Source organism: Gracilinanus agilis, chromosome 3 (assembly GCF_016433145.1).
Source record: "Gracilinanus agilis isolate LMUSP501 chromosome 3, AgileGrace, whole genome shotgun sequence".
NCBI lineage: Eukaryota > Metazoa > Chordata > Mammalia > Didelphimorphia > Didelphidae > Gracilinanus > Gracilinanus agilis.
Window position 1 is genome coordinate 46,942,567 of NC_058132.1, and position 64,995 is coordinate 47,007,561.

General features: G+C 45.1%; 2 protein-coding genes across 2 annotated transcripts; one reads left to right on the forward strand and one right to left on the reverse strand.

Moving 5' to 3' along the window:
• The first annotated feature begins 21,744 nt into the window (after positions 1-21,744).
• On the forward strand, positions 21,745-47,818 carry C3H1orf167 (chromosome 3 C1orf167 homolog). Its single transcript, XM_044668674.1, has 16 exons — positions 21,745-21,834; positions 23,146-23,252; positions 25,021-25,148; positions 33,481-33,661; positions 36,407-36,608; positions 37,297-37,430; positions 38,304-38,388; positions 38,481-38,593; positions 39,848-39,969; positions 42,296-42,440; positions 42,809-42,986; positions 44,179-44,281; positions 45,026-45,263; positions 46,508-46,643; positions 46,915-47,022; positions 47,567-47,818. Exons 1-16 carry the CDS (start codon positions 21,745-21,747, stop codon positions 47,762-47,764), a joined length of 2,268 nt encoding a protein of 755 aa, XP_044524609.1. The 3' UTR covers positions 47,765-47,818.
• MTHFR (methylenetetrahydrofolate reductase) lies at positions 47,755-60,186 on the reverse strand. Its single transcript, XM_044667748.1, has 12 exons — positions 60,077-60,186; positions 59,530-59,763; positions 58,399-58,637; positions 57,330-57,440; positions 55,911-56,104; positions 53,966-54,216; positions 53,272-53,406; positions 52,822-53,002; positions 51,166-51,348; positions 50,397-50,498; positions 50,104-50,223; positions 47,755-49,803 (listed from the first exon to the last, which is right to left on the reverse strand). The coding sequence occupies exons 1-12, from the start codon at positions 60,184-60,186 to the stop codon at positions 49,609-49,611; spliced, it is 2,055 nt and encodes a 684-aa protein (XP_044523683.1). The 3' UTR covers positions 47,755-49,608.
• Between the last annotated feature and the right edge of the window lie 4,809 nt (positions 60,187-64,995).

Below are 64,995 nucleotides of genomic sequence, written 5' to 3' on the forward strand. Positions count from 1 at the left end.
TGTAGGGTTCTAGTACTACTAGCTTTCCACCCTCTCCTCCCCTTTCCTATGGTAATTCCTCTACACATTCTTCCTCCTTAAGAGATAGCCATTCCATCCTTCTTCCTCCTCTGGTCCATTCCCCTACCATTTTGACTCATTCTTTTACATTCGCCTTGACCTCAAGTCTTCCATCCATACATGTCCCTTCAAAATTCCCAGGCAGTGATGCCATCCCCAGGGGCCATAGATGGCATTTTTCCATACAGGAATCAAATACTTTGAATTTTGGGGTTGCTTATGATTAGTCTTTCATTACTTTTATATGCTTCTTATAGATCAAATTTTCTCCTGAATTCTGGGTCTTTCTCCAGGAATAGTTGAAACTCCTTTAGTTCATTAAATATCCATTTTTTACCTTTTTATAATTATGCTCATCTTTGCTGAATATGTTATTCTTAATTGTAAGCCCAGTACTTTTGCTCTACAAAATGCTGTATTCCATATCCTGCACTCTTTTAATGTTGCAACTGCTAAATATTTTGTTATTTTGACTGTAGCACCATAGTATTTTAAATTGTTGTTTTTTTCTTGTTGCTTGTAGTATTTTCTCCTTACCTCAGAGCTATGGAACTTAGCTATGATGTTCCTGTGTATTTTCTTCTTTGGCTCTCTTTGAGGTGGTGATTGGTGGATTCTTTCCATTTCTATTTTACCTCTAATTCTAGAATTTCTGGACAGTTTTCCTTGATGATTTCTTGGAGTGTGGTGTCTAAAATCTTTCCTTTATTATGACTTTCTAGGAGTCCAGCTATTCTTATATAGTCTCTCCTTGATCTGTTTTCCAGGTCAGTTGTTTTTGTGATAAGATGTTTCATAGTCTCTGCTATTATTTCATTCTTTTATTTTGCTTTATTATTTTTTATTATCTGTCTCAGGAAATCATTAGCTTTTCCTTATCCAATTCTTGTTCTTAATACTTTATTTACTTCCATGAGTTTCTGGATCTCTTTTTTCATTTGGATGACCTTTCATAATTTTCTTGATTTTCTTACATAACCTTTATTTTTTTTCCTAATTTTTTTGTCAACCTCCCTTGTTTGTTTTTTTGAGGTCTTTTTAAAGCTCTTTTTGAGCTTGTGGCCATTTATTGTATTTCTTTGCTGTTTTTGAAGTAGGTGTCTTTACTTCACTGTCCTCTGAATTTGAGCTTAGGTCTTCTCTGTCCCCATAATAGCTATCAATACTTGTGTTCTTTCTCCTTTGGTTGCTCATTTTTATTTTTAATTTTAGTTACTAAGCCAATAGACTTAATTATTGACTTTTTGCTGGAGGCTCAAGATTCCTAATGGGTTGGGATATGTTATCTCATCTTTCAGGATTTTTTTGTATTTTTTTTTCCTGGGTACTATTTGTTTATTCCAATTTTTATAGTACAGGGTTGGATGTATTCCCAGTCCCTGACTCAAACCTCAGTCCATGATTAACCCCAGGTGTTCCAGCCAGAACATGAGGGAAGTTCTGCTACTGTAACTGCAAACAGAGAGTCCACTTCCCACTGTGGCAGCAGCCAGGGACTCCACTTTCTTGGGAGTGACCAGACCCCCAGCATCCAAACTCACTAGTGTATGCTTCTTCCTCACTTCTTCCCTCCTACTGCTGCAGCCCAGGATAGAACAGGTACCTAGTTCATGTTTCTCAGACCTCCAAAGTCTGTCATTTATTAGCATTAAAGTCTGAGTTCCTGCCCTTATGGCCTGATACCCAAAAGCCTCTGTAGTGTCCATTCCTTCAATCCCCAACTATGGCCCAGTGAGGCTCTTTAAAACAAAGGCCTGAGAAGACACAGCTGCTCTCATGGCCTTCCCTCTGTGGATTCCAGTGGTATCCATGGGGATACAAACTCAAAGGTTCAGCAAACAAGGTGAGGTTATCTTTTTGCCTTCAGGAGCTACCTTGTTGATTCCATTCTGTTTAGTCTGTTCTTGCCTTCAGGGCCCATTGCTGTAGTAGGTATGAGGTCAAGGAAGTCACAAACCTTCCTCCTTAGTTGTCCCTGGCTGTTCAGCTTCACTCCCAACTCCTATTATGCCATTTTTAGAACTGATTCTATGGAGTTATTTTTGGTTGTTTGTGGAGGGTGTTAGGAGGGTGAGGAAGCTTCACTCCCTATTCGTCCATCATGCTACTTACTCCTTACAGGAAGAAGGTTGGACTAGATGATATCTAAGGACCCTTCTAGCTCTAAGTTCAATGAACCAACCCCTTAGCTCCCTTACTTCTTTGTCAAATGGAGGCTTGTGAGCCTTTAAGGAAAGAGTAAATGAAGGGACAACTAAGTGGCTTATTGGATAGAGAGCCAGGTCTGGAGACAGGAGGTCCTATGTTCAAATCTGCTATCAGACACTTCTGAACTGTGTGACCCAGGGCAAGTCATTTAACCCCAATTACCTAGTCCTTGCCATTCTTCTGTCTTAGAATTGATATTAAAACAGAAGATAAGGGTTTTAAAAAAAATCTTCCTCTCCAGACTTAATCGAGTTCTAAAATTTTTCCTTGTCTTTCTTTATGATGTTGTTGTCAGCTGGGCCTAGTGTACATGTACCATATATTTTTAATTCTGTTGTACAATTCATTTTGTTTGTCCTCTTCCTTTTTTATGAATGAGATCATCCCATTGAGATTCACAGTTATAATTATTAATCACATGGTCCTCTATTCAGGCCCTTGTATTTCTTCTTTTCTTTGCTTCTTCCTCACCCTATTCATATATAAGGAGAAAGTGATAAAATAAAGAGAATTTGAACATTTATGATCTCTGAATAAAAGGTCTTATTTCCAATGTTGTCCCTTGTTCCTTTCTAGCTCCTTGATATTGTTTCTTTCTCCCTTTCTTTTTACTCTCCCCTTCATGTCCCTTCCACATTAGTTTGTTTTTCTTAGGATTATTCCCTTATTTATCTTCCCCTCCCTCTCAAACTCCTCTTTCTCTTTCTTCTCTTCCTGTTCCTATTTCCCTTTTGATTATAACGTATTTCTATTCCATGACTTTTTTTGTAGATATGAATGCGTGTTCAAACTTCCTTTGTCTGATTCAGATGAAAGTGATGTGCATAGAATTGCCATTCCCTCTAGCCCTTTCTCCATGTGTGAATTATGCATCTCTCTTATATAGTAATAAATGAATGAAACATTTTTTAAGTGCTTACTATGTGTAAGCACTATACTAAACCCTAAGTATACAAGTAGAAAAGTAATATAATTCCTGGTTTCAATGAGCTCACATTCTATTTTTATTCTATTTTATTATTTTTTGTAAAGATATTTTATTTTACCAATTACATGTAATAACAATTTGTTCTGGATTATACATATATTATCATGTGAAACATACTTCTATATTGTTCATTTTTGTAAGAGAATAATTATGTAATCATATAAAACCAAAACCCCACAATATATTGATATAAAGATAAATAATAAACCCAAATAAACTAAAGTGAAAAATCATATGCTTTGATCTGCATTCTGATCCCAACAGTTCTTTCTCTGGAGATGTAGAGCATTCTTTGTCATAAGTCCCTCAGAATTTTCCTGGATCTTTGCATTGCTGATAATAGCAAAGTCTATCACAGTTGATCATTCCACAAAATTGCTATTACTGTGTACAATGTTTTCCTGGTTCAGCTTATTTCACTCTGCATCAGTTTATGTAGGTATTTCCAGCTCTTTCTGGCACAATAGTATTACATTATCATGATCTACCACAATTTGTTCAGCCATTCCCCAATCAAATGACCACATCCTCAATTTCTAATTCTTTGCTACCTCAAAATGAGCTGCTATAAATATTTTTGTACAATTAGTTCCTTTCCCCTTTTTAAAAAATCTCTTTAGGATACAGTAGTATTACTGTATTAGCAATTTTACTGAATCAAAGGGTATGCACAGTTTTATAGCTCTTTGGGCATAATTCCAAATTACCCTTCAGAATATTTGAATTAGTTCAAAACTCCACCAACAAGACATTATTGTACCAGTTTTGCCATATCCCCTCCAATTTCTATGACCTTCTTTTCCTGTCATATTAGCCAATCTGATAGGTATGAGAAAGTACATCAGAGTTGTTTTAATTTGCATTTCTCTAAACAAAAGTGATTTGGAACATTTTTTCATATGACTATTGATAGCGTTGATTTCTTCCTCTGAAAACTGCTTGTTCATATCCTTTGACCATTTGTCATTTGGGGAATGGCTTATCTTCTTACAAATTGGACTTAGTTCTTGATATATTTGAGAAATAAGACCTTTATCAGAGAAATTTGTTAAAAATTTTCCCCCAGTTTGTTGTTTCCCTTCTAATCTCAGTTACATTCTTTTTGTTTGTACAAAACCTTTTTAATTTAATGTAGCCAAAATAATTCAATTTATATCTTATAACATTCCTATTTCTTGTTTGGTCATAAATTCTTCCCTTCTCCATATATCTGACAGGTAAACTATTTTATAGTCCCCTAATTTATTTATGGTATCATCTTTTATATCTAAATCATATACCTATTTTGACTTTATCTTGGTTTTAGGTGTAAGATAGTGATAGCTTCTGCCATACTCTTTTCCAGTTTTCCCAGAAGTTTATGCCAATAGTGAGTTCTTATCCCAAAAGCTGGGATTTTTGGGTTGGGTTTATCAAACACTAGATTACTGAGGTCATTACCCCATATCTACTGAATTCCACTAAACTACCATTCTATTTCTTGGTCAGTATCAGATTGTTTTGTTTGCTGCTTTATAGTATAATTTGATATCTTTCACTAATTCTTTTGGTATTCTTGACCTTTTGTTCTTCCAGATGAATTTTATTATTTTTTCTAGTTCTAGAGGGTAATTATTTGGTAGTTTGATTGATATATCACTGAATAAATAAATTAACTTGGGTAGATTTTTGTTGTATTAGCTTGGCTTACCTATGAATATTTTTCTAATTGTTTAGAATTAACTTTATTTGTGTGAAAATTATTTTGTAATTGTGTTCATATAATTCCTGAGATTGTCTTGGCAAGTAGATTCCCAAGTATTTGATATTATATAGTTATTTTGAATGGAATTTCTCTTTCTATCTCTTGCTGCTGTACTTTGTTGGTAATATATGGAAATGCTGATGATTTATTTGAGTTTATTTTGTTTACTGCAACTTTGCTAAAGTTATTAATTATTTCAAATAGATTACTAGTTGATTGTCTAAGTATACCATCATATCATCTGCAAGAATGATATTTTGGTTTCCACATTGCCTTCTCAAACTCCTTCAATTTCTTTTTCTTATTGATAAAGCTAGCATTTCTAGTACAATATTAAATAATAGGAGCAAGAATGGACATCCTTGTTTCACCCCAATCTCATTGGGAAGGCTTCTAATTTATCCCCTTCTTGCAGATGATACTTTAGATAAGTACTACTTATCATTTGAAGGAGAGGCCCATTTATTCCTATGAGGAGCTCGTATTCTAATAAGAGAGACAACATATATGGAAGGTTTCAGTTAAAAATCAGTTGGAAAGGTCCTGTTGTCATTAAGGTACAGCAGCAAAGCAGATGTTAATGCTTCTTCTTTGATGTCATTTTCACTGATAAAATCATATCAGTTTCTGATGTTGAACCTTAATGTTTTTGTTACCCTCTCTTCCTTTCTTTCCCAATTTAGTTCTTCCATTCTGTTTTTTCCTGAAATTATCAAAAACAACAAAACCACATCCAGGTCTTCTATCATATTTACCTTTCTCTATGATCTTCAAAGATATTAGGTTTCTGAGAAGATGTGTTTCTTCCCTCCTATTATCCATGTCAACAATTCATCTTCATAAATATCTTCCAACTGAACAAATTTGTATACTTTTTGGTGATTTTTAACTATTTATCTTTAATTTCAAAATGTTCTGATCTTTTTATTCAGAATGCTTTGAAATCCTCTATTTCATAAGAGGTTCCTTTTTTCCCTTATTAGCATTATGCTTAATTTTTTTTTGTATAAACTATTTGTAATCCTTTATATTTTGGTTTGGGGAATATTTTATTCCAAACTCTGCTCTTCTACAGAGTGACAGACGAGAAGTCTTGTGTGAGTCTAATTATGGCTCCTTAGTACTTGAATTAGGTACTGCTTGTTATATTTTTTCTTTGACATTGAAGCCTTAGATTCTGGCTACAATGATCCATGGAGTTTTCATTTTAGAGTTTCTTTCCAGATATCTATGGTAAATTCTTTTTATTTTCACTTTGTCTTCTGGGTCTAAGAGAGCTGGGCACTTTTTATTTATGATTTCTTGAAGTGCCATATCCAAGAGTTTTTTTGGTTACAATCTTTCCTTGACTTGTTTTCAGGTCAATTTTTAAAAACGTATATTCCTTAAATTTTTTTTCTGTTAATTTTTTTTTCAGTCTTTTGATTTGTTTTAGGATTTCTTATCTTCTTACTGAGTTGTTATTTCCTTTTTGGCCCATGCTCTTTTTCAGGACATTTTGTTCTTAGATGAGGTTTATCACTGTCAGTTCTCAATTCTTCCCCTCCCTAGCTCTTTCTATATCTTTTGTTAGATTTCTTCCAAATACTCTTTTCATCCATTTTGGTCTTTTCTCTGAGGCTCTCCTTGGACATGATCTGAGGTTAATCCTTTCACTGGGGTTTATTTATTACCCTTTTGGCTTCTCTCTGGCCATAGTATTCCATCATAATATTTAACATTTGGTTTGGTTTGCTCCCTTCAGCAGCTGCAGTGTTTGCACTGGGGACTGAATGTTGGGAAGCTCTATATGAATCAGACTTTAATCTGTAGTCTGGACAGACCTTGTTTGGGTCTGGGCCTGATGGCCAAAGTGAAGTCCCCACCGCTACAGGAATTGTTCCACCTCATCTCTTGCTCTAATTCAGGCTGTCTGAGTGCTGAGTTGGTCCAGGGTTACTTCGATACTGTTCAGGACCATCTTTCTGCTCTGCTCAGGACTCCAGGCCACCTGATTCTGAGAACTTCTTACTGCTTGTTGCTGCAGGACTTCCATGCCCAGGCTGGGCTCTGCCCAAGGCCTTTCTCTCATTTCTTTTTCTGGAAAACTCTTAGGGGTTCTCTGCATTGGGCTCTACCCTGTATCTTTCTCCCACTTTCTATTACTGCTACAGGTCAAAGGGCTACCCCTGAGTTAAGATTCTATCTAGGTCATGAATTTCTAACTTTTAAAAATATATTGATATATTTATATTTTTTAAAGAGTCTCTCTGTGTCTTCACCCCCCCACCCCCCCAAGAGCGTGTCTGATGTGTAGAGTACATGCCCTCCTTAAGCCTGCCTAGGAAAATCTCTGACTTCTTTCAGAGCACAACTTTCTGATTCTAAGACTTTTCTCATTCTCCCCACGTGTTGTTAACACCCTCTAAATGAAGAGGGGAAAGTACTTATTGAACCTTTCCTATGTGCCAGGTCCTTATCTTATCATGGATATATATGCATAACTGTGACATTTAAAATTGTAATAATATACAATATGATTGTCAGAAATCCCTAATAAGGAGGCAGCTGGGTAGCTCAGTGGATTGAGAGCCAGACACAGAGACGGGAGGTCCTGGGTTCAAATCTGGCCTCAGACACTTCCCAGCTGTGTGACCCTGGGCAAATCACTGAACCCCCATTGCCCAGCCCTTACTACTCTTACTACTCTGCCTTGGAACCAATACATAGTATTAATTCTAAGATGGAAGGTAAGGGTTTAAAAAAAAAAGTCCAGCTCTAGAGGCCACTGGGACTATTTATTATTCCAGAATTTTGATAAGACAAGACATGCTATCATGTAAAAAAAAAAAAACATGGAACCACTAAAGTAGCTCCAAGGAATAAGTCTTTAATCAGGATAAGAGAGCCAGAGTTATTATGGCCACCACACAGAGTCACGCGCAACACCACACAGAACCAAGCTGTGAGACTCTGGGAACAAAGTCTCCAGGAAAACACACCATGAATGGTGTGTGAAGGGGAAGTTGAAGGGGGCCTTGAAATGATAAGGTGTACCCTCTTTAGCTACTTTTCAAAACAAGTCCAGGGAGAACCATCACTTAAAATGCAATGCTTTATGATAAGGGGAGAGGAGAGAGAGAGAGAGAGAGAGAGAGAGAGAGAGAGAGAGAGAGAGAGAGAGAGAGAGAGAGAGAGAGAGAGAGAGAGAAAGAGGAGAGAGAGAGAAGGAGGGGTGGGGCACTGCTGTAAGTCATTGACCTAAGACAAATGTCCAAAATGTACAGAAAAATTCTTATTTATAGGAAAATCCTGATACAATCAAGCCTCCTGAAGGGATTGATTATAACATTTTTACAGGGGTTGAAGACAGGTTTTAATGCAGAAATAAAGGACAGGAATATTCTACAAAGAGGAGGAGTTCAGGGCTGGATTACCTGGGAGAGGCTGATGTTTTAAAATAGATACAAGATCATTCCAGCCTCTTAGAGGCTGCAGGGAGAAGGATGGGATGGGGTAATCTTGCCTTGCAGGGAGAAGGATGGGGCTGGAGGAACCAGCTTTACTGACTTNATGTGTATAAGAGACAGGAGAGAGAGAGAGAGAGAGAGAGAGAGAGAGAGAGAGAGAGAGAGAGAGAGAAAGAGGAGAGAGAGAGAAGGAGGGGTGGGGCACTGCTGTAAGTCATTGACCTAAGACAAATGTCCAAAATGTACAGAAAAATTCTTATTTATAGGAAAATCCTGATACAATCAAGCCTCCTGAAGGGATTGATTATAACATTTTTACAGGGGTTGAAGACAGGTTTTAATGCAGAAATAAAGGACAGGAATATTCTACAAAGAGGAGGAGTTCAGGGCTGGATTACCTGGGAGAGGCTGATGTTTTAAAATAGATACAAGATCATTCCAGCCTCTTAGAGGCTGCAGGGAGAAGGATGGGATGGGGTAATCTTGCCTTGCAGGGAGAAGGATGGGGCTGGAGGAACCAGCTTTACTGACTTCCACTGGCATAATTTACTACTGTTATTCCTGTAACATATCTTGAGAATAACAAACTGATTTCTCACTCTACACACTGACTTTAAGATTTGTCTCTAAATTTATTTTCCAAATTCATAGCAACTAGACTAGAGAATAGTCTGGGGACAATCAAAGGTTAAATGACTTGGTCTGACATAGCTAGAACATGTCATAGGATTTTTTTTAAACCCTCATCTCTTGTCTTAGAATCAACACTAAGTATCAGCTCCAAGGCAGAAAAGTAATAAGGGCTAGGTAATGGGGGTTAAGTGACTTGCCCAGGGTCACACAGCTAAGGAAGCAGCTGAGGTCAGATTTGGAACCAGGACTTCTCAGCTCTAGGCCTGACTCTTAATCCACTGAGTCACCTAGCTGCCTCCCCTGCCACCCCTTCTCCCATCCATTGTATTAAGATTAGAACTCAGATCTTCCTGACTCCAGGACTAGCCCACTAACCACTCTCCATGCTTTCTCTTGCTCAGATGTGTTTTATATTTCTTTTTTAAAACCATTTATTAATATTCATTTTTAACATGGTTACATGATTCATGCTCCTACTTTCCCCTTCACCCCCCGCTCTCCCCTCACCCATGGCCGACGCACATTTCCACTGGTTTTAACATGTGTCATTGATCAAGACCTATTTCCAAATTGTTGGTAGTTGCATTGGTGTGGTCTTTTAGAGTCTACATCCCCAATCATGTCCGCCTCAGCCCATGTGTTCAAGCATTTGTTTTTCATATATGATTCCTCTCCTGCAGTTCTTCCTCTGAATGTGGGTAGCGTTCTTTACCATAAATCCCTCAGAGCTGTCCTGTGTCATTGCATTGCTGCTAGTACAGAAATCCATTACATTCGATTGTACCACAGTGTATCAGTCTCTGTGTACAATGTTCTTCTGGCTCTGCTCCTTTCACTCTGCATCAATTCCTGGAGGTCTTTCCAGTTCACATGGAATTCCTCCAGCTTATTATTCCTTTGAGCACAATAGTATTCCATCACCACCACAATTTGTTCAGCCATTCCCCAATTGAAGGACATACTCTCCTTTTCTAGTTTTTTGCCACCACAAAAAGCATGGCTATAAATATTTTCGTACAAGTCTGTTTATCTATGATCTCTTTGGGGTACAAACCCAACAATGGTATGACTGGATCAAAGGGCAGGCATTCTTTTATAGCCCTTTGAGCATAGTTCCAAATTGCCAGCCAGAATGGTTGGATCAGATCACAACTCCACCAGCAATGCATCAGTGTCCCAATTTTGCCACATCCCCTCCAACATTCATTGCTCTCCCCTTCTTTCATTTTAGCCAATCTGCTAGGTGTGAGGTGATATCTCAGAGTTGTTTTGATTTGCATTTCTCTGATTATTAGAGATTTAGAACACTTTCTCATATGCTTATTGATACTTTTGATTTCTTTACCTGAGAATTGTCTATTAATGTCTCTTGCCCATTTATCAATTGGGGAATGGCTTGATTTTTTTATACAATTGATTTAACTCCTTGTATATTTGAGTAATTAGACCCCTGTCAGAGTTTTTTGTTATAAAGATTTTTTCCCAATTTGTTGTTTCCCTTCTGATTTTGGCTGAATTGTTTTTGTTTGTACAAAAGCTTTTTAGTTTAATATAATCAAAACCATTTAATTTACATTATGTAATTTTCTCTAACTCTTGCTTGGTTTTAAAATCTTTCCTTTCCCAGAGATCTGACACAGTATACTATTCTGTGTTCACTTAACTTATTTATAGTTTCCTTCTTTATATTCAAGTCATTCACCCATTCTGAATTTATCTTGGTGTAAGGTGTGAGATGTAGGGTTGATCTAGACCTAATCTCTCCCATATTGTTTTCCAAATTTCCCAGCAGTTTTTGTCAAATGATGGATTCATGTCTCAAAAGTTGGGCTCTTTGGGTTTATCATACACTGTCTTGCTGATGTCATTTACCCCAAGTCTATTCCACTGATCCTCCCTTCTGTCTCTTAGCCAGTACCATATTGTTTTGATGACTGCTGCTTTATAGTATAGTTTAATATCTGGTACTGCTAGGCCCCCTTACTTCACTTTTTTTTTCATTATTTTCCTTTATATTCTTGATCTTTTGTTCTTCCAAATGAAATTTGTTATAGTTTTTCCTAATTCAGTAAAGAAGTTTTTTGGTAGTTTGATAGGTATGGCACTAAATAGGTAAATTAATTTGGGTAGAATGGTCATTTTTATTATGTTAGCTCGTCCTACCCATGAGCAATCAATGGTTTTCCAATTGTTTAGCTCTAGTTTTATTTGTTTGGAAAGTGTTTTGTAGTTGTTTTCATATAATTCCTGTGTTTGTTTTGGTAGATAGATTCCTAAGTATTTTATATTGTCTTGGGTGATTTTAAGTGGTGTTTCTCTTTCTACCTCTTGCTGCTTTAATGTGTTGGAAATATATAGAAATGCTGATGATTTATGTGCATTTATTTTGTATCCTGCAACTCTGCTAAAGTTGTTGATTATTTCTAAAGCTTCTTAGTTGATTCTCTAGGATTTTTTAAGTAGACCATCATATCATCTGCAAAGAGTGATAGCTTAGTCTCCTTGTTGCCTATTTCGATACCTTCAATTTCTTTTTCTTCTCTAATTGCTACTGCTAGTGTTTCTAGTACTATGTTGAATAATAGAGGTGATAATGGACATCCTTGTTTCATTCCTGATCTTATTGGGAAGGCTTCTAATTTATCCCCATTGCATATGATGCTTGTTGATGGTTTTAGGTATAGACTGTTTATTATTTTTAGGAAAGGTCCTTCTATTCCTATACTTTCCAGTGTTTTCAATAGGAATGGATGCTGTATTTTGTCAAAGGCTTTTTCAGCATCTATTGAGATAATCATGTGATTTTTGTTTGTTAGATTGTTGATATGGTCAATTATATGGATGGTTTTCCTAATGTTGAACCATCCTTGCATTCCTGGTATAAATCCCACCTGATCATGGTGGATGATGTTCTTGATTACTTGCTGGAGTCTCTTTGATAGTATTCTATTTAAGATTTTTGCATCTATGTTCATTAGGGAGATTGGTCTGTAGTTTTCTTTCTCTCCGTTTTTGATCTACCTGGCTTTGGAATCAGTACCATATTTGTGTCATAAAAGGAATTTGGTAGGACTCCTTCTTTGCTTATTATATCAAATAATTTGTATAGTATTGGGATTAGTTGCTCTTTGAATGTCTGATAGAATTCACTTGTGAATCCATCAGGCCCTGGCAATTTTTTCTTAGGGAGTTCTTTGATGGCTTGTTCAATTTCTTTTTCTGATATGGGATTATTTAAGTATTCTATTTTTTTCTACTGTTAATCTAGGCAATTTATATTTTTGTAAATATTCATCCATATCTCCTAGATTGTTATATTTATTGCCATATAATTGGGCAAAATAGTTTTTAATGATCGCCTTAATTTCCCCTTCATTAGAGGTGAGGTCTCCCTTTTCATCTTTGATACTGTCAATTTGGTTTTCTTCTTTTCTTTTTTTTTTATTAGATTGACCAGTGTTTTGTCTATTTTATCTGTTTTTTCAAAATACCAGCTTCTAGTCTTATTCATTAATTCAATAGTTCTTTTACTTTTGATTTTATTAATTTCTCCCTTGATTTTTAATATTTCTAATTTAGTTTTCATCTGGGGATTTTTAATTTGCTCGCTTTCTAGTTTTTTAAGTTGCATGCCCAATTCACTAATCTCTGCCCTCCCTAATTTGTTAATATATGCACTCAAGGATATCAATTTCCCCCTGAGTATGGCCTTGCATCCCACAGAGTTTGGTAAGATGTCTCATCATTGTCATTCTCTTCAATGAAATTGTTGATTGTTTCTATGATTTCTTCTTTGACTAACTGGTTTTGGAGAATCATATTTAATTTCCAATTAGTTTTTGATTTGCCTGTCCAGGTGCCCTTACTAATTATTATTTTTATTGCATTATGATCTGAGAAGGTTACATTTATTATTTCTGCTCTCTTGCATTTGTTTGCAATGTTTCTATGCCCTATTACATGGTCAATCTTTGTGAATGTACCATGTGTAGCTGAAAAGAAGGTGTATTCCTTTTTGGCCCTATTTGTTTTTCTCCACATATCAATTAAATCTAATTTTTCTAGAACTTCATTCACCTCTCTTACCTCTTTCTTATTTATTTTTTGCTTTGATTTATCTAGATCTGAAAGAGGAATATTTAGATCTCCTACTATTATGGTTTTACTATCTATTTTCTTCTTGAGCTCTGCCAGTTTCTCCTTTATGAATTTGGATGCTATACCACTTGGTGCATACATATTGAGCAGTATTATTTCCTCATTGTCTATAGTGCCTTTAATCAGGATGTAATGACCTTCCCTATCTTTTTTAATCATATCTATTTTTACTTTGGCTTTGTCAGAAATCATAATAGCCACTCCTGCCTTCTTTTTCTCATTTGATGCCCAAAAGATTTTGTTCAAGCCCTTAACCTTAAACTTGTGTATGTCCACCCATTTCATATGTGTTTCTTGTAGACAACATATGGTAGGATTTTGGTTTCTAATCCACTCTGCTATTTTCTTCCGTTTTATGAGCGAGTTCATCCCATTCACATTCAGAGTTATAATTATCAGTTGTGCATTCGCTGACATTTTTTGTATCCTCCCCTAGACCCACCCCTTCTTCTTAAACTATTTCCTTTTAAACCAGTGGTTTGCTTTAAGCCAGTAACCCTTATCCCCTCCCTTGATTAACTTCCCTTTCTACCCCCTCCCTTATTATTCCCCTCTTTTTATTTTTAAAGGCCTAATGAATTCCCTCCCCCTTCTTCTCCCCTCCCTTTTTTGACCTCCCCACTCCCCTGCTCCTCTTGGTTTATCCCTTCTGACTTTCTCAGTAGGGTTAGATAGAGTTTTATATCCCAATGGATAATATAGCTACTCTTCCCTCTCCAGGTTGATTACACTGAGAGTAAGGTTTAAATATTACCTCTTAATGCTCTCTTCCTCTCCTTCTTATAATAGTATTTGTCCCCTCCCCTTCCCATGCCCTCTTTGTGTTTAATAGAATATCCTATTTTTCTTATTCATTCAAGTTTCTCTTGGTGTCCCCTACTATTCACCCCCCTCTTTCCCACCCCCCATATCATCTTGGACCATTTAGTATTCCAACGTCTCCCTATGAATTATTCTTCTGATTATTATAATAGTGAATACTATAATAGTGAATAGAGTTCACTACAGAGAATTATACATAGCATTTCTCCACATAGGAATACAGATAATTAGATCTTATTGAAGCCCTTAAAGAGGCAAATTTAAAAAATATGCGTTTTCTTTCTTTCCCCTTTGTTTCTTATTTACCTTTTCATGTTTCTTTTGATTTTTGTGGTTGGATATCAAACTTTCCATTTAGTCCTGGTCTTTTCTGTGCAAATACTTGGAAATCTTCTATCTTGTTGAAAGCCCATACTTTCCCCTGGAAGTATATAGTCGGTTTTGATGGGTAGTTGATCCATGGTTGAAGACCCAGTTCTCTTGCCTTTCTGAATATCACATTCCAAGCCTTGCGGTCTTTTAGCGTGGAGGCTGCCAGATCCTGTGTGATCCTGATTGGTGCTCCGTGGTATCTGAATTGTCTCTTTCTGGCTTCTTGTAAAATTTTTTCTTTTACTTGGAAGCTCTTGAATTTGGCTATTATATTCCTGGGGGTTGTCTTTTCTGGGTCTAGTGTAGAGGGTGATCTATTGATCCTCTCAATGTCTATATTGCCCTCTTGTTGTAGAACTTCAGGCAATTTTGCTGAATAATTTCTTTTAGTATGGAGTCCAAATTTCTATTAATTTCTGCTTTTTCAGGAAGACCAATGATTCTCAGATTGTCTCTTCTAGACCGGTTTTCTTGGTCTGTCACTTTCTCATGGAGATATTTCATGTTTCCTTCTATTTTATCAGTCTTTTGACTTTGTTTCATTTGTTCTTGCTGTCTTGAGAGATCATTAGCTTCTAAGTGCTCAATTCTAGCCTTTAGGGACTGGTTTTCAGCTATAATCTTTTGGTTTTCCTTTTCAATCTGGTCATTTCTGATGTTCAATTTGCTTATCAGTTCATTTGATTTCTGAGCCTCGCTTTCCAATTGCAAAATTCTGCCTTTTAAACTGTTATTTTCTTGCCTGATTTCCTTTTGAGCTGTTTCCCATTTCTCTAGCCAAATCTTTTCCAACTTTCTCGTCATCTCAGATTTGAACTCTTCAAGAGCTTGTAACCAGTTTTCATTATTTTGGGAGGGTTCAGATGTGATTGCTTGTTTGTTCTCCTCTTTTGTTTGCTCTGTTTTCTGGGTTTTCTCTGTGTAAAAGTTGTCGAGTGTTAGAGATTTCTTCTTGTTGTTAATCTTTCTCTTCTGGGCTTCCTGATTCTGGGTTGCCATTTTTAGCCCAGCCCCTTCTCAGCTTTATCCTCGCGCTCAGGGTCTGTCTGCGCCCTTTAGGCTCCTGAGGTCTTGGGTCTGGTTATTCTCAAGGTCAAGCCTTCTGGTGGTCCCTCTTGCTTGATCCTCTGCTGGAGGCTCCTTTACAAGTCTCAGGGCGCTGCTTCCACAGTCGTATACCCGTCTGCACTGGTTCCCCATTCAAGGTTTCAGAGCCTTTGCTCGCGCCTGCGTCCGCCTCCACCCGTGCTTGCACTCAGTGTCTGCACTCAAAGTCCGCGTGTGTTCTTTAGCCTTTTGGGGTCTTAAGTCTTGCTGCTCTCAGGAGCAGACCCTGGAGCTGCCAGTGACTCAATGGGTGCCCCAAACTAGCTCTACTTCTTTTGCACTGGCTTTGGCACTGTAGGTGGTGTGTGTGGGGGAGGGGGTTGCTCAGCCCGCGATTTAGTGAGAGCTGTTTCACCCCTTTATAGCATGGAAATGCCTCGATTCCACATACCTTCCACGCTGTGCCCTGTTGTGGGGTCCCTCCGTTAGTCTGGATTTGTTTTTATGTCCCCTTGAGGAATCCTGTATGTTTCAGTTAGGAGATGTTAAGCCGCTGCTTTTTACTCTGCCGCCATCTTAACCCGGAAGTCTATGCTCAGTTCTTTATATTTCTTAATAGAATGTAAGCACCTAGAGGGCAGGGTTTGTCTTTAATCGTCCTTCTTATCCTCAGCCTTTAGCATAGTGCCTGGCTAATAAAAAATAAATGTTTATTGATGGAATGACTGATCAGCCCCAATTTCCAGGTCTCTGTGACTTTTCCTGTAGGACAAGGGCTGGTTCAGAAAAAGCTGAATATCAGTTTCTCTGTGAACAATGGACGAAAAAGCGTGTTGCCGTCTGGCCCGATGGGACTGGGGCCAGGCCACAGGTTGGAGCTGGGGAGGCCTGTGGTCAGCAACTTTGACAGAAGGCAGCTGTCCACCTTGGTTCAGACCAACTTGCCTCCTTCTGGGCAGCCCATGCAGGATGCCATGAGGATGGTGAGTAGCTCCTGCTTTGAGCAACAAAGCAATCTGCACCCCTGGGCCTGGAGGCTGAAGCCATCTGGGAAGCAGAGAACATTTTCCTTCCAGCAAAACAACATGAATCTGAGCAGAGAAGACCCAGAGAGGAGAGGGGGGAATAGGAACCCCCTGCACCCTGAAGGGCATTGCTCAAGGGAACTCCTGCAGCCCCCGCGACCTCAGAGTGCTCCTTGGGCCTCCAAGCTAAGCAGCCAGACCCACAGGTACCCCTTCCTAAGGGACCGACCATCATCTTCATTCCCCAGCTTTGGAAACTCTTTGAAGATCTCACCAAAAGCCACAAAAGTTCCGGGCTCTGAGCTGGGCCCTTCCCCTCTGTCTGGACATCAGGATCATCCTGTCCAACCCAGCCAGAGACCACCAAGTGCCAAGGGTTGCTGGGCCCCAGACCCCCTGGGACAGGCCTTCTCCTTGGAAGACCTCCCAAGCCAGTGTCAGCAATCAGCTCACCCCCTTAGTGTGGGGACCAGCACGGAGCTCTCCGCAGAACTGGCCCATTGGTCCAGGAGATGCTGTGAATGGCCAGCAGTGCCCCACCTACTCGAGGCTTCCCAGGAGCAGCGCAGACCCTGCAGACCCTGGCCCTTCTTGAACCAGGCCACTTCTTCAGATAAGACACCAGGGCACCCCAGCCCCCATACCCAGTCCTGCAGAGCTGGGACTCTAGAGACTGTCCCCCACCTGACACCAGGGCACCCCAGCCCTCTAACTCTCTCTAACAGCCCTGTGATACCCACAGGTCACAATCCTCTCACTCTTTCCCCTGGGGCTGTGAGGTTGGAGGACTCCCCAGACTTTTCACAGAGGTTCCCCAAATATAGAACTCTGTTACATGGGTCTATGAGTCCCGAGGCCCACTCAAACCTGCTACTGTATTACCGAAACCCCCATCCATGCTCCGGCAAGGCTGGGGGTCCAGAGACCCCCCCAAATCTGAAACCAGGGTACCCTAGCCCTCCTCCATGCTCCGACAGCTCTGGGAGTACAGAAGCCTCCCCCACCCCCATCATTCTCTCTCCTAACATTCTAAGTCCAAAGGGCCTCCCAAATCTGACTCCAGGATATCCTGGGCCTCTTCCCTTTCCCCATAGACCACTGTCTCCAGAAGCCCCCCGGAGTCCGACACCAGGGTGTCCCAACCTCCACACCTTCTCTAACAAGATGGAGCCTCCACAGGCCTCCCCCAACCCTATGCCAGGGCCTTCTGTCTTTACTCTCCCCTACCATGCTGCCATTACAGAGGTCTCTCCCAGGCTCCTATCAGAGTATCCCCACTTCCATCCTCTCTCCAGCAAAGTGATGTCACCCAGTCTGACTCAGGGGTTTCCCAGCCCCAATTCTCCTTCCAGCAGAATTAGGACTCCAGAAGCTCCCCTAACGTTGACACCTGAGAACCTCGGCCCTTTTACTCTCTTTAGCAGTGTCGCAACTCCAGAGGTCCCCCCGAACCTGGCACTAAGGTACCTCAATCCTTTTACTCTTTCCGGCAGTCCCGAGACGCCAGAAGCCTACCCCCACCTGATCCCAAGGTACTTCAGCCCCTTTCCCATCCCTAAGAAGGCTGTCACCCCTGAAGTCTCCCCCAGCCTGGCGCCAGAATGCCCCTGTCCCCTCACGATCTCCACCGAGTCTCTATTTCCTGAGGCCTCCCCCAGCCAGACCCCAGGTGTGGTGCCTCCAGCCCCATCGTGACCCTAGAATACCCCCACCCCGAACTCCTCCAGGCTCTCCCATGATATTGTGACTCCAGAATCCCCCCACAGGACAGGCCCTCGCCCACCTGACCCCAGGGTACCCCGGGCCCCTTCTTCTCTCCCGCAGAGCTGCAACTCCAGAAGCCTCCTCGAGGCTGACACCGAGGTGCCCTCTAGGTGTGCAGCAGTTCGCCAGGGCCTTTGGCGTGCCCGAAAGACAGGGCAGGGACAAAGGCCCTGGAACCAGGGAGCTGGGTGACTTCAGCCTCCTCTCTTCCAATAGTGGGCAAGACGAGACCGCCCCCAGTTGCTCCTCTGGGACCAGCTGGACGAACATCTTCAGGCCTGTCAACCCAGCCTCCTCTGAGTCTGATGTAGCCCCGCATTCTACAGCGGCTCTCTCCCAAGCCTTCTGTGATAAACTACGCTTTCCTCCGTGGAGGGTCCCCGTCCTAGGGGACCCCCACCAGGCAGTGCCAGCCTCCCCTGAAAGGCCCCCCCAGCCCATGTCGGGGATGTTGACTTATTTGCCAGGCTCCCATGTGGACAGAGGGCAGGAAATAGTGGAGCCCCAGCTGGAGGGACATCTACAGAAAATCTGGGAGATCCTCATGTCCCTGGTTCCCCAGGCCAAAAATACCCCTTACCCAGGCCCTGTGGAAGGTCCTGTTCCTACCCACTGGGGAAGCCCAAGAGACGGGACCTCTTCGGAATCAGAGGGTGGCCCTGGGCCAGGTTTCCAGAGGAATGCTGCCTATGGGCCCCACCTCCAAGGGCAGAAAGGCAGACCAGGCCCAGGAAATTATTTTTCAGCCCCCTCTTTTCCTGGGGTGCACGTCCCACCCCAGCAGTGGTCCAGAGTGGCTCTTGGGCCCAACAAACAGAAAGGCCCCTGGATGGAGGAGAGCATTCCCAGGAACCTTGGAGCAAGAAGCTGCAACTGGAGTGAACGACGACACCTGGCTGCCAGGGCCTCCCAGCTGGATCTGGCACAAGAAGAGGTCAGGGGCGAAACGGGGGGGTGACAGCTTCTGGAGACAATCTCTGGCCCTCGGGTGTTTCATCTGTATAATGGGAGTAGGAACATTGTCAGGGAGAGGCTGTGAGAAAAATAATGGGGTAAACTTGAAGGCACTGTAGAAATGCCAGCCCTTATTATTCCCTCTGGCCAATGGCCATCCAGACTCTGCTTGAAGACCTCTTGTAGTGGACAGCTCACTCCTTCCTGAGTAGAACTCTCTCACTATTAGCCCCGTCGAGGCTGAAGCCGGAGCTTCTACCCATTTGCCCCTCCATCCCACCCTCTGGCCCTCAGCTCAATATATCCAACCCATTTTCCAGGTATACTTGAAGAAAGTTATCGTGTCTCCTTCTCTTTCTAGAAGTCATCCATAAACTCTTTAACTCCAGAGGCCCCAGAATCAAGGTGAGGCTTTGGGGAAGTGAGGTAGGGGGGGCTTCGGTTCTCCTTTGGCAAGGTAGACCTTTTCTCACCTATTCCTGTTCCCCAGACCCTCCCTACTCATAAAGTGGGGGAGACATTAGCAGTGGGGGGGATCCGGTACTTGAGCTGGGTCAGGAAGGAAGAGAGGGACTGTGGGGTGGCGAGAAGAAGAGAGGCCATTCCAGGCACGAGTCCAAGAACATGGAGGCATGGAAATAGGGAAGATTTCAGGGTCAAAAATAGTTCAGTTTGGGACATTTTGAGTTTGAGATGTCCAGTAGGGAACTGGAATGCAGGACTCGTGCCCCAAGGTAAGCACTGGAGCTCCCAGCTTTCAAAGTGGATTTCCTGGAAACATCTCGATTCTATTTCTGTACGGGGGTAGCAGTTAAACCCATGGGAGCTGATGAGTTTACCGGGAGAGTGTATAGAGGGAAAAGGCCCAAGACATGCCCACAGCTAGGAAGTGTGGTAAGCTAGTAAAAGAGACAGAAGTGGAGTGGTCAGAGAGACAGAAGGAGGACCAGGAGAGAGCGGTGTCATGACCAGAGAGGAGAGAGTGTCCAGGAAGAGAGTTGGGACAGAGAGACAGAGACAGAGTAAGACAGAGAAGGGGGAGAGAGAGACGGAGACAGAGACAGAGACAGAGAGAGAGACAGAGAGAGAGAGAGAGAGAACGAGTTGAGAAAAGGCTATTGGATGTGATGGTCAAGAGATTATTGTACTTCCTAGCTGTGTGCCCCTGGGCAAATCACTTAACCCCCAACACCTAGCCCTGACCACTCTTTTGTCTTAGAACCAAGACACAGTATTGATTTCAAGACAGAAGGTAAAGATTTTTAAAAGCTTAAAAAAGAGATCATTTCTTGGGACAGCTAGTCAGGACTGAAGTCAGGAGATCCTGGGTTCAAATATGGCCTCAGATGATTCCTAGTGTGTGACCTTGGACAAGTCACTTACCCCTAATTGCCTAGTCCTTGCCCCTCTTCTGTCTTGGAACCAATATCTAGTAATGACTCTAAGACAGAAGGTAAGGGTTTAAAAAAAAATTTAGCCTCAGACACTTCATAGCTGTGTGACCCTGGGCAAGTCATCTAACCCTAATTGCCTAGCCCTAATCACTCTTCTGTCTTGGAACTGTTGCTTGTATCATTTCTAAGACAGAGAGTTAGGGTTATAATTTTTTTAATTTAATTTTTTTAAAAAGGTTGTATGTTAAGTGATGAAGTCAGGAGCTACAGATTGCAAAAGGCTTAGAGCATTATTTTTTTTTAAACCCTCACCTTCTGTCTTAGAATCAATACTGTGTATTGATTCTAAGGCAAGGCTAGGCAATGGGGGTCAAGTGACTTGCCCAGGGTCACACAGCTGGGAAGTGTCTGAGGCCAGATTTGAACCCAGGACCTCCTGTCTCTGGGTCTGACTCTTAATCCACTAAGCCACCCAGCTGCCCCTGAGAGCATTATTTTTTTAAGGACTCTGGGTCAGGCACTATGTCAAGCTCTGGGGATTCAAATATAAGCAAGGAAGATAATTCCTTCCTTTAAGGGGTTTACCTTCAATTAGGGGAGGACCACACCTAAAGGGAAATGGGGATGGGAGAGGGGAAGAGGTGTTAGAGTACAGACAGAAGGAGAGCCAGGAGTGAAGTGGGCATAGAGGAGGACCAGGGTCTCACCCAATCAGGAGGGTGGGCCTCAGAGTAGAGGCAGCATCTGGAGGAAGGGTGGGGGGCTGCCAGGAAGGGGGTGAGGGATCCCTGAGAGAGAGAAAGAGGTAAAGGACTGAAGGTGGCCAGTGTGGGCATCTCTAGCTTCTCACTCCTCTCTGGTACAGTATCTGTCCTGGGAAATCCCATCAGCTTTGGCAGGAGGCTGGGAGCTGCTTCCTTAAGCAGCAATGACAGGAGATCTTGGGCCTTGGAGGATTCTGGGGGGGGGGGGCAGAGGGCAGGGGCTGAACAGCAGCCTGTGCCCACCCCTCTGCAGGACCCTCCTCAGATGCTGCTTCAGAGCCTGGAGAGGCCATCTGCAAAGACAGTGGGCCCTGGCCAAGGCTCTGAGGAGGAGGCAGCTCTTGCAAAAGAGCCTCATGGCCATGCGCAGCTCCTTAAGGCTTCGGGAAGCCCAGACAGAGCTCATGATGAAGAAGCAGGGTCAAGCCTTGCTGTCCAAGAGCTTCCAGAAGGTAAGAGAGACCTGCGCGGAGGGAGGAGGGAGCAGCAGGGGCCTGGGGTTGGCATCCAAGAGCACTGAGCCCGGGGAAGAGAAGGGATACCGGACTCTTATCTCCTGGGATTTCTTCTCACCCAAGGGAAACCTGCCCTAATGGGTCCCTTTAAAAAAAAACAACCCCAAACCCTTACTTTCTGTCTTGGTAACAGCTCTAGAACAGAAGAGCAAAGGCTAGGCAAACAGGATTAAGTGACTTGCCTAGGGTCACACAACCAGGAAGTATCTGAGGTCAAATTTGAACCCAGGTCTTCCCAAATCCAGGTCTGATGCTCTATGTGTTATGCCATCTAACTGGAGAAACTAACCTTTCATAGCAGAGATCAAAGGTCTGCTATACAGCCCCACCTCTGGCCCAGAGACCCTGTATTCTGATCCATCCTCCACACAACTGTCAAAATGATATTCCTTAAGACTATGTCACTCCTGTACTCAATAAATTCCTGTGGCTCCCTATTACCTCCAAAATCAAATACAGAGACCCATTTTTTTGTCTTTGTATTATCAAAGCATAATAGTACCTGGCTCTAAATAAATGCCTCTTGGTTGACTGATTAATTCTACGGGGCAAATGCAGTGGCCTCTAGGCTCTGACCAACTTTGTCATTTTTTCCAGAGGAAAAAGGTGATTTTTATAATTATGGTTTATAGGGGCAGCTAGGTGTCACAGTGGATGGAGTACCTGGAGTTGGGAGGGTCCTGGGTTCAAATTTGGCCTCAGACACTTACTAACTGTGTGACCCTGGGCAAGTCACTTAACCCCCCCCCCCATTACCTAGCCTTTACTAGGGCTTACTTTACTTACTTACTTTACCTAGCACTTTTCTGCCTTGAAACCAATACACAGTATTGATTCTAAGATGGAAGGTAAAGGTTTAAAAAATATATGAACCTAATATATTGCTTTCCTTCTCAAGGGGTGGGAAAAAGGAGAGAATTTGGAACTCGAATTTTTTTAAAATGTTAACATTTTTATGTGTAATTGGGAAATATTTTAAAAAATAAAACTATATTAAAAGTTTAAAAAATATATAGATCTAAGAAGAGTACAAATTATTGAACATGGAAATTAAAGTAGGGTAGGATGAGATCTTCCAATGGCAGACAGAAAAGAAAACTAATGTGCAGTATTTGGAGTCCCAGGATCTGGGTTTGAATCTAGACTCTGTTGTTTACTGTCTGCGTGCCCATCTGAGTCCTGGGGTCTTAGCCCCTTGACCCACCTTGGACTGCAACCAATCTCCCTCTTGCTGTCTTTCTGGTCCAGTGGAAAGACTTCTCTAGGAAAAGGAGAATGAGGAAGCTGCCGACTCAGTCCAGGGCAGAGACTTCTGAGGAAGACTCCCTACCTTTCCAGAAAGGCCAACAGGAAAAGTAAGGAAGACGTGACTTCTTATGCTCCTGGGGCTTCTTGGGAGGGCAAGCAGGGATGTGCTGAATGTATGCAGTCCTGGCTCCAGTGGCCCTACAGTAGGAGAAGACAGATTTGGCCAACTCTCCTGCCTCTACTGCCCACAGACCCCTTTTCTCCTTCCCAGCCTCCACGGTGCAATGTGGGGGGCTCAGGGGAAAGTTATCCCTTATGCTATACTGGGCAAAATGGATGGAGATGTAGGACTGGCTTGGTATCCGTCCCACGCTTCTCTAAGAGCCATTTGGGCAACCGTGGGCAAAACCACAGAACCAACAGAAGAATTTTTTTACTCGAAAGAAACCTCAACCATCATCAATTTTAACTCCTACCTAAAAAAGAATTTTTCCTATAATAACAGAATGCTCAGTATTGTACATTGTGCAGGCTCCAAATGGAACCCGAGGACATTGGGACCTTCCATCTGTCCCACTGCTGCTCCCTCAGGATATTCAGGCCATTCCATCTGCCCCAAAGCTGACCTTTCTTTTATTTGTTGCCCCCCCCAACCCGTTAGGATGGGAGCCCTTTGAAAACAGAAACTGCCCTTCTCATCTGTCCCCTTCTCTCTACTTCTACCCTGAACCGAGCCTTCATCTCCATTTTTTGTTTTTTTAAACACTCACCTTCCATCTTAGAATCAATACTGTGTATTGATTCAAAAGCAGAAGAGTGGTCAGGGCTAGGCAATGGGGGTTAAGTGACTTGCCCAGGGTCACCCAGCTAGGCAGGTCTTCCATGGCACTTCAGTTCCCATCTCCATGCCTTTGTAAAGGACTGTGTCTAGAATTCACTTCTTCCTCCTGTCCGCCTCCGTTGTCTTCAGTGCTCAGTTCTGGTGACATGTTGTTTTCTCTTCATTGCCTCCTCTCCAAAATTACTTGTATAGATTTCGTATCTGCTTTTATATGTTGTGTCCCCCAAGAGAACGTAGCAGCACAGAGGGCTGAGGGCAGGCACTGTTTCGCTTCTTTCTTTGTATCTCCAGGGCTGGCACACAGTAGGCACTTAATAAATGCTTGATGTTTGATTGATATGGAGTGGACTCAAAGCCCATCTCCATCCTGGCCGTCCTTCTCTGGACATTCATTCCCTGGCTGATCAATGTCCTTCCCAAACTGTGGCCTGAAGAACTGACCTCGGGCCTCCCGATGTGATCAGAGCAGGGCAGAGCCCAGGGGAACCGTCACCCCCTGTTCTGAGCTGCTGTGCTCCTCTTCACGGGGCCCCGAGTCTCATGAATGTTTTTATCTGCCACGTCCCGCTGCTGCAGCCCACTAAACCCTGTCAGAAAACAATTGTCAAAAAATTGTTTCTACACGTATGTCATTGAAAAAGAGAAAAGAAAAGAAAATTTAAAAAAGTACAGCCTGGAGAAGAACGAAGACCTGGCTGGTCCTCCTTAAAACGGAGGTTCTGGAAGGAAAAGGCATCAAGGTGGAGGGCACTTCTGGCATAAGAAGGCCAGGGGGAGGGTGAGCAAGCTGCTGCTTCTTACCATGTAAGGAACCCTGGATTTGGAGTTAAGAGTATTTGGGCAAGGCTCTTCTCCTCGCTGGGCCTCAGTTTCCCCATCTGTAAAGTGAGGAGGCACTTCAGGACGTTGGCCTGAGAACTTGTTTTGGAAATCTTGTCGGCATTCTTTAAAGTGTGTAGGAAGGGGAGCTCGGGAGAATGGCGGGCAGGCCCATGGGCCCACCCAAATAACAGGCCGTGCTTCTCTTTGGGCAGATCCTTTGTAAGTCTAGGAGTGGTCTATGAAATGGAGGGAACACCAGAGATTAAACTCTACCCCAGATGGAAATCAGGCAGTGGGGACAGGAGGGTTCCGACCACTGAAGACTTACGCCGGCTGGCTGGTAAGTGGGTTGTTGGGGAAGAAGGATGTGGAGGGGAAAGAATGGGTCCAGAAGTCAGTGCGAGCGATGGGGCTGGAGGCTCAGAGAGTAGATCTGACCCTCCCACAGGAAGCTAACCTTTTAGCCCCTCTACCCAAACCCTTGGTCCTCTAATCATGGCCCAGGGACTCCTGGGGTTCAACAGTTCAGGGTGTCTGCAACATTAAATTATTGCCATAATACTAAGAGATTTGAGTTCCTACTACAGTAAATATGGGTGACTAAAGCCCACATAAATATAAGCCCTTTGGGGGATCCTCGGTTTTTGAGTATAAAGATGTCTGGAGACCAAAAATTTGAGGACCACTGCTTTAGCCTGTAAAACCTGGGTTCAAATCTGACCTCAGATACTTCCTAGCTGCATGATCCTGGGCAAGTCACTTAACTCTAATTGCCTACATTATTGTGGAGAGGACGAGGGCCAACATCTCTGGAAGGAAGAGTTAGACACCGGCTTTAAGGAGGGCCCTGTTTTCCCCTCAAAAGCAACCCAAGCCTTTGTTGGCCCTGAGTTATTCAGATTTGAGTGGGCAGTAGTGCACATCAACAAATCAGAAGGAATCTAAATGTCCTTTAGCACTGATCTGGGGAGTCGGGCCCTCGGGGTAGAGCATGGTCAGTGTGAGCCCAGAGCCTTTGGGGGAAGGAGGAGGATCTTTGGACCTCTGAGGAGAGTTTTACTGAAATTAGAGTTATTTCATAGCAGGGTTCCAGTCTGGGATGATATTTTCCCATGCTGCCAATTGTAAAGAACAGGACCTCACTGGAGATCACAAATTAATTCCTTTATAATGGGTGTCTAGGTGGCACAGTGGAGAGAGCACCAGGCTGGAGTCAGGAAGACTCACTTTCCCAAGTTCAAATCTGGCTTCAGACTATTACTAGCTGTGTGACCCTGGACAAGTCACTTCACCCTATTTGCCTCCATTTCCTCATCTGTAAAATGGGCTGGAGAAGGAAATGGGCAAACTACTACAGGGTCTTTGCCAGAAAAACCCCAAATGCAGTCATGAAGAGTCAGACAGGACTGAAAACAACAAATTAACACAGAATAGGACCCCACTTAGGTTCCAGAGAGAAACAGTACCATTTTGGAAAGATAATTCAATAGAAGATCTAGCTCGTCTTTAGCCAAGACAGGGCACCTCAATCCCTTCCATGGTGTGGTGGATAGAACCCTGGAATTGGAGTCAGGAGATCTGGGTTCAAACCCTGCCTCAGTCACTTCCTAGCCAAGGGAAAGTAGACAAGTCACAGCCTCATTATCCTCATCTGTATAAGGGAGACATTTGCACCCTGAGGTTCTGCATTTGTCCCTTCCCGTGGAAGTTTTGTGAGGGCCACAGCCTGTTTCTTGTACCAAATTCTCTGGTGGTCACCAGGCCGAAGAAAACAATTGAATTTGAGAGCCCATGTGACAGAGAAGAGAGGGATGATGAGGGAGCTAGGTAGCTCCTTGGAGAGAGTGCAGTCCTGGAGTCCTAGCTGTGTCACCCTGGGCTAGTCTGATTGCCTAATCTTTGTTGTTCTTCCTTCTTAGAATTGATAATAAGATAAAAGATAATGGTTGAGGGACAGAATAGAGGATTGGTTCTGGAGTCAAGAAGATCTGAGTTCAAGTTTTCCTTCTGACACTAGCTTTAGGACCTTGGGCAAGTCATTCCACCCCCTTGGGCCCCGGGCAACTCTCTAAACTAGTGTTTGTTTGTTTTTTAAATCCTTACATTCTATCTTAGACTCAATACTGTGTACTGGTTTCTAGGCAAAAGAGTGATAAAGGTTAGGCAGTGGGGGTTAAGTGACTTGCCCAGGGTCACACAGCTGGGAAGTATCTGAGGCCAGATTTGATCCCCTACCTTCCATCTCTAGACCTGGCTCTCTATCCACTGAGCCACCTAACTGCCCCCTAAACCAGGAGTTCTTAATAGTTTCAGTATTATGTACGCTGCCAAAGTCAATCTGGTAGTCTAGGGACACCACACCGCAGAATAATGTTTTGTTGTCTGCATTCATAATTGAAGGGAATAATAAGTTTCAGCTAGCAGTTGGTAAAAACAAAGATTCTTTCCCATCCGAGGTCATGGATTTGAGTTAAGAATTACTACTCTGCAAAGGAAAAATTCTAGATGAGTTACCCATCTGCCCTGGTGGAGACAGTTTGAACCACACCAGGATGTGATGAAAGTCCGATAAAGTCAGATAAGCTGATGAAGTCACACACTGGACCAAAATAATTTTTCTTCAATGATGCACACTCACAGATCTAGAATCCTCTGATTATGTTCTAGGCACCACATTTTAGGAATGGCATTGATACAATGGAGAGCATCTAGGATGTCCAGGATGGTGAAAAGCCTTTTAAGATGAGGCTATGGGAAGGATTGGGTGGAAGGACCTGGGAATGTTTAGCCTGGAGAATAGAAGACTCAGGGGAGAGCTGGGTGGCTGGAGTTGGGAGGACCTGGATCCAAATCCGGCCTCAAACACTTAATAGCTGTGTGACCCTGGACAAGTCACTTCACCTTGTTTGCCTCTGTTTCCCTTCCCCTTGCCCTTCTGTCTTAGAGTTGTTACTAAGACAAAAAGTAAGGTTTTTTTTAAAATTATGCTTAGTTTAAATAGATTAGAACAGTAATTTCTACTTTAGAATGGTGATGATATGGGGGAAGGTACAAACTTTTCTATTGCTCAATGTGACTTGACTCGGGCAGTTTGTCATCTTAGGAAGGAGTTTAAAACCTGGAAGAGAAAACAGCGCTATTCTAGGCGGTCGATTAGTTTTCTTTCTTTCTGCTGGGACAGGTACCGTATTGGTTCTTAATTTGAAAATCACCCGTTGACTCTCCATGGAAATGTGATAGGCCAATAAGCACACTGACCCCCCTCAAACTCCTGTGGCCAGATGGCATCAGGGTCAGCCTCGTGCAGAGAGAGCTCACTGGGCATCCCTGTTGAGAGGAGAAAGGCAGAATGTGGGAGTGGAATAGCCATGTGGGGGGATTGGTGGGCCGAATTTATCTTTCAGTTGAGGCAGCAAGTATTTAGACCTGTTCACATAAACAGTTAAAATCATTTGCTTCCCCCCATTTGTCTTTTTCTGTATACAACATTCCATCTCCCACCTCAGTTTCTTTGCACCAGCAGGAAAGTATTCTGGCTCCCTTAAAGGGTTCAGTTCAGGTGCCACCTGCTACAGGAAGGGCTTTCCTGGTTCCCCCACTTGTTTGGTGCTCTCTGCCCCACCTGAAATTATTTTAAATTTACTTCCTATAATACGCTGTGTATTTTACTTATCTTTGTATTTACTTATGTACAACAGTGTACATATTGAATTCCCTCAATGGAATGTAAGCTCTTTGAGGGTGGAGACTGTTTGAATTTTGGTTTTGGTTTTGTTTGGGTCTTTATATCCCCAGCAACAAGTATAGGTGCTTTAAAAATGCTGAGTGGGTGGATGGATGGATGGATGGATGGATGGATGGATGGACAGTGTGCTCCAGTGCCTGAATTCTCTTTTGGAGAAACGCCACCATTGACAAATGGTGTGGTGTGGCAGAAACCTTACTTGATGCTCTAATGGGAGTTAGAGAAACCCGGGAAGCTGGAAAAGGGATCTCAGGGACCCAGAGAGAAGCAGAGAAGGGAGGCATTAATTCCATCTCTAAGTTATTGTGTTTTTGATCTTTCTCAAAACAGGGAAATTGACACAGCAGGTGAGAATTCTCTCTGACCCTTTTGGCTGACAAGAAGAGTGATGCTTCACAATAACATCAATTATACAATCCACTTCCTGCTTCTGCATTTTAATAGCCTCCATAAGACCTTAGCGGATACAGTGCGAGTGCTTGTATGAGGGTGTGTGTGAGAGAAAGATCATGAAATCTTTCGTTTTGTATTGGGGTGTGTCTGGGTTGTTGTTTTTTGTTTGCTGCCCTTTCATATTTGAGATTTCATCAAGTTTAGGGAACTCCCTGGTTCAGAAACCTCCTTTCCTGCCTTGCCTCAACTCATATGTTACTTAAGACTCTTAAAGAGTTGCCTGATGCTCAGAGAAATTGAATGAGTGAATTGCTTAGGATCACGCAACCAAGTATGTGTCAGAGGCAAGACTTGAACTCAACCCTTCTTGACTCCAGGACTGGCCTCATCTTAAGGTTAAGAGTAGTACAAATTCCTTAGGATGGTCTTTCCCAGAATAAAATGTTTCTCAAAATGTCTCAGGGTATTCTCTGACCACTTAACAATTTATCTTAAAATATTGTTGTTTTCATAGAAATTCACTGATGAGATAATCCTATTAAGTAATAGACTGACTGTTAAACCAGATCATAGGATCTTAGATTTATAGCTGGAAGAGATCTTAGAAATTATGGAGTCCAACCCTGTCATTTTACAGATGAGGAAAGTGAGGCACAGAGAAGTTCTTTGAGTTGAGAATTTGAACTTGCCTTCCTACTCCATGACCAATACTCTGTTCATTGTGCCACACTCTTACAATTTAGAGTCCTTTGATTAAGTTCTAGGCACCAAATTTTAGGAATGGCATTGATACAATGGAGAGTGTCCAGGATAGTGAAAGGCCTTCAGGTCAGGCTATGAGAAGAATTGAGTGAAGGACCTGGGAATGTTTAGCCTGAAGAATAGAAGACTCAGGGAAGAGATGATCATTTTCTTGAGGGGATAGAGCTGTCTGTCCCTTGGGAGATAGACTGGACCTTTTCTGCTTGACTCCAGAGGGGAGAGCTAGGCACGATGGGTAAGAGATGCAGAGGGTCAGCCGTAGGCTCAGAGGCAGGAAAACCTTCCTCCCAGTTAGAGGTATCCCAAAGAAGGGACTGCCTCAAAAGGCCTCCCAGAAGGTTGTCCAGCAGAGGCAGGGGGACCATTTCTCAGGGATGGATGTTGGCAGAGAGGATTCTTGTTCAGCTATGTTTTAGACATGCTGACCTCTGAGTTCCCTTCCATTCATTTGAGATTCTGTGAGTCTATGGCTCTGTGACTGTTCACCTTTCAGGGTTTAGAGGAGGAAATGCCTGGTAAACCTCGACATGCTACATAAATGTGTACCAATACTCATATGGTATATTAATCTATAATGATCAAAATATCAAAAATCAATAAAAGGAGGCTGAACCAAGTAAACACTAGTCTTCCATTCATTCAATTCAGCAAGCATTTATTAAGTGCCTCCTATGTGTCAGGCACTGGGGATACAAAGACAAAAGTGAAATTGTACCTGCCCTCAAGGAGCTTACCGTCTAACAAGAGAGGTGACATATACATGTCTGAATAAATACAAAATCTATGCAAAGTAAATACAAGGGAATTTCAGAGAGGCAGGTCACTGGACAGGGGTAGGGATGGAAATCAGGAAAAGCCTCATGTAAGAGAAGATGCTTAAGCTGAGTTTGGCAAGAAACTAGAGGAGGGAGGGCAATCCAAGCAGGGAGTACAGCCTGAACCAACCCATGGAGGTGAGTGATTGACTGTTGTATGTGGGGAACAGAAAATGGGCCAGCAGAGCTGGGCTGTAGAGTGTGTCTGAAGGGAAGAATTGGATAATGAACCTGGAAAACTGGGCTGGAGCCTGATTAGGAAGGTCTCAAAATGCCAAATCAAGGAGTTTGTATTTTACCCAAGGGAGAAGAGGGAGCTTTTGGACCACAGTTCCTAACACCGTCAGATCCAAGCTTTGGGAATTTCGATCTTGGCAGCTGTGTAGAGGATGGATTAGCTGGGAAGAGACTTGAGGCTGGGAGGCCACCTAGGAAGTGATGAAGGTCTGAGAAGGAGGGATGGAATCAGATGTAAGAAGTGGCAAGATTTAGTGATTGATATTTTTGGGAAGGGGTGAGGGGAGTGTGAAAACATGGTGGTACCTTTGACAGAAGTAGAGAAATTCAGAAAAGGGATGAGTTGGGGTAAGAAGAAAGAATTTGTTCCAATTGTGACACGAAGTGTGTATGGGAGTGTTGATTAGGCAGCTGAAGATAATGAAGACTAGATTGCTATATCAGTTTTCTTTTCAAATCTTATTCAGAAGTGAGAAAGGAAGGAGGAGGAGGAAAAGGAGATGAGGAAGAGAAGGAGGTGGAAGGGAAATAGGAGAGAGAGAAGAGAGTGAAGAAGAGAGAAAGAGAAGAGAAGAGGAAAGAAGAGAAGGGGGAGGGGAGAGGAGAGGAGTGGGGAGGAGAGGAAAGGGGAGGAGAGGAGAGGAGAGTGTTTGGTTGAGGTTGAATTGGTAAGATTTGGAAACACATTGGGGTGGGAGGTGAAAAAGTTAAGTGTCAAGCTGGAGGTTGTTAGCCTAGTTGACTGGAAAGATGGTGATGCCCTAAGTAGAAATAGGGAATTTAGGAAGAGGGCTGGATTTGGGGGGGAAAGATGAGTTGCATTTTGGACATGATGAATTTGAGATGCCTATGGGAAATCCAGTTAGAGATGTCTGCTCGGCATTTTTGGTGATAGGAGAGCAGAAATCAAGAGAGAGCCTAGGACTGGACATAGGTAAGATGGATGATAGAGAAAGAGGGAAAGAGAGAGAGAGAGATGCATAGTCATACAGATAGATAGATAAATAGATAGTTAGATATGGAAACCATCTGCATAGAGATAATCACTGTACCCATGGGAGCTGATGAGATTACTAAAAGAGAGGAGATATATATATATATATGCATATATGTGAATTATATGCATATATTTGCATTTTTTTTGAAAGAGAGGGAAAAGAAGAGGGCCCAGGACAGAGCCTTGAGGGTTACCTGCAGTTGTTGGGTAGGTTCTAAATAAAGATCCAGCAAAGGAAACTGAGGAAGAGCAATCAGACAGCTGGGAGGAAAGAACCAGGAGAGGGGAAGGGTCATGAAAACTCAGAGAAGAGAGTGATCAACAGTGTAAAAGCAGAGAGGTTGAGAAGGGTGAGGCCCGAGAACAGGCCATCAGATTGGTCCATCGAGAGGTCATTAGTCACTTTCTTAATTTCTAAATTCCTATGATCCTATTATCCTACTGAGTGAACCCCAAGATTCATAGGACTAAGTGTGAGATGAGCCTTCAAAGATCAATCCAACCCCATCTTATAGAACAGGAGATCAAGGCGCAGGGAGGTTTAGTGATTTGCCCAGTGTCCACAGGTAAGAAGTAGTAGCAGCAGGGCTGGGATTCAAGCTATAGGCAGGCTCCTGACTCCAAGCCTAGTGTTTTGTTTTGTTTTTTTTCCTACTATATCACACTGTCTCAGTTTCCTTCTCTAAAATGAAAATAATCTCTTCACTGCACACATCCCAGTTTTTGTTGGGAGTTTCTCATCTGTTGATTTCTATAAAAGCTTTTTAGAAAAAGAAAATTTAAGTGTATAAAGGGGACAGTGAGGTGGCTCAGTGAATAGAGTGCCACATCTAGAGACAGAAGGTCCTGGGTTCAAATCTGGCCTCAGACACTTCCTAGCTGTGTGACCCTGGGCAAATCCCTTAACTCCCATTACCAAGCCCTTGCCACTCTTCTGCCTTGGAACCAATGCACAGTATTGATTCTAAAACAGAAGGTAAAGGTTTTAAAAAAAACTGTATAAAGTGCTAAAAGGAAGGCATAATTAATCCTTTGATTAGTTAGTTGGATAAACTTTTCTCCCTCTTGGGAACATTAACCCACGTCTGGTGGTGATTCCACTAAGAGCAAAGGTAGAAACCTAGAAAGCCTCTGCCAGCACCTGTTCAGCCTAGTTGCCACTGTCTTATCTTCCTCCTTTTTCTTTCCACTCCTCACCCCTCCTTCCCCCCAGGCCTAGGTCACTTGATTCCCACCAGGCCAGGAGGGCTACCCTTCCCCTACACCACTTAGTGTCAGGTTTGTTTGTTTGTTTATTTAACCCTTCTGTCTTCTAAGGCAGAAGAGTGGTAAGGGCTAAGTAACTGGAGTTAAGTGACTTGCCCAATGTCACCTAGCTAGGAGGTGTCTGAAGCCAGATTTGAACCCAGGTTCCCTGTGCTCCCTAGCTGTCTCTGACCATTTATGGTCTTTATGTCAGTCCCCCAGGGGCCTAGTGGAAAGATCCAAGGATTTGTCTAAATGGTCTCCATGTACCCCCTCCAGCTCTAGCTCCTGGGGTCCCTCCCTGGGTCCTGCCCCTTTCCATCCCCCTGGCACGCTGACCTCCCTCCCAGAGCAGCGAGGGGCTGCTGCCCAGGAATAGATTTCTTGGTTCCTCTTCCTCTCCATCCGCTGCCTCCTGCCTTCTCTCTCAGGCCCCCTCTTTCTCTCCCCTTCCCCCATCCCCACTGTGGGCCAGCAGTCTTCCACCTGTGGCACCTGCGGAAAGCGCTGGCAGCACAGATACACAAGGAGGCCTGGGCTGAGGCTGAGCTGGGAAGGAAGAAGCTTCGGAGGGCCTTCCAGGTCTGGCGAGCCAGGACCATGAACATTGCGCGGATATCCCCTCTGGTGACCCGGCACCAAAGAGCCCAGCTCCATCGGTAGGGTGGCCGTTGTTGGGGAGTGTGGGAGGGTCCTGGATGCCAGGCAGAGGAGAGTGAAACTTCCTGTTCTGGGCACTGGGGGTCCAAGGGTCTGTCTTGGTCCTCAGGTCCTCTGAGGCAGGGAGACAGGTGCCTCTTCCTTTGTCCACTCGCAGGTGCTTTGGGATATGGAGGTGCCACACACAGAGAAAGACCTGGTGCCAGGGCAGCCTGGCCCACTGGCGGCTAGAGACCTTGAGGAGGAGCCTACAGCACTGGGTAAAAATGGTGGGGCTCCAAGCTACGTATTCGAGGACAGTGGCACAGCTCTATCTCCATCGCCAGAGGAGCTGGCACCTTGAGGGTGAGAGGGATTGGACCCAGGAGGGCACCCAGAATCTGAGGAAACATGGGGGCAGAACCAAGCGGGATGCCAAGGCCTCAACTTTCTCTGCCAACCCTCTCCCTTGTTAGAGCCTTTCCAGCTGCTGGCTCTCTCATCTGTCCAGTGCCAGTGGCATTTATTAAACCCCTCTTGTCCTGGGCACCCAGGCTTATACCCCGCCATTTCTTCCAAGCTCACTCTTTATTGTCACAGGTCAATACACCTTTTCTGAGGTCAGAGGTAGAAGGGAAAAGTGTTCATCCCCCATTTCTCTCTCTGTTTTCCTCTTAATCTGAGTTTGTTCTCAGTGACTACAGCCCATGAGGGGCCCAGCAGAGGACCAACCAGCCAGGGCCCAGGAAAGCAGGAGCATCCCTGCCATCATCCAGGGGTCAGGGCAAAGGACTCTTTGGAAGAGGCCTGCCGGAAACTGAAATTACACCGGGTGGTCCTGCTGTGGTCCCGAAGGCTGGCCCAGCACCAGCGGGCAGAGTAGGTATCAGAGGAACTGGCAGGGTTCTCCTAGCCAGCTTCCAAACCAGCCAGCCGGAGGCTGGAGGACACGCACGTGGTCAGCTCCAGGATGCGGCCCAAGAGGACCCCGAGCTAGAACTCAGGGTGGTCAGCAATAAGCCACCAAACATTTAGGAAGCCCTTACTATGTGTCAAGCCCTGGGGAGACCATGGGAAACGACAGGCCTCGCCTTCAAGGAGCTCTTTCTGTCCTAGTAACAAGTCTGTGACAAAAGGGCGGTGGAGATTAAGTAACTTGCCCAAGGTACGAGGCTGGGAGGTCAATTTTTGAATCCAGGTCGTCGGTCATTTAATCTCCCTGTGCCTCACTTCATCAGGGAAGGAAAAACACCTACTATGCACCAGGTACTCTGCTAAAAATCCCACAAATATCTCATTTAATGCTGGAGGTAGGTGCTGTTATTATCCCCATTTTACAAGTGAGGAAACTGAGGCAGGCAGCAGTGAAATGACCTAGCCAAGTGGAAGTGTCTGAGACAGGATTTGTACCCAATTTCTCACTGACTGTAGGTCACAGCATTCTGGACACCATGACACCACCTATCTGCCTGGAGTAAAAAGTGGAAATAGTGTGGATTCTTTTTTTTCCAATTAAAAAAATAAATTTAACATAAATAAAATATAATATAAATATATATAAAAACAAAAACAAAAACAAAAACTCTTACCTTCCATCTTAGAATCAATATTGCGTATTGGTTCCAAGGCAGTGGTAAAGGCTGGCAATGAGTGACTTGTTCAGGGTCCCACAGCTAGGAAGTGACTGAGGTCAGATTTGAACCCAGGACCTCCTATCTGCCGGCATAAGGCTCTCAAACACACTGAGCCATCTAGCTGCCCCCAACAGCTCTCGAGATCTCTCTATCATCTCTGATAATCTGATAAGGACGGCTTAGCTGATAAGGACACGGAGACGATCTTGACTGTTAACTCATAGCTGCTTCTCCGAAGTGCCATTGAGTCACAAGTTTATTATGTAAGAAATTCAAACTCCCTTTCACCCAAAAGCACAAGGATAATTTCCCACAATTACACAGAGCTGTATTTTTAACATAGACAATACAACAGGCTTAGAAGCTTCAAGGTGAAGATAAGAAGCAGGCTGGACTTTCAGCTATATTTGTTATCACCAAGCCTAGTCAGAATATTTTTCTCAGGGGCAAATGCCCCGGCTAACTAAGGTTTCGGCCTTGGCTGCATTTCTGACCAAAGGGGAAGAGTGTTAACCTTTTAACTGCTGGTTAGCCAGGAACTTAAAGCTTTTCAATAAGGCCACAATACTTTTCAACAAGGAATCACAAGGATCACAAAAGGGGTCAAAAGAGGAATCTCAGATTTTCATCTATTCTCTTATTGGCTTCCCACATATTTCCCCCTTTTCTTTAAATTAAAATGATTTATTACACAGGAAAACTTTTAATAATGAAAGGAGTCATCAATTAGTTACATAATCATCAGCTCTAGCTGGATCTGATAGGATTTACAGATTAAACTGTTTATTTATGGCTCTCTACAAACAGCCCCGATTCTGAAGCCAAAGAACCTGAGTTCAAATCCAACATCATACACTTAGTTGTTGTGCAATCCTGAGCAAACCACTTTACACTCTGTCTGCCTCAGTTTCCTCAACTGTAAAATGGGGATTATAATAGCACCTTCCTCCCAGGGTTGTTTGGGGACTCGTAAGTACTTAGCACAATGCCTGGCACAAAGTAGGTGTCCAATAAATTCTCATTTTCCTTCCTTGGACCACAGATAGGTTCTGGGGAGTGTAAGGGATGGGTGTGAGGTTAGTCGGCTCCCCAGCAGAAGTCTTGCCTCTTCAGCTCTTTCTCCCAGGGCAGGAAGCTGCGGCTTCTCCGGAGCACCCTGCGTCAGTGGCGGCAGAAGGTCCAGGTGGCAGCAGAGTCACCCCATGGCAGCTGCTCCGGCTGCCCCCAAGAGCTCCTCGTTGGCTTCCAGGATTCAGAGGAATCGTCCTCTGGATTTCTCGGCAGTGTTTTGGCCCCGCTGGGTTCCAGCACCCCCAGAGGCTCATCAGAGGGGGTGAAGGAGCATGGGATAGGCTGTGTGCTGGGCTCTGGGGCATGAGACCCCAGTAGGGCAGTCATGGGCAGGCCTTCTGGTCAGGGAGAATAACTCGGGTGAAGGTTCATTCAATAGAGCTAAGGGAGGAAGTGTCAGCTGTAGGGGAGAGAGAGACTCACACCGGCAGCTATCCCAGAGGGAAAGGGCACAGACCAATGTCATCAGTGGATGTTGGAATAAGCAGGAAAACCCAAGTTCTGATTCTACCTTGGATACTCACTAGCTCTGGGACCCAGGACAAGACCCTTCCCCATGGCCCATCTGTACAACTAAAAGGCAACACCTGGGGGGCTAGTGTTTGGATCAAAGGAGAGGGTGCATACAAAGGGCTCAGCACCCCTTAACGTGCCTTGTTACACGGGTAAATTATTATTGCTAGGGCAGCAGTGGAGTCTCTGTTTTTGGAGTTCCTTGAGGAAAGCCTCATCTAGTTTTGGGGAACAACATAGAAAGGATTCACTCCTGCTGCAGGCAGGGTTTGGGCCAGATGGCCTCTGGGCTAGGTCCTCCCAACCCCTGACCCAAGGCTAGTGGCATGGCAGAAAAATCACCTGAAATTGTAGTAGGGTGACCCAGGTTCAAATTCTGACTCTTCTTGCTACCTGTTTATCTCTGGGGTTCCCTGACTCCCAGCTTCTGTCCTCAGGCCCGTAGCCCGACGGATAACAGCAGCTCTTTTCAGAGCCTAGCAGGGGATGACTCCCCGTGGGTGCTGGCCCTGGACTTGAGGCCACCCCCTTTGGAGGCCTCCAAGTCCTGGAGGATATCCATCCCCTTTGGGTGAGTGCTGAGCCATCCCATTCCCCCACCCCGATTTTTGTCTTTGTCTCATTCCCAGCACTTGGCACAGTGCCCTATACATAGTAGGCACTTCATGAATTCATTGAATTTCTCCAATTTGGGGTGCGTATTCCAGGGTCTCCCTCTGGGCTTGGAGGTGGGAGAGACGGAGGTAATGTGGTCCCTTCATGAACCCCCCAGCCTGTGTTTGGCTCCTTGAGCCCCTTCCCTGCTTCTGCCTTTTCCCTGGGGCCAGATCCTCTGGCTGACACTCAGAGATGGCTTAGGGAGCCCTGAGAGGGAGAGGCAGGGTGCAGTGAAGGGATCCCCAAGGCTAACTCGGCTTGGTGGCCTTGGACAAGGCATTCTCTGGGCACTCAACTGAAAAATGGTGGCAATAATTAATTTAATCACTAGAAACAAAAAGCAAAAAACCAACCCCTGCCTACATCCCAGGGTTGTTGTGAGGGTTCAGTGAATGGGTACCAGAGGAGAATTATCCCCTCTTTGACTAAGAGATGATGGTGTGGGCCCTTATTCAAGAGCACAGTCAACAAGCCTTTATTAAGTATTTACTCAGCTAGGTGGCTCGGGATAAAGCACCAGGCCTGGAATTGGGAGATCCTTGGCTCAATTCTGGTTTCAGAGATTTCCTCGCTGTGTGACTCTGGACAAGGCACTTAACCCCATTTGCCCAGCTCTTGCCCTTCTGTCTTAGAGTTGTCAGCAGGGCAGAAAGTATCGGGCACTGACCAAGAACTGCCCTCTAGTAGCTGGAAAATCTAGGGCAAGTCACTGAACTTCTTGGGGCTTCTTGGCCCGTCTGTGGCTGAGGGAGGTAAGTGGGCCACTGTGGGGCTCGTTCTCTCATAGGGAGAAGCATCCTGGACCCAGGAAACAGTCGCTGGCTTGTGCTTCTCTGGGAGAAGAGACTTGTCCCCAGAGAAAAGCTGTTCAGGTAGGGAAGTCCCAGAGGGTCTCAGGAGCCCAGTGGCTATGGCCCCAGGGAGAACCCAGGGGATCAAGGACTCTTCTATGTTCCTGTCTCAGGTTCCCAGAGTCCCCCGCCACCTGGATACCCTCTGGCAAGAGGAGAGGTACCAGGAGGGGTCTCAACAGGCCCTAGAAGCCAGGCAACATCGCCAGATCACCCACCAAACCCGGTAGGAAAATTGTGCCTCCTTCATATCTCCATGCCCAGCGGGAGGGCTCCAGTGCCCAGATTGTATCCCCACCCCATGCCTAAGCTATCTGCTGTAATAGATTCGTTTTGTAGAGGATTCGTGACAAAATGTGACCCTTCAGGGTACCCACCCTGCCCCCATCTGCTGTCCCCCTGAGTTGCTGTCTAACTTCCACCTCGACCTCAAGTTTCTTCTAAAGGAAGCATTTCCACTTGAGATAGATAGAACAGGGACCAGCTCTGCTCTTCTCTGTCCCTCAAGGCCTATGGCTACAGCTGCCATCACCTAGAGGACATGGGGACCCCAGAGATCATCTAGTCTAAACTGTGGCCTGGGCACATAAAGTGACCTGCCTAACAATGGCAGCAAATTTACTGAGGCAAGATTTGAACCCAGGGCTTCCGAATCTGAATCCAGGGCTCTTGCTAGCAAAGAGATTAACTTTAGCTGATTACAAGTGTATACACACACATATTTTTGTTTCTCTCTGTTTCTGATTCAACCTCTGTCTCTCTCCCTCCCTCTCTATTCTCTCTCTTGTGTCTTTGTCTCTTCTCTTTCTGGCTCTGAGTCTCTCTCTCCACATCTTTGTCTGTCTCTTTCTCTCCTTGGGCCTGTTTGTCTATCTTCCCATCTTCCTCTGTCTGTCTCCATCTTTCCATCTTCATCTGTCTCTGTCTCTCTCCTTTCTGTCCTCTGTCTCTCTGACTCTCTCTCTCCATTCCTCTCTGTCCTTTCTCTGTTTTTCTGTCTCTGTCTCTCCTTCCCCACAACTCTCAATGGGACACCAGGAAAAGGCACACTATGTGATTTTTTTTTTTTGCTAAGTATTTCATAGTCGAAGGAAGATCTGAATTCGAGACTAGAGTCTAGAGCCCTGAATTTCACTCCCAGGCCCCTACCCAGGACAAAAAGTCTCTCCTGTTCTCTAGAGGCTTGTGGGAAAAGCAGTGGATTTGTTGGCAAATGTTCAAATCTCAGCTCTGCTATGTACTGACCTTAGGCAGATCGCTTGACTTCCTTGTCCTGCCTCTGTTTCTTTAGGTGTAAAATGAGGATGTAGGATTAGCTGGTCCCTGAGGTCCTGAGCTCCTATCATGCTGCTGCTTCTCCAGAGAAGCTTCTTGGGGCTCAGTCACCATAAATAGTCCCTTCTCTTTGGCCTCTCAGGGAATGGCAGTGATGGGTCTTTGGCACAGATGCCACCTCTCTCTTCTCTCCCCTCCTCCCCAGTATGATCCACAGTTGTAACCAAGAGGCAGCAGCCCAAAGGGCTTGGCAGGAGCTGAGCTGCCAAAAGCCAGTCTGGGGAGTGGACCAAGAAGCTCTTCACCATTGGCAGACTTCATGGCACAGTGAGTCTGGGCTCAGGTATCCTGGGGAGGTATCAGTGGCTACTGGCACAAAGCTTTGACTCTGTTGCCCTCCCCCTCCCCAGTCTATAGACCTCAGAACTGGATTACTAGAGAGGGCATTCAGATGAGGGGGGCCCCTGGCATGGCCCTAGTCTAGAGGAGGCTGGAGGACATATCTCCTAAGATCAGAAAACTTCTAATCTCAGTGGAGAAATAGTCTACTTTTAGGGTGCTCCCTCTCAGAGATGAAATAGAATCCCTGCTCTCAGGGAGCTTGCCTGATGGGGCGGGGGACCCAAGGATGGGAAAATAAAATTCTTGCCCTGAGGGAACTCTAAGTCTGGATCTTTTGCAAGCCCCTAGGGAAGTCCTACTTCCAGGAGGGAGACCTAGTCTGTCTTTAGAGAGCTACCAGTCGAACATGGGAGACAGAATCCCCGTTCTCAGGAACTTTGAATGAAAGATCTCTCTCTCTCTCTCTCTCTCTCTCTCTCTCTCTCTCTCTCACACACACACACACACACACACACACACACACACACACACACCACACACTTGAGGACACAAGTGATTATAGTAAAATAAAACAAAACAAAAAACAAAAATTAGAAGCTCTGTGGGGATGGAGAGTAATTAAAGTCATATAAACACAGTCAGAGAAAGCTGGAGGCTGAAGGAGGGCTTAGGGCAGACTTTAAGAGGAGATGATGAAGAATAGTAAAAAGAAGTGTGTGATGATATGTGATAGGTGGGAATGGGAGACTTTGAGATACAAAAAAAATTGGTGTCAAGAAACCTGGGTTCTCTAGGCTTCAGAATTCTCAGTTTAAAAAAAAATAAGGCAATAGATTGAGAATCAAAATGTCTGGGAATACACAATTGGTAATTATAACTCTGAATGTGAATGGGATGAACTCACCTATAAAATGGAAGCAAATAGCAGAGTGGATTAGAAACCAAAATCCTACCGTATGTTGTCTACAAAAAACACACATGAGACAGGCAGACATACATAGAGTAAAAATGAAAGGCTGGAGCAAAATCTATTGGGCTTCAACTGAGAAAAAGAAGGCAGGAGTTGCAATCATGATTTCTGACAGAGCCAAAGTAAAAATAGATCTGGTTAAAAGAGATAGGGAAGGTAATTACATCCTGATAAAAGGCATTATAAACTATGAAGAAATATCAGTACTCAACATGTATGTACCAAATGGTATAGCATCCAGATTTCTAAAGGAGAAGCTAGCAGAGCTGAAGGACAAAATAGATAGCAAAATTATACTAGTGGGTGACCTCAACCTTCCCCTATCAGATCTAGATAAATCAAACCAAGAATAAATAAGAAAGAGATAAGAGAGGTGAATGAAATCCTAGAAAAATTAGAGTTAATAGATATATGGAGAAAGATAAATAGGGACAAAAAGGAATACACCTTCTTTTCAGCAGCAAATGGAACATTCACAAAGATTGACCATGTACTAGGGCATAGAAACATGGCAAACAAATGCAAAAAAAGCAGAAATAATAAATGCAACCTTATCAGATCATAATGCAATAAAAAGTTATTAGCAAGGATACATGGAGAGGCAAACCAAAAACTAATTGGAAATTAAATATGATTCTCCAAAATAAGCTAAAGAACAAATCATAGAAACAATTAATAATTTCATTGAAGACAATGACAATGATGAGACTTCTTACCAAAACCTATGGGATGCAGGCAAAGCAGTTCTAAGGGGAAGATTTATATCATTGAGTGCATATATTAACAAATTAGGGAGGGCAGAGGTTAATGAATTGGGCATGCAACCTAAAAAACTAGAAAGCAAACAAATTAAAAATCCCCAGATGAAAACTAAATTAGAAATACTAAAAATCAAAGGAGAAATTAATAAAATCAAAAGTAAAAGAACTATTGAATTAATAAATGACTAGAAGCTTGTATTTTGAAAAAACAGATAAGAAAAATAGTCAAAGGTTGCCCAGCAGCTCTGAATCCTTTTGGCCTTTTGAGGATAGCTGCTTGGCTCACCTAGGAAGCCTAAAGAAATGTGGATGAAGTATGGGAGTAGGAAGAGATTTGGGGGGCACTCAGACAAACGGGGAAAAAATTCCCATCCCAGTTTTAAAGGAGAAATGTCTTTTGAAGTCAGGCACCATCCCAGAGCTCCTTCTGTTCCCGCCTTCAAGTGGTCACTAGTTTCCTGGGAACAGGACCCTGTGGGCCCAGGGCCCTACCATCCTAGGATGTTCAGGTCTGGGCTTGTCCCAGGAGGAAGCCCTGAGCTGGATTTCCTTATCTGAGGTCTAGGATTCTCTCCCTCAGGACAACAGGCCCTAAAGGAGCTGTGTCACCAATGGAGTCAACATAGGGCCTCCATCCACAAGAAGAGAGCATTTGGAAAATGGCAGCATAAGGCATCAATGCAGAGAAATCCTGCCTCCTGCCAGGAGCCGACCAGCTTGCAGATGTGGGTACCCTGGGCAGGAAATGAGTTTTTTAAAAAAATCAACTTCACTAATCAAGATTAGGTTTATTTATTTATTTTATTGGACTTTTATGAGAAAGATCTGGGGGGGTTCTTCACAAACATAACATGAAACCAATGAGAGACAGTTTGAACTGGTAGATGATCTATGCCCTCTCCTGGGAACAGCCCTGTCAGGAGTATCTCCCCCAGGATCAGACCAGGGAGAAATGATGCCTTAGAGGTTACTCTTACTTTCCAGGACCCTTGTGGACCCAACTGAGGAGATGGACACCCCCACTCCCCCCCTCCCCCCCCCCCCCGCCAGGACTGGAGGGCAGATGTGACTCATATCTACACTGTCTCCTTAGGTCTCCCTGGGCCCATTGGAGCATGGCACTGACCAGAGGGATGCCGAGCCATCAGTTGGCTGAGGAGGATAGCACCTGTGCAGGCCCCAGGCCCAGGATTTATGCCATGCACTCTTGGAGACTGGCCATCAGAAGGCACGGCACACTTCGTGCAGATCCCAACACGCTTATGAAGAAGGTGAGCCTAGGGTGGAGGGGACCCAGAGGGGCCTTTCAGCACCCAGGACTGAGGGTAAGGTTAGGAAACAATTGACCTGTATTCCCTAGCCTTCAATGTCTTCTAGTCTAGAATCCAGGCTCAGGGCCACTTCCACAGACTCTGGCAAATCACCCACCACCACCCTGAGTATGGAAACACCTGGAATCTAGAAGCCTCTCACCCTAGTGCTGAGGGAAGGGGAAGGCAGACCATCCTTTGGTCCCTTGCCAGAGTTTTCCCCAGAGAGGCACAGGTACAGGTGATGCAATTTGGGTTATCCCCATTGTGTAAACTTTGGGGCCCTACTACTGGGGGCAGGAGGGCAAGAAGGAATTGGACTAGGACCAGAAGGTTAGCTATTCTCTCATTTTACAGAGGAGGAAACTGAGTCCCAGAGAGATTAAATACCCAGTCAGTGACACATCTGTCACTTTCTATCTCAAAAATATATTTAAGGGCAGCTGGGTGGCTCAGTAGATGGAGAGCCAGGCCAGAAGATGGGAGGTCCTAAGTTGAAATCCAGCCTCAGACACTTCCTGTGTGATCCTGGGCAAGTCACTTAACCTCCATTTGCCTAACTCTCGCTGTTCTTCTTAGAACCGATACTTAGTATGGATTTTAAGAGAGGTAAGGGTTTAGAACAGTGATTCCCAAAGTGGGCGCCACCACCCCCGATGGGTGCTGCAGTGATCCAAGGAAGCGATGATGGCCACAGGTTTTAACTTTTTTTGTATTACATTCTATTCTGAGTTCAAGAAATAGTTTCATAATTTCAAAGTTCAATGTTTCTAATTTACACCTTTCTTTACTATATTTTACGAAAAAGGGAGAAACATTAATACCTATATCTTTACTATTGCTATTAAAATTTTAAAAAAAATAGCACCCCCTGGAAATTAACATTTTTTTCTGGAAAGGGGGCAGTAGGCCAAAAAAGTTTGGGAACCACTGGTTTAGAAGAAAGAAAAAAAAGTATGGTATGGGGGAAGGAAGGAGGGACTGAGATAACCTGAAAATAAATTCTATTGATTTTTAGAAATGTATATATATATATACAGTATGCAGTGAGTTTAGCCCAGCCAGTTTGGTATAAGTCCACTTGAAGTGGCTCTGTGGCCTACACCCAAAGGCCCCCCTGAATTAAGATTTTCCCTTCTCTGCTCTGTCTCAGGCCAGCAACTACTGGACAAGAGCCATAACCCTAGCTCAGGCAAAACAGAAACACTGCAGCCACATTGGACAGAGGAAGCTGAGGAAGATGTCAGTGTCTCTGGGTAAGGAGGGCTGCTCTCCCCAAAGGGCCAGTTTGGGGGAATGAGCATGTCAAGTGCCTGTTCCATTCAGGGGACTGAACTAATTACCTCATTTGATCCTCACCACTCTGGAAGGTAAGTGCTTCTATTATCATTGCACAGAATGCTGGGTCTGGAGGTAGGAAAAGCAGAGTTTGAATCCAGCCTCAGATACTGACTAGCTGTTACAGCTGAGTTTTCTCAACTTTAAAATGGGAATTATAGCATTTCCCTCCCCCAAGAGTTGTGAGATCAAATGAGATATTTGTAAAGTGTTTTACAAACCTTAAAGGGCTGGAAGATGCTGGCTAGCTGGCCAGAACCTCTGAAAGTTTTGAAGGGGACACTGGGCTAAGGGAGAAGGAGTAATTTGAAGAGAGGGGGCAGGTCAAGATGTAAACTCTTTAATTAAGCCCTATATTGTTGAAAGTCAGTGGAGGAATGAATGGCTATTATAGATCTTCCCACTGTACTTTTTCTTTAAGCTCGATTAGTATCATTTGGAGCAAGGGATAGGCAAATGGGGTTGTTTCTTGCCCGGAAACATAGCTAAGAAGTAATCAGTTAGATTTGAATCCAGGGTTTCCTGACTCCAGGCTGGGCTCTCTAGCCACTGAGCCACCTGGCTACCCCTGTCCCTGCCCCTTCTCTAGTTGAATCCCAAGCAAGAGTTGATGATTGGATGCTTTGCCCTTGATTCCAGTCCTGTGTTTGTTCTTTTCCCAGGTGCCCCAAAGCAGGGCTTCCTACTAGCTTCTTCCCCAAGCTGTGTTCTCCACTGTAGTTCCTTCCAACTTTGGCTTCAACTTTACCGTAAACAAGGCAAGGCCAAGGCCAAGGGACTGACCAGCCAGGAGGAGCTTAGGAAGGCTACCAGACAAGGAGGAGGCAGCTCCAGGACAATCCTGATCCCCAAGAGCAAAGACCACTGGAAAGCAGCAATGTTGAAGGGAACATGGCTAGAGTAAGAGCAGCTTGTCACCCAGAACCTCAGAAGTATGCTCTTGGAAAGAACTTGAGAAGCTGTCTAGTTCAATCTGTACCTAAGGAAGACACCCCTTTTCAGGAAAGTGGTCACCTCACTGGTTCTAAGTTCAAATTCTACCTTTGATTCTTACCTGTGAGGCCATGGGCTGGGTCCTGAACCTCCTTGGGTCTACTTTTTCTCATCCATATCATGACAGGTTGTACTAGAGTAGGAGGCTGGCCTCTTTAGTCCCCTTAAGTCCTGGATCCCAAGACAGCTCATTCTTTTTTGGCTAGCTTTCATTGTCAGGAAAATTTTCCTTACCACAAGCCCACTTTTACCAATTATGACTTCTGCCCATTGCTCCCTGGGGCAAGCAGGGAAAGTCAAATCTGTTCCCTGAAATAGCTTTCCCTTCCCCATTAATTTTCCTAAGATCAAACATCTTCAAATCTTTCAACATATCTTCATATGGCATGAACACTATGCTGGGGAAAATCATAATAGAGACTTTGAGATCACTTGCTCATTAAAAGGACACATGGTTGTAGGACTGAAACACTATTCTTAAGTTCATTTCTTTTTATTACGTCTGGCTTGTCATGAACCATTTGGTTTTTTTGGGCAGATACTGGAGTGGTTTGCCATTTCCTTCTCCAGCTCATTTGACAGATGAGGGAACTGAGTTAAACCAGGTTAAGTGACTTGTCCAGGGTAACACAGTGTCTGAAGCCAAATTTGAACTCAGGAAGATGTATCTTCCAAACTCCAGGCCTGGTGCTTTATCCACTGTGTCTCCTCGTTGGCCTCAGAAGTCACCTGGTCCAACCCCTTGTTTTTGATTTTCCTTTTATTTTTTTAAAATTAAAAAAATTTTCCCCAGTTACATGATTCTTGTCTCCCCCCCCCCCAAAGTTGACAAGCAATTTCACTGGGTTACACATATATTATCACTCAAAACCTCTTTCCTTATTGTTCATTTTTGCAATAACCGTTTCTAACCAAAACCCCCAATCATATACCTATATACACAAGTGATAAATCATGTTTTCTTCTGGATTTCTACTGACCTTTTTTAATTCTTAAAGAGACTCAATGATGTCTTTACTTTTTCCCCAATTGTCCTTACTGGAGGTACTCCCTGCTCTAGTGAGCCTTCATTTGAAACAAAAAACAATTAAGCAAAACTAGCATGTTGACATAGGTAGGCATGGGGCCTTGACACAAGGCTTTCTCTCCAGGAGGAAATACCTACAGAGGTGGAGACATGAGGTAATGCTTCGGAGGTTTCACAACCAACAAAGAACGAGGAGATTAGCAGAAGTTTGGCAATGCTGGATAGATGCCCAGAGAGCAGAGCAACTGGCACAGACACTGGTAAGCCTTGTTGGAGGGGATTATTGAATTAGTTTTCCCGAGTCAGAAGGGACCCAGAGGTCACCTCCTCTATTTTAGGCCGGCCAGCCCCAATTCCACTCTTTAAAGATGCCCAATAGACTTTGTAGGAGGCTAAGGGCCTTTTCTCCTGGCTCAGGAGCGTATACCCCCCGTGTCATCTAGAAGTGATGGAACAAGGCAGGCATCTGACATCAGGGAATGGAGGGGGAGGTGGCTCCCTCACTCCTGACCTTGGGCTGCCCACAAGCAGGTCAGGCAGCGGTGGCTGGAATGGGGCTGGGAGATGTGGCGGAGGCGGTGGTTGCAGCTTCAGGTGGGCCTGCATTTGCAAGACTCCCGCATTGGCATCCTCTCTCAGGTACTCACTCTGAGGCCAGGGTTGGTTGGGCCACTCCAGAGATGCCCCCTGCCCCACCCCAACACATACTAAGGAGAGGCATTAGTTTACTATTTAGGCTGTTAAGGGAGGTCTGAAGTGGCTTTTGAGTCTCAAGCCCCAACTTCACCCCTCAGACACCACCCAAGGGTCCTGGTCACGGAAATAGCTGCCACCCCTCGTCCCTTCCCAAGTCTTATTCAAGGCAAGACACAGATGCCTAGTTTGCACAAGGGGGTGCATCCCTCCTTCTGGACCTACTTCCTTTTAAACAGTTCTCTATCTTTCCAGATATTCTGGGTTAATGTATTCTGCTGCTGCCTTGGGGGTTGTGGGGGTGTAGAGGGCTTTTTAGTTAGTTTTCCTAAGGGGGAGGGGATATAACTCAAGGGCAGCTGTTGCCGCTTCTTAGCATGAACAGGCTGATCCTGAGGCTGGGCAGGGAGCCCAGAACAGGAGTAGCTAAAGATAGTGTTTCAGGGAAGCAACAAATGGTTCTCCATTGCCCTCCCGCCCTTGGTTTCAGGCCTTTGGAAGATGGCACCAGAGCTGGGCAGCCCGGGTGCCCAGGAGAGGAAGTACCAGCCAGTTACCAGGGGTTGAGGGGCAGGCCCTTCCTGCTCTGTTGGCGATGCCTCCCTCAGGGGAAGAAGTCCAGCTGTGCCCCATCCCATCCCACTCACAAGAGCTAGCTGGAGAAAAGCCCAGCAAACATGTCTGGTAATGTTTTAATGGAAAGTAGCTGTTAGGGCAGAGACAATAAAATATTATTCCTTTCCCTGCCTTCTTTTTGGTTTTGTTTTTACAGAGGGCCTGACCTACTGTGGGCCAAATATGGAGCATTGTGTTTCAGTCCTGAGGTCTACATTTTACAACTGACACTTAACTGGAGGGTGACCAGGAGGGTGAGGGGACCAGAAACTTGTCATGTGATGACCTATAGAAAAAAAAATGAAAACTTGGGGATTGGGAACATAATGGCTACATAGTGCTTATTTGGAGGGAGTTGAAAACTAAGAGCATCAAAAGCAACCCAGGGATAGATTTAAATTCCCTATAAAGAAAATCCCAGTTGGAGGCTTTCAAATTGACTGGGCAGCCCAGAGTGGTGACTTCTAGGTAGTTGAGTCATTAAGCAGAGGCTGGAGGAAGAAGAAGCACCAGGACACTCAAAGGAGCATTCTGTTCAGGCAAGTGGCCTAAAATGGCTGCCAGAGTCCCCAATTCTGATTTGGGGAGCCTCCTACCTCCAAGAAATAGGCAGTGCTGGCTGGAGTTAGGGTCAGTTATTTGGGGTCAGCCAAAATGGCTCCCATTTCTATTTGTTGCCTCTGTTCTATCTGTTGCCTTCTGTCTATCCCCCATAACAAGATTTTCTTCCTGCTGACCCAGCAGAGGCTCCAAGACCGCTGATCTCAGCTCCACAAGGGGAGCCTGGGGGTGGGGAGGACAGAGACAGGCCTTTCCCTTAACCCTGAGCCTGCCAGATTGCAAGACTGACCCAAATGTGGAAAGTGCTAGTTACTGACATTCATTCACACAAGAGACAAAAATTTTTAGGGGAGGAAGGAAAATGGAGCAGGTTAGACTTGAGCTTGGGTGAGTATGAAGAGGTATAAGAAAAAGCAGCAAATGCCAGGCAGCCCTGGTCAAACATCTCCCTATAAGAATGCAGGCAGGCCCAGCACTGAAAGTGGAAGTAAGGGGCCTGAGACTGTTCCAACAATGTGACTGACCGCTTTGCCCTCAAGGGTCATAGGTTCCTGCTCCCTACCCCCACCCACATGACCCATAAAGAGGAAAGTGAGGGCAGGGACCCCCGCTGAGACCATTTCTGCTTTAAACCCTGTAAGGCATTTTCTTTCAAATCCAGAATCTATGGAAACAAAGGAGCATAGGATAGAAGAGAGAAACCAACATAGTGGATAGAGGGCAAGAACTCTCTGCATGGCTGTTTGACAGCCCAAGGGCTGTGTGTTTGCCTGGCTCTTCCTGCTCAGAGGGCAGATGAGTTTCATGCTTGCCTCTCCTTCATAGATGGGAAAACTGAGGCAAGAACTAGGTAAAGGTCCCTGAGCCAAAAGGATCCCAAAGTCCAGGATCCATGTGTCTAGCCGAACTTCTCCAAATGCAGCGGACATTTCTGGTTTCATCTGGTTATACCTAAACATCCACACATGACCCAGAAAAGAGAATAGGTGGGCAGTGTCTTTGGAAGGCCTAGCTGGCTGACCAGGCACTCTCCCGGTTGCCCTTCCCTCACCAGGAGAACTGAAAGGTGGCACTGGATGGCCATTACATTGTTGCAAGATGGAGTTACTCCCCAATAAAAGGGGAAAATAGCATAACTGTAGTGTGAGAAAGGTCCCACAAGCCTCAAGTACAGAATAGACTCTGGTCGACTCTAAGCAAAGAGGTCAGAAACCAGTCTAGCTGCCATCACTAGGGGAGGTGGCAGCGAGAGCCAGGGCAGGTGTAATGGAATGGGACGGAGAAGAACACAGGGGAAGACAGAAAGGGAAGGATACCCAGGTAGCCCAGCAGCCAGGCTGAGGATGGGGTCTTTCACTACTGGACTGCACTGCTGAGGAGCTCAAAGGTATCTTCTAGGACCTGCCACAAACAGTTGTCCAAGGGGAACTCATTGTCCACTAGGTTGACCAGATGGTAATTGTCATGGATATACTGGATGATCATTCGAGACGGGGATTCTTCTTCATACAGCTTGCCCCACTGCTCAATCCATAGGGCAAAGGCCTCATCCTAGAAACAAGGTCAGCAGGAGCTGTCCTGGGGTTGGACAAGAGGCAGGGCCCAGAGCCCAACATACCTCCCTGGAAAAACTTTTCTTTCCCTTCTTTACCTCTCCCCACTTCTCTCCCCTTTTACAGGACTCTGAGGAAACACTAAAAGGCAGTGCTCCTTCCCCTGCGATGTCTGGTCAGTCTCCCTTAGCTCCATGTGAGTGGCCATCAGTGACTCAGACCCAGAAAAAAAGAGCTGTACCTATAAGACTTTGATGGGAGGGCAGGAGGGAGACCACCAATTTTCAATTCAATTTACCTTCCAAAACATGAAACTGACAGGATCCACCACCGTGGGTTGGATGATCTCTCGCCCGGGGAAGATACCCCATGTCACGGCATTGGGCTGAAGCTCAGGGGCATTGGTGACGTTTTCGCCCTAGGGAGGAAGAAGTAGGGAGAGAATGTGGGGAAGAACAGGAGGGAGTGAGGCACCTTGCAGGGCTCTGGCCGTACACCCACAGCGCCATGCTAGATGCCGCCATCGCCCTTCCCTATGCACTGCCGCACTAGATGCCGCGCTAGATGCTGCCATCACCCTTCCCTGCGTACCTTAACATTGACAATGTGGTAGTTGACACGGAGCTCGTACTTCTTCAGCACCTGGAGAAGAGCCTCCACTGTCTCACTTGAGGTAAAGAACTCCAGATAGGCCTGCAGGGGGAAAGGCAGCCATCACACACCCGTCCCTGGGGCGCCCCAGGAATGTTGACACCAGAGACCCCGTCACACGGGCCTCCAATATTAGCATCTCATACCAGCAAGGGGTAACATGCCAGGGAGGAGGAGGGGGGAGCGAGAGAAGGGGCGAGGGGTGTGCATGGGCCCAAAGCTGGGCAGTATCTGCTGTTTCTTTTTCCCAGAGGGGACAACTTTATGAAAGAAGTGGGATCTGAGGAATCCCATGACCCAAGGAAAGAGGAAGGTCTGACTAGCTGGGAAGGGGATGGTGGGACATCTCCTGACAACATCCTGTAAGACCCTGAGTTTCTATCACTGACTTTCAGGCTTGTGGTTTTCTTTTCCCCCTCAACATCCCTGGGAGGGAGAAGCAGGGCTTCAGTATCATCCCTACTACTCTGTCGTTTCCAAAGCACTGTGAAGTCTCCAGAGGAAATATCTCCATTATACAGATGAGGAAACTGAGACTCAGTGAGACCAAGTGGTCCCAGTAGCTAAGTAAGTATTAAAGGCATATGCTGGCTCGAAGCCTGGTGCTTCTAGCCCTGGGCCATACCAGTGCTTATTCCTGAGGAAGAGAGCACCAGGGAGAGAAGGGCTGCTTCCTCTTTCTGAGACCAAGGGAGGACAAAAACCCTACCTTCTGGAAGACGTAGCCGCCACTGGGGCCCCAGCCCACAATGGGGTCGGTGGATGGCTTCCCGTTGATATTGGGCTGGGAATTGATAGTGAGGATACCTCGCTGGTTCACCTTCAGCAACTCCTCTTTCATCAGGCTAGTCTCAGCTGCTAGGGGTTCATCATTCCAAGGTAAACAGGTCACCTGGGCAGGAAAGTCAAAGGCATGAGCAGGTATGGCACCAAAGGCATCCATGCCCAAAGAATGCCATTTGCCATCCCAGCTGCTTCAGCATGTCACTCTCTCACTTAGCTTCAGATCTCTTCGGATGCTGGCTGCTTCCCCATGGCCTACAAACATGGCTATGTTGCCCTCATCCTCTAGACCAGGGGTTGGCAACCTTTTTGGCCGTGAAAGCCATAAACGCCACTTTTTTTAAAATGTAATTTCGTGAGAGCCGTACAGTGCTCACAGTGCCGCTCCTGTAAGAGTGCCTGAAAAAAAATGGACTTTATGACTCCTGCCATACGTTGCCAACCCCTGCTCTAGAACCTCCTTTCCCTCATCCATCCCTGCTCTCCATCTCCCTGTAGCTCTTCTCTCTTTCCTGACTAAGGTCCTGGAGAGGGCAGCCATAGCCACTACCTCTGCTCTTCCTCTCCTTCCCTCCTAATTCTCTGCAGTCTGGTTTCTGTCCTCACCACTCAACTGAAACCTCTCTCCACAATTACCAACAACCTCTGATAGCCTCATTTTCTCATTGCTCAACCATCTTGTCCTCTCTGATGCCTCTGAGTCTTCTCCTTGGTCTGTCTTCTCTAGGTTTCTGTTACCCTGTTCTCTCTTAGTTTTCCCTCTGCCTATCTGACCAGCCTTCTCAGACTCCACTATAGGACCTTGTCTAGTGTCCAGCTCCTCCCATCCTCTCTCCTGGGCCTTTTTCTCTTCTTTAGATTATGTCACTTGGTGATCTCATCAGCTCCCATGTATTCAGTTCTTGTCTTGAAGCTGATGACCCTAAAGATCTCCTTAAATTAACTCTCCTGATCTCCAGCTGCCTACAGAATATCTCAAACTAGATATCTCAGTCATCTCAGACTTAACATGTCCAAAGCTGAACTCATCTTTCCCCTCAAACCCCACAACCCTTCCTAACTTCCTTATTACTGTCCAGGACACCACCACACTCCCAATCATCTAGGCTCACAACCTCTCAGCTCTCATATCAGAACTAATGCCAAGGCCTGCTGATTTCACCTTTGCATCATCTCTCCAGTTGGACCTTCTCTCCTCTGACAGCCCCTCTCCTGGTGCAGTTCCTTATCCCTGGATTACTGAATAGCTGCTAGGGGGTCTGCCTGCCTCAACTCTCTCCCCATGCTAGGCCTCCTAATTAACTTCCAAAGTGATGTTCCTAAAACACAGCACAGACCATGCTCCCTCGTTTAATAAACTCCAGTGGCTTCCAATCACATCCAGAACTAAATTTCAAGTCCCCTCCTGCTTTCCCAATTGGGCAGCTCCTGGCATGGCCCTTGGACCTCCCTGCAGAGTTGTCTTTCCCCCTCTGCTACAGAGGTAGAGAAAGGGCAGGATAACTAGGCCTGGTAGCAAGAAGAGGGGCAGGTTGGATAGCTGAGTGCAGGCAGGGTCCCAGGCAAGGTCCCACCAACTCACTTTGTAACCATTCTGATTTGGTTCTCCAGAGAGGTAGTAGGTGAACACTTCAAAGACACTTTCTTCACTGGTCAGCTCTTCTCCCCACATCTTCAGCAGCTCTGTCCTGGGGGACTTGCTCTTCAGGCAGAAGAGGTAATAGTCCTTCAGCTCACCAAATGCTGGGGATGAGGAGTTCCCCCTGGAGGAGAATGTAACAGAATCATGGCATAACCCAGAGGCAAGAGAAGCAAAGTCTGGGAGGAAAGGGATGAAGAATGGGGAGAGGGGAAACATTCACCTACCCAGGAGGCTGCCTCCCCAAATCCCACCTCTGGCTCCCAGGAACTCAGTGATAAGCATCCAAGTTCCTTTTTTCCTGTTCTTCCCCTGTAAAACAGGACTCAGCTGCAAATGAATCCAAAGGAAGTTCTTCCTCTACATCTTCCACTGATTCCCCAAAGTGCTCACCAACGACCATTGGGAAATTCATCCCATGCCTGAGTCCGGTAAATGTAACTTTTTGGTCTGGAGGCCCAGAAGATGGGTCGGACATCCTCTACTCGGCGTTTGGGATGGGCACTGACAGCCCATGGCAGAGGACGCCTAGGAGGAATGAGGAAACAGATCTGAGGGGACTGTCCAGCTGCAACAATGCAAACCAGGACGCTCCTCCTCTGCCTGCTTCACAGCAAAAAGTGGGGAAGGGGCAGTTAGGTAGCTTGTTGGATAGAAAGCCAGACCTAGAGATGGAAGGGCCAGGGTTCAAATGTAGTCTCAGATACTTTCTAGCTGTAAGATCCTGGGCAAATCATTTAACCCTTATCACCTAGCCCTTAACCACTCTTCTGCCTTGGAACCAATATACAGTATTGATTCTAAGTCAGAAGGTAAGAGAAGAGGAAGAAACGGAGGAGGAGGAGGAGGAGGAGGAGGAAAAGTTTTATCAGAGATTGAAAGATTTGGCTCATTCAGGTGGCATTTAGGGTTCTCAGCCCTCTCAGCCTATATACATGGTTATCTTGTGGCCCATCCTTCCCACTAGACCAGGGGCAGTAGCATGAATTCACATAAGAGTCCTCTGATTCCATAGTGCAGACATGGCCTTCATTCCCTTCTCCTTAGCTGACTACAGCAAAATCTGACCAAAGAGCCCCCACCTTACCTGGGATCTTCGTTCCACATGCCCAGTCTCTTCAGCACCTCCATAGTGGCCACCTCCCGATTGAGGGTGTAGAAGTGGAGGCCGGGTACCAAGCCACTAGCCAGCAGCTCCTGGCACATGGTCACGGCCAGTTCAATTCCATAGTTTCGGATTGCAGCATCATTGTCCTTGATTGACTCAATCACATCTTTGATTTCCTGCGGCACTTCTAGCTTGGACAGCTTCACCAATTGCCGCAGGGAGTGGTAACCCTGCACAAGATGTGAGAGGAGGAACATGAGAGGTACCCACCCACCTCTCACCCCCAGCCGCAAGCATTTGCCTACCTGCCCCACCCAGTACCTTAGCTGACTACATGTTTAATAAGTCGAGGTGAAGCCAATGAAATCAGCTACACTCCAGGCATTGATTTCTGCCTGCCCTTTCTTTTATTATTGGCCAGGTCAGTCAGGGGCCTGCCATACAGCATTTTTACAACAGTTACAAGATAGAGCTTGTTTACTGCTAATGGGGTCATCAAACTATTAATGATAACAATCCAGCCACACTTGGCAATCAATTCCTTTCAGATCTGGAGATTACTCTGTGTGACTCATGGAAGACAAGTCACAGGCTCCTCTGAGGAACTGTTTTTACCACCATTTTATTTTATTTTTAAAAACTCTTTATCTTCTCTCTTAGAATCAATATTAAGTATTGATTCCAAGGCAGAAGAGCAGTAAGGACTAGGCAATGGGGGTTAAGTGACTTGCCCAGGGTCACACAGCTAGGACGTATGAGACCAGAGTTGAACCCAGGACCCCCTATCTCCAGGCCTTCTCTATCCACTGAGCCACCTAGCTACCCCATCACCACAGTTTTAGGTAATAGATGCAATAATCCTCTTGTGGCCAAAAAAAAAAAAAAAAGTCACAAGGACAAGTTTAGAAGTTTGTTGGCCTCTTCTTTCATAAGCTTGCCTCCAGATGCTAGATGGGAAGGAAAGAAGAAAGAAAAGGAGGGAGGGAGGAAAGGAAGAAGGGAGAACCGATTAAGTGCCTATTATGTGCCAGAAACTTTGCTAGTGGCTTGCTGGTTTTCTGCAAATATGATTCATTTGATCCTCACAACAACAGTGGTAGGTAAGTCCTATTATTATCCTTATTTTACACATGAAGACACTGAAGTAGATAGGGGTGAAGTGACTTGCCCAGGGGTCCACAGCTAGAAAGCATCTGAGGCTGGATTTGAACTTGGGACGCCCTGTGCCCCATGCCTCTGGATAAAGAAGATAAGAGTCTGGAACAAGGTCAGTGAATCAGCTATGGATGCTATAGCTGAAACACTGGAAAGCACAGATGCTCCCCTGGCAGCAGCTACCTTATAGAGGGTAGTGGGGAGATCGAAATGAAGTCCTGCACACAGACAGGCTGCTCTAAGGCTGGCTCACCTTTTCCTTCCCAACCACCCTGTGAGGTAAACAGTGGGAGAGTTACCACCCACACGCTATAGATCAGGAGCTAAAGCTCTGAGAGTCTGGGCCTGCCTGAAGTCCCACCACTGGTCAATGTCCGAGGCAAGCCTAGCACCTAAGCCCATTAGCCTGAGTCTCAGAAAGCCCTTGACAAATGCAGGCGGGATTGGGTTCCATGTAGCTTCTGCTAAGTTCCACTGCTCTTGGGAGCCTGAATACACTCTATAAAAGTCAGTCATCAGGGAGCAGCTAAGTAGTACAGTAGATAGAGCTCCAGGCCTGGAGTTAGGAGGACCTGGGTTCAAATTTGGCCTCAGATACTTCTTAGCTGTGTGACCCTGGGCAAGTCACTTAATCTCCATTGCCAAATCTTGCCTTCTGTTCTAGAGATGTTACTAAGACAGAAGGTAAGGGTTTTAAAAAAAACAAGTCAGTCATCATAATGTTGGGGAAGAGCTTGGCAGGTGGGATTAGCCACTGTGGGGCACTTACCTGGATAGGGAAGATTCCTGGAAGGATGGGACATGTGATGCCTATGGCTGTGCAGGCTTTGACAAAATTGAAAAAGGTGTCCGCCTGGAAGAAGAGCTGTGTGATGATGAAGTCAGCCCCTGCAGACACCTTCTCCTTTAGGTACTGCACATCCTCTTCAAAGCTTGTCGCCTCGGGGTGGCCCTTGGGGTAACCTACCAATAGGGATGGTCATAAGACAGTGATCTCCTTCTACAAGATCACCAGTCTTCAGAGATCACTTAGTTCAACCTGGAATCCAATCTAAAATTTCCCAGACAAGTGGTCCACCACGGACCACCTAATGAAGGGACTGAGAAATGATGACAGATGAGGAATAGTTTAGTCTGGAGAAAGAAAATACTTAGAAGGAACAAGCTAGCCATCTTCTGGCATTTTAAGGGTTTGTCATATAGTCTTCCCAATGCCTTGATGGAGTCCAATGCAATTAGCATTTGCTCAACATGTACTATATAACAAGCACATTGCCAGGTGCTGGGACTTCTCTACTGTTTCAAAAGGCAGAATTAGAAGCTGAACTACAATCTCAGAGGGACTCCAGAGGTCTTCTAGCCTCACCCATACCTGGGCAACAATCTCATCCATGACAACCCAGCCTTCATTTGAAGACCTCTACTGAAGGGAACCAAGTATCTCAAACTCAACATGAATCCATTTCCCCTCAAAATCCCATTTTCTTCAAATTTCATTACCTCTGTGAAGGCTACCCCTCCCTCCTTCTAGGTCACCAAGAAGCCATCCATGACACTCGTAACTGGAGAAACCATGTGGCATTGAGCTAGATTTGGCACGAGAAAGACCTAGGTTCCAATCCTACCTCAGACTGATGCTAAATGCTAAACTAGCTATGTGACCCTGGGGAAGTCACTTAGCCACTTTGATCTTTGATTCCCTCAATTATAAATAAGGGGGCTAAGACTTGATGCCTCTAAGATTCCTTCCATTGCCAGATCAAGGATCTTCTGAACCCACCCACCCAATTAGCTGCCAAATCCTACCAATTCTTCCTCCCCTCCCAAACCTCCCTCATATCCATCTCCTTTCTATTCAGCGCAACATCAAAACTCTCCCACAACTAAAGCCTGAAGAAAAAGAATAGGCTGCCTCCAAAAGAGAGAGCTCATCATCAATGGAAATGGCCCAGGAGAGGCTGGATGGTCAGTTGTTAGGAAGGCTAGAGAAGGGAGTATTCAGAGAAGACTAGACTAAATGACCTGGAAGGTTCCTTCCCAATGTAAGAAACAACAGAGCTTACAATGAAGCCTAACAAAATCAGGATTCATTCCCCAATCTTAGATCATTAGATTCTCCTGGTCAGTACTAGGCCAGGGGTCTGATCAGTGAGCCCAACCACTTCTGTGAATGGGACCATGGACTCACCTGCCACACAGATGTCAAAGTAGTCCCCAAACTCACTGCGGATATGTTTTACCAGGTCCACTGCATGACTGAAGCCATTTTCTTCTTCTTCCCACTCATCACCGGTGGGGTCTACAAGGTTGGGAGAGAGGCTATTACTATAGAGCCTCCCACAAACCCATTCTGTTCTACCCAAGGGGAACCCCTTCCCCCAGTACTGACCACTTTTTAAACTGACCTGTGCCTGAGCTTTTCCTTCCTAACCCCCTCTCACCTGACCTTCCACTCTTTAAGCACACATGAGCTGAACAAGCTCTCAGATACCATAAATTGCAACTTTCCCATTTATGGATTAAAAAAATAGATGCCCAAAGAGGATAAGGGACTTGCACACAGCCACCCAGGTAGGAGGAGGACAGCTAAGGCTGGAACCTATCCCAAATCCCATGGTGTTTCAGGCTAAGCTGTCTTTCAAAAAGAAATTCTTTGATTTGGAACCCAATCCACAGGTTCTCAAACTCATTCTCTACTCTGGCAACTGAGATAGCAAAGTTTGGATATGACCTTCTACTCCAGGGTTGTGGAGAGAGTATAAAGATACGAATTCCTCCAAAAAGAGTCCTTCTAAATCGGATGGGCCTAAAAAAGACAGCTTCCTATGGCAGCCACCCAGAGGTACACTAGCTATTCTCACACCTGAGGCCCAAGTCCAAGAATTACACCTTTTAAGAAGTGAATACTTAGGAACAACTAGGAATTGGTTGTAGAGGTGGGGAGTTGCTAAGACAAGGGAACATCAGTACCTTTCAGCCTAGACTTCCAGGCCAAAAGGTGCCTTGACCTGATGACTCTGAGCCAAGGACCATACATTGTTTCTGTACCATGCCTTGCCTAGCCTCACCATCAACATGGTCCTAGCAATGCTACTAGTAGGGGCAGCACCCTAAGCATAACTTGCACAATACCCAGAATGCTAGAGACAGTTAGGGAAGATTAAGTAACTCTGATATGGGAGAAGAAGAAAAGAAGGTGATAACTCTCTTTCCCCTCACATCTGAGAAAACTGGTAAGGGCAGAGCTGGCTTCCTACCTCCTCTCAATGCCAAGATATTTTTTAGGCCCAGCCGCTTGGCCTTGTGAAGATGGCTGGTGATCTCGTCTCGAGTCTGTTGACAGCAGGTCATATGCAGGACAGTCTCCAGGCCACAATAGTCTACAGCTGTGTTGGCGATAATCATGGATGAGGTCTCCTTGTCTGAGCCAGGATCCCCTGCCGGGTGCCAGGTTACGTCCACAAAGAGGGGGCCACCTGCCCCCATTCGGTCAAACCTGTGGGGGTATTTTTTGGGGGAGAAGGTCCCTGGAAGTAGCCCTTCATGCACCAACCCACCATTTCTCCACAGGACCTGCCTACACAGTCCTAGTAGTATTTGGGATAATAATGAGGATGAGGATGATACCAGCACCACTTGGTATTTATAAAACACTTTTCCTTTCCCTTTCTCTTTCCCTACTGCCTTAGGTCAAGGATAGGGGAATCCGTTAAACAGGAATGAGACTCCAGGGGCCAGAGAGGAAAAAGAAAATTCAACCCAGTTCAGCCCGAACGAATTACAGGCTGTCTTGTGTACAGAATCACTGTAGCAATCACAGTACATCATGTCCCTCACTTGATCTATTACCTCTCTGGAGCCTCCGGCTTGGATCTAAAAGTACCACCAACCTGGCACCCAAAGGTTCCTGAGCATAAATAACTTGAATAACTGTATAACAAGGAAAACTTTTCATAAGACAAGTCTTTACAAATTCTTTGTGCCTTAAAACTTAAATAACTTGGGATGGATTTGTCAGAAAAGCAAAATGTTGATGGCACATGGAAATATAGCTTTTAAGACTTTTTTTAAAAAAGTCAATGTCAATGTCAAAACTTTGACAGTTGTCTTTTGTGAACTAGTGGTCAACTGAATTCTCTAGTTCTTTGGAAACATATTCCAAATCGTTAATTTGCAACTTTATAAATCATACTTCTGAGAAGTTTCCAAGTTCTTCCAAAGATCATGGCTGAAGCAAGTCAAACAATGCTACATAACAAGCTAATCTTGGGTTACTTAAGTCCCATGGGGCCTCTGGGCACACCTGACACTAAATGGTCTCCCTAATGCCTGCTGGGCAAAGGCAAGGTGTCAACCCGACTGCCCAGCCCCTCAGCCCTCCAGCTCACCTAGAGATGAGATTAACTGCTCCCTGAGCAGTTCGAGGAGGGAAAAATTCCAAGGAGAACCACTTATCTCCAGATTCCATCCTCCGACGCATCTTCTCCCGGAGTCGCTCATGGCGCTCAGCATCCAGGACAGGAGTGGGGCACCTGGAACTGTCTTTAGAGCCCTCGCTGCCACTACTGCTGCCCTCTGAGCAGCTCCCTCTGGCTTCGTTCACCATGGCTGGATTCCTGCAGCTGTGGGGTGGGGAGGGGGGAGTGAAGGTCATTTATGGCCAGGCCTGAAATATGCCAGTCCCTGGCACCTGAGTGGATGAGAGTTCAGCCAAGGAGTGACTGCATTTTCCCTTCAGGAGGAGGGTTATCTGAGAGGGAGGCTGCCACTGCCTCTGCTCTGAAGCTAGCCTCCTTCTAGCTCTCAGTGGGTTCCTCAGTTCCATCACCAGTAGACCCTTCCCCTGCCTCCCCTCAGGCTTTCCCCAAAACAGGAATATTACTCCCCAATCCCTAAAAGCCCAGTGCGCTAAGTCAGACAGCACAGCTTGGCTACCTGATAGAAGGCGGCACGGAGAATCGCAAGCTGCCAGTCTCCTGAGATCCCATGCTCAGGGACTGACAGCAGTGCCCAAGAGGAGGGACCCTGCCTCTGTGATGTGACATGAGCGGCAGCTCAGCCAGGAAAGTAATGAACAAGGAACAGGGAAGGCAGCCCAAGAGTCTTTCCAGCTAGGCTGGGCCGGCCTGGGCGGAGCAGTGACAAAGGAAGAGCTCAGAGCCAGAGCCAGGCTAGAGGGGAAAGGGAAGGGGGAGGGGGCAGCAGGAGGGGCGGGGCTGAGGCCAGGAGAGCAGGGGGAGGGCGGAGGGAGAGCAGAAACCTCCTGGGGAAAGGGGCAGTGTGGGAGGGAGGCTGACAGAGGGGGAGGGCACCCTGAAGTTCAGGGCCACTGGTTCCATCCGTAGAGAAGGAAGCCGTAGGACTGGCCCTTCCTGGAAGGAATACTGGCTGTTTCTAGGAAAGAGGGGGTGGGGGACCCAGGCACAGGGCTCCTTCCTCTCCATACCACCAAGTCTGTCTGCAAAGGGGCTTTAGATCTGTCTTGGGCATGGCACACAGGAAGGGCTTAATAGGTATCTACCTGCTGATTTGTTGATTTAACCGATTCATAGACATGTTGGCAGCCCCTGCTTCATATCCAGGATTTTTGTCCAAGTATGCCCAGAAGTCAGTGACAGATTTTAGCCTGACAGAAGGAAATACTTCCTAATTAGAGCAGCCCTAAAGGAGAGCAGGGAGTGAGTTTCTCGAGAGAAGACTGGTCCTGAGGTAGGGAGGAATCCTGCAAAGGCCATTCCTGTTCTGAAACTGGATGGATGGAATAGATAACTTCTGAAATCCTGTGATAGTATATGACTGGTCCACTGGTACCAAAGCAATCACAAACAAGAGTCCTGTGTTCCCTTTAATTGGGGAGATTAGACTCACATAACCGAAAAAGTCAATACTGATAGGGTTCAAGCCATAGAATGCCCACAAAGAATGGGTGTGGAAAGCTAAGGCTCAGAGTAACTATTACTCAGTGAAAGATGATTCAGTGAGTGCTGAGGGAAAGAAGGGCAGATCAGCCCAGCCAAAGGAAGGCTAGCTGTCCCCAGGAGGCCTCACCTGACAAGTTCCAGGCTTGCCAGTGAAGGGAGTCAGGACACTGCTGAGCTCAGCACCTGCCTCTGCTCCTGGCCTTCAATCCAACCTCTGAAAGCACTGTGTAACCTTAAAGCCTTCTGAGATTGTGACTTAGTGCAGTCAAGGCCCTCCAGGGTCAGCTTTCATCTGACAATGGCTGGGCCCTTCAATGGTTCTCCCCAGAGACACACAACCAGGTTTTCCAAATAGGAAGGATCCACTCTCCTCTGGACTCAGCACTATCTTGTGCCTCTCCTTATAAATAAAGCACATAGTAGGCACATAATGCTCACTGACAAATTCTCATATTTGGCGCTTCTTATTAAGCTATGATACAAAGTAAAAGGTGATTTGTAGGGTCTTAGCTCCCTCCCCACAACTACATATTCTTTAAAGGTAGATACTAGGCTTATGTATCTTTGCACTAAGTTTTATGGGCAATTAGAAGCTTGAAAAACATAGAAACTGCATTGCATGAGTGGCATCCACACTCTTTATTTCCTGTCTTTTTAAAACAAGGCCATGGCCCCAAAGAGCAAGAGTACGGCTATGTGCAGGGGTGTGCTGGTAAATGGTTCCCTTTAAAAAAAATGCATCCACAATACTTTTAAGATTCATCTGCATCACTGACATTCCTCCATCACTTTCTTGAGTCTAGAAGTCAACAAAACAACTTGAGCGCTGAGTTTTCCTTAAACAATCGGCTCTGAGCTGATAAGCTGGCTCTGGCATGTACCCCTTTGTGGGTATAATCTGAACTTCCATGGACACCTTTCCTCATAGGAAGCCTGTTGAGACTGAGACCAGTTTTCCAGAAGGTCTTTGATCAAATCAGATTGCTGGGGACTACAGAATGACAGAATAGCAGGTGCTAAACCCCACTTCCTCTTTTTCTAAGGTCCCAGCTGAGGAAGCTGGTTTATGAGACTGTAAACCATTCAGGTTTTAATTCTGTGTGGAGTGAGAAATTAGTGTATTATTCTCAGATTATTAATAATTAATATCTACTCCTAACACCCCAGTAGAAGCTTGTCCTCTACCCTATCCTTTTTCCTTCAGGATACACCCCACCCCTATCCTTCTACCTGCTGGACAAAGACCTTATAGCTTGTAAGTGTTTTGGATTGGGTCTTTGGAGTTTGCCTGGGAACTTGCCTTTGGGTAGTGATGGGCAAACTTTTTAAAGAGGGGGCCAAAGGAAATGCTCATCTATCAGTCTGTTTCTAAGGCAACTCTTTGAAGTTTCATTGTATTGTATCCACTCATTATATTTGTCAGATTAGGAATAACATCTAATGATAGAACATTTCAGGGGGCCTCATCTGGCCCTCCAGCCTAGTTTGCCCATCACTGCCTTAGGGAGGTCCCAGACTGATCTTGTCTTAAAAGCTGAAGTACCCAGTGATCAAATATGAAGTGCCCTTTTGTCTTAGAGGTTTCTCCCATTGTATCAGAGGCTTCTCCCAGGAGGTCAAGCCCCAATGGCAGGAATGATCCTTTACATCAGCCTCTCCCAGCCCCGAACTCCTTCTCTCTTTGTATAATATTCCTGTCCTTTATTTCTGGATTAAATCAGTTCAGGCTTGATGGTATCAGGATTTTCCTACAAATAAGGGATTTTTCCATAAATTTTTGGGCATTTGTCTTGGGTCAATGACTTAAGGCAGTACCCCGCATTCTCCTTTTCATTCTCATTCTCTCTCTCTCTCTCTCTCTCTCTCTCTCTCTCTCTCTCTCTCTCTCTCTCTCTCATATTTCCCAATTTAATATCTCTACCTTGCTGTAAATAAAAGCTACTATCATCCTTGTGACTTAAGGGTTAATTATTTTATAGTGACCACAACAATAATTTTTTAAAATTCTTATATTTGTCAAACCCATTTTAATTATTACATTATCAAGAAAATTCCAAATGGGTACACAAAGGGTCAGACTTGGCTAACAACAACAAGGTCCTAAGACCTGAGTTCAAATTCTATCTTGCATATTTAATCTTTTTGCCCCAGTTTCCTCAACTGTAAAATGGGTATAACAGTGTGTGAAATAGAAGTTTAAGGGGCCTTGAAATATCAAGGTTTATCCTCTAATCACTATTTAAAAAGACTGAGGAAAAACATCTTTAAAATGGAATGCATTTTTTTTTTAGCTACATGGAGCAATATCTCAATCATAGACCTGAGACAATGTTCCCCAGATTTACAGAGAGAGAGAGAAACAGAGACACAGATACAATATTTCAAGGTTTACAGAGACACTCTTAACTTATTGGAAAATACAATAGACACATTCAAGCCTTCCTTCCAATTAACATTTCAAGAAATGGTGAAGAGGTGGAGGCAGAGGTTTTAATCCAGAAATAATTAGCAGGAATATTAAATTGAATAGCTTTACACTGGATACAAAGAGAGGAGTTCAGGGCTGGATTACCAGGGAGGCCTGAAACTATGGGAGAAACTTCTAAGTCAAAAGGGTATTTAAGATTTGATCATTGGGTACTTCAGAGTGTAAGACAAGATCCAACTCAAAGGCTATAAGGCCTTTGTCCTGCAGGGAGAAGGATGGGGTGGGATAATCTTGTCTTGAAGAGAGATGGATGGGGTGTGGGGAGAGGGGAAGAGAACCAACTTTACTAACTTCTTAGAGATATTAATAATCAATAACTTGAGAATAACACTCTAATTTCTCACTCCACACAACAGTACCACTTATCTCACAAAGTTGTGAGATCAAATGATATAATATTTATAAACAATTTAGCGCAGAGCTTGGCACACAATTGGATGCTATATAAATGCTTATTCTTTCCCCTAGGCAGTCAACTAGTATTTATCAGGAATCTGTTAAGCTCCTGGCACAGTGTTAAACTGGAGATACCAAGAAAGGTGAATACACAGGCCCTGTTTACAGGAGCTGTCAGTTTAAAGCCAAAGCCAATAGGCAAACAGCTGGGTATAAATAAAATAAATTCACCTAGTAAAATAGATGTTAATCTTCGAGGGAAGACATTAGTTAGCACTGAGGGGGAAGGGGCCGGGAAGGATGACTCACTTCCTCCCCTGCCGGGGTCTAATGCAGGTCAAGTAGTGATGAGGGTAGTGATAGAGACAGGCTGGGAAAGGATAGGGCAGCAGGAGGGAGGGAAATAGGCAGAGGGGTTAGGGAAAGGAATCATAGGTGCCTCGGATCGTGAAGACACACCACAAAGGAGCCAGATGGGGAAATGGTGACGGGGCAGGCACAACAGGACAGGGACGGGAGTGGAGAGATGACCACGAGGTGGGGGGCAGGGCCGGAGGACGGGTGGGGGAAGATCTGGGGCAATAAGCATTGAGGGTTGGAAGGATCTTGAAGAGACATGCACGAGGTATACGAAGGAACATAGGGAAACAGGCATGAGGGATGGTGGGTCTTGGGGAGACAAATACTCGGAATGGGAGTAATCTAGGGGAGACAAGCACAGGAGATAGAAGGGATCGTGGGGAGACAAGCATGAGGGTTACGGAGGATCACGGAGAGACAAGTACGGCGGATGGGCGGGGAAGGCTCTGGAGAGGCAAGAATGGGAGATGGAGGTGACAAGAACACAAGCTTGGTGTGCAAACATGGGGGATGGGGGCGAGATCATGGGAACACAAGGACCGTGAATTGCCGGGGGGGGGGGGAAATCTCGGGGTGATAAGCACGGAGGAGGGGGCGAGGCAAGGAGGACCCAGTCAGAGGACGATCCAGGCATGGGCTCCTTCCTCCTCCCCGCCAGGTGACCCACCTCTCTGGTAGCCTCCAGTCGC

What these genes read in the sequence shown, in the direction of transcription:
- C3H1orf167 (XM_044668674.1), top strand. Translation starts at nt 21,745, where the DNA reads ATGCGCAGCTCCTTAAGGCTTCGGGAAGCCCAGACAGAGCTCATGATG. An exon ending in CCCAGAGAAAAGCTGTTCAG is followed by an intron (nt 38,389 to 38,480) that starts GTAGGGAAGTCC and finishes TTCCTGTCTCAG; the next exon opens with GTTCCCAGAGTCCCCCGCCA. An exon ending in AGCAACTGGCACAGACACTG is followed by an intron (nt 46,644 to 46,914) that starts GTAAGCCTTGTT and finishes GCCCACAAGCAG; the next exon opens with GTCAGGCAGCGGTGGCTGGA.
- MTHFR (XM_044667748.1), bottom strand. Translation starts at nt 60,186, where the DNA reads ATGTCACATCACAGAGGCAGGGTCCCTCCTCTTGGGCACTGCTGTCAG. An exon ending in CAAATCAGAATGGTTACAAA is followed by an intron (nt 51,349 to 52,821) that starts GTGAGTTGGTGG and finishes TTTCCTGCCCAG; the next exon opens with GTGACCTGTTTACCTTGGAA. An exon ending in TCAGTTTCATGTTTTGGAAG is followed by an intron (nt 49,804 to 50,103) that starts GTAAATTGAATT and finishes CCTTGTTTCTAG; the next exon opens with GATGAGGCCTTTGCCCTATG.